This window comes from Oryctolagus cuniculus, chromosome 1 (assembly GCF_964237555.1).
Source record: "Oryctolagus cuniculus chromosome 1, mOryCun1.1, whole genome shotgun sequence".
NCBI classification, from domain to species: Eukaryota; Metazoa; Chordata; class Mammalia; order Lagomorpha; family Leporidae; genus Oryctolagus; species Oryctolagus cuniculus.
The window spans coordinates 176,329,412-176,401,500 of NC_091432.1; the positions used below are offsets into that span (position 1 = coordinate 176,329,412).

Below are 72,089 nucleotides of genomic sequence, written 5' to 3' on the forward strand. Positions count from 1 at the left end.
AGAGTTAGCAGGGAGAAACACGAGAAGCAGTGGCCCTTCTGCTTTGAATCTTCTATACCATCCAGATTCCCACAGGAGAAGCAGGAAATACTTAAATCATAGCTACTGGGAAGGTGTTTCTTTCTTTCTTTCTTTCTTTTTTTTTTTTGACAGGCAGAGTGGACAGTGAGAGAGAGAGAGAGAGACAGAGAGAAAGGTCTTCCTTTGCCGTTGGTTCACCCTCCAATGGCCGCGGTAGCTGGCGCGCTGCGGCCGGCGCACTGCGCTGATCCGAAGCCAGGAGCCAGGTGCTTCTCCTGGTCTCCCATGCAGGTGCAGGGCCCAAGGACTTGGGCCATCCTCCACTGCACTCCCTGGCCACAGCAGAGAGCTGGCCTGGAAGAGGGGCAACCGGGACAGAATCCAGCACCCCGACCGGACTAGGATCTGGTGTGCTGGCACTGCAAGGCGGAGGATTAGCCTAGTGAGTCACAGCACCGGCCGGGAAGGTCTTCTTCTTAGCACTCAGAATCTTCTCTTCTGAAGAGAGCTGCCTGCTCCTTTCTTGGCATGTCCAACATAATGACAGGTTCACAGGGCATAAAGACCTCACTGTCTGAACATCCCAAAGGACCACCCTCCTTGAGAGCTCCCTGCAGGGTTGGCAGTGGCCTTCTGCTTGCTTTTCAGCACAAATTCTCTGTCCCCTTATCCTACATCCATCCCTTTCCCACCCTAAGTGTGAGTTCTAAAAGCAATCTCTAACAAATGCTAACATCTATCTCAGAATCTGCCTCCTGGAGAACCCAACCTATGAACATTTCTAGTAGAAATTGAGATCAGGTTTTATCTATCTCTAACCACAAGTTGTGTTCAGGAATCTCATCCTCTCATCTAGTGATTTGTGCTGGGTTTTGGTGTTCTGGATATGTTAAGCAGCCATTGGTCTCTCACCCTCTGCTTCTAACTGGCCATGGGACACAGGCAGTCCCTTAACCTCTCTGGTTCTCAATTCTATCTTCTGTAAAATAAGGAGAAAATTAATTAAATGAGACATTACAGAAGACAAGTTTTATAATTGTATAATGATAAAATTTATTAGAAATACTGTAAGTCACCACACACCTGTTTAGTATCTTGTTGATGGAACTCATCTGTTGCTTTCCTTTTATTCCTGCTTATTAATTTGTTATTTATATGATCTTGTCTTTCTATAAAAGGGAACTAAGAATAAAAGTAAAAAAAAAACTTCATTAACTGTAAAAAAAAAGAGGGGGAGACTAAGAGACATGAGAGAGTAGTAGATGAAAACTACCCACTTTTGCAAACCACTTGCAGGTCTAAGACTTAGTTGGAGAAGATTGCTGTGAATATTTACTAAGCCCAATATATTAGATTTTTTTTTTTTTTGGATATTCAGTCACTGCCCAAAAGAGTGTAAGTGGCTCCAAGTCACTGCCTGACTTGATCTAACTCTCCTGGATCTTGATCTTCTCCCACACTATTTGTTTCAGATAAGCTTGTTTCAGCCTCAAGACCTTTGCGTGTGTTCCCTCTGCCTAAAGTGCTCTGAAGTATTTTTTTGAAATTTATTAATTTTTTAAAATTATTTTTTATTTATTTGAAAGGCAGAGTTATAGGGGGAGAGAGAGAGAGAGAGAGAGAGAGAATATTCCACCAGCTGGTTCACTCCCTAAATGGTCACAATGGCAGGGTCAGGGGCCAGGTCCAGCTGAAGTCAGGAGCATCTTCTGAGTCTCCTATGTAAGTGCAGGGCACAAGCACTTGAGCCAACTGCCACTGCTTTCCCAGGCAGATTGGCAGGGAAATGGATTGGATGTGAAGCAGCCAGGATTCAAACCTGTACCTATATGGAATGCTGGTGTTGCAGGTGGTAGTTTTAACCTGCTGTGATGCAATGCTGGCCCCATAATGGTGTCCTTTATATACAAGGATGGCGATTTTCAGTGTCAAATATTTGCAATAATCTATATATGTCATGGGATATGAATGATTAGTTAGCTGCTCTCTGTCCAGATCTTGCACCATCTTCATTCATTCCCCTTTGCCTGCACATTTTGTTAAAATATTCAAGGACTTTTCAAAATGTGGCTCACAATTCACTTGCCCCAAATTTATCTCACTTGGCCCTATAATCTCACAAATCACAATCCCGTTGAATGGAACTCAGGGATCTATATTGTAATCAGTCTTCCAGGTATTCTTGTACTTGAATCACCAAATTTAGGAACAATTTACTGTTTTTGCTTTGGGCCCCTTCCTATGATAACATTTCAATGTGATTCTTTCAGTACTGTTTAACAGCTTTAAATTGTTGTGGTTTCTTCTCCCTTTTAATTTTAAAATATATTTTTATTTATTTGAAAGGGAGAGGGATAGAGAGAGAGTATGAGAGAGAGAGAGCACGAAAGAATGAGAGAGAGAGAAAGAGAATCTCCCATCTGCTTGTTTACTTCCCAAATGCCTACAACAGCTGGGGCTGGACAATGCTGAAATCAAGATAAAAGAACTCTATCTGGTGTCCCTCCTGGGTGGCAGGGAACTATATACTTACACATCACCTGCTATCTCCCAGGGTCTGCATTAGCAGGAAGCTGGAACTTAAACCCATGTACTCTGGTGGTGGGTATATGTCCCAAGTAACTTCTTAACCATTGCTCCAAACGTATGTCCCTAAAGTTCTGTGGTTCCCAAGTTGTGTTTTTTCCCTCTTCATCAACAGTGTACTTTATGTTTTCTGTCATTTCAGATTGCTTTGCCTTCTTATTGTTTAATTGACTAATGAATGGGCTCTAAATATAATATTTGAGCATATAAATTTCTTTTTTTTTGTGCATACTGTCCGTTTCTGTTAGGGGTTCACAGTTTTTTTTTTTTTTTTTTTTTTTTCTCAAACACATTATTACTATGGCCACTTACAAAAACTGAAACAGGACACAAAAGCCTCCTCTTCAGGTCTCCAGGTAACTAACTACAGAAATATTTTTCATCGTGCTTAGATTGCCACATTATTTTTGATTCCAATCTCTTCAATTAGCTGAAAAAAGATTGCTTGACACTGTTTCGCCCTTCCTCTGAATATTTTGATATTTGTATTATTCATTTTTTTAGAAACACACCTGTGTCTTTTTCACACAATCTGGTAAATATTATCATATATAAGCATTGCAGGGGCATTGATGCATAACTGAACTCTGGACTGACCAATCAAGACTCAAGAGGAGTGAGTTTCAGGAAACCAAGATGATGTGTCCTCAGCCACCTGAAAAAATATGCAGAGACTCGGGTTACATATGGAATTCATTAGGTGTTTTCTCTGTCCATTCCTGATCAGTTTTCTCACCACCCTCCCTTTGGAAAGTAGGTGATGTGGGTGAGTTCACTCACATGCCCTGGTTCAGTTTCTCGAGGAGCTTGTATTGATCACTGCCATAGTTCAAAGCAGGGCTTTGAGTGGTGAGGTAGAAGTGGGGGCTCTCTCAAAGTAAGGAATGAAGGGAGGAGCCCGCATGGCAGCTGGATTCTTGAACTCCTAGGTAATGTGGAGAATACAGTGATTTATGAACTGTCCTGTACTGAGCCACAGTAAAATTGTGTGGTACAATTTAGGGGCATACCATATTTCTCCAAACAGTGATTTCATTTCAACCTTAACGGTTTCTCTGCAGTCTATAAAATATTTACATTGCTTTTCTAAACATACACATTATTTACTGTACAGTCTATAAAATATTTATGTAATGTTCTCTAAAGATACTGTACATGGTACACTATTCGCTTTTTTCCCTCCTCCTTGAAGCAGACATGCATGAACTTGGAAAATTCTTTTTAAATTAAAGAAAAGCAACAATAAGAAAGTACACACTATGGAACAAAGAGGAGATGGTATCTTTTTTCCTCCATGATCTTGGTTTCAGCTGCCAATAAGCTACAGTTCCATATTGCCCTAACAGTGAGTAAGAGTAGAAGATGACTGGGTATCAGGCAGGTGCTCTGGATTGACTGTGAAGAGTAAAAAGAGAAATTCAGCGTAAACCCACATCAATTCCAAAGAGAAAAGGGAAAATATGCATGCATGCATGTACTACCTAAGACATAACAAAATGTAAAGCATTCATCTAGCATGATTGCCAGTGGTATAATATTGATTTTATACTCTGCCTTGACCATATTATTTCCCTATTTTTTCTCTCTTGGTTTATGTTCAGAGTCATTTCCTCAAGATGCAGTAGAAAATGTGAATGGGAGAATTTTATTTATTGGAAAAATTTGGACTGATAAATACCACTATGATTCTCCAAATCCTTAATAAATTTTACTTAGCATTCCAAGCAAATAGTATTTCTAATTGAATTGTCCCAAAGATCAAATTTCACCCATAGCTCTTAAACTCTTCACATCATTGGGAAGAAATGCTTTGACGTAGAGGTTATGTCTTTGGATTGCCAAATGTCTGCCAAACAAGGAAGGAAAAACAGTCAACCAAGACCATGTTTTGTCTTCACGATGGTAATTGAGTTTGAAGTCAACCAGTTAGGGTCCAGACTTGGTTCACAGTCATTGGAATGCACAGAACCATTCATTCCCTATATTGTAGAGAAAATGGACTTCATTTGCAGAAACTCAGAATGCAGGGAGGATGGTGTAGAGATCATTAAAAACCATTTAAAACTAAACTAAATGTCAGCATATTTTGAAAGAGGCCTATTAGTTAATGTACACAAGAAGTTATCAGCTCTTGTGATAAGTTAAAGAAACCAAACAGTGAAACCCATTAGATAGTACATACAAGACAGTTGAACTTTAAGAAATGTTTTAGATAAATGAGATTGGGATTGACAGAAAAAAATAGCATTTACTAGGAAGAATTTTTATTTAGAGCACTTATCAAGAGCCAAAAATCCAGAGTTTTGATTTGTCCTAATTGATTGACTTGTCTACCTGGCTTCATGACCTCATAGGGATACAGAGGACATAATCTTATTATAACTAAAAGTTTCTTTTTTCATATTTTGGTCTTCTTGTCGATATAATTGATACAATAGACAACACACAGAGTGCCCCTGCTTCCAAAAACTGTAATTCAAAACCTTTCTTCCTGAGTGTAGTCTGCTGGCACTACAGTGAAAAAGAAATTCAAATATGTGGTTCTGTTAATATGGGTAGATTTACAAATAGCACTTAGAATCTTTAGAGTAATACAATTTCTCTCAAATGGACACATAGAAAATACAAAATTGTAATCTGACAAGAATACTCTGGGGTGACAGTTGACAGGAGATACATAAGAATTTACCTTAGATTGGGAAAGGATATAATTTTTTTTTTTTTTTTTTGGACAGGCAGAGTGGGCAGTGAGAGAGAGAGAGACAGAGAAAGGTCTTCCTTTACCCTTGGTTCACCCTCCAGTGGCCGCTGCGGCTGGCGTGCTGTGGCTGGCACACGGTGCAGATCCGAAGCCAGGAGCCAGGTGCTTCTCCTGGTCTCCCATGCGGGTGCAGGGCCCAAGCACTTGGACCATCCTCCACTGCACTCCCGGGCCACAGCAGAGAGCTGGACTGGAAAAGGGGCAACCAGGACAGAATCTGGCGCCCTGACCGGGACTAGAACCCGGGGTGCCGGCACCGCAGGCAGAGGATTAGCCTATTGAGCCACGGCGGCAGCCAAGGATATAAATTTAAAAAAAAAAAAATACAATGACCTTAACACAAAATCAGCCAGCTTGGATGATCACTCCACATCAGGAGAATATTTATAAGAAAGCTCAGTATTTCTATGAAATGACAGCAATTGAAATCATAGTCACATGCCATAGTAAGTTATCATAATATGTTTTAGATACAAAAATTCAAAATAAGCATGATTATCAGCTACCACCAAAAGAAAAAAATCAGTGATACATGTTTCCATGTCATATTTTAATCAGTTCAGGTATTTGTGAGCCCTCTATGATTAGCTAATTGAAAACCATGCTTTTAAGTATGGAATGATTAGACTCCATATACAATGTTTGGAAAAAAGCCAATTAAATGCCAGATAGTATCTTTAAAGTTGATCATTTTGGTTTTATTATAGTTGATCTTAAGCTATCATTTCTGCTAATAATTAGATAGCAGACGTTGTTTTGTCTGGTAAGGCTACTTCTAGTGCATAGCAACAAACACATGTCATTGGCATAGGGAGGAGTTGTCATCATTTTGTTTCTTAATAGTAAGGAGTTATTTACGTAACTCATCCAAGTCAAATAAAATAATAAAATGAGAACTAAAAGGAAGAGAGAGTATTCAATTTGTTTCTATTTTTCTTTGTTTCAACTTTTAGAGAAGTTTTAATGAAATTCTAGTAGCATAATAATCTCTAAATAGCTTATGAATCCTTATTATTTGCCTGTCATTACTAACCTATTTAATCTTTACAACAATCCTATGAGGCAAGCATCACTATAATATCTATGGAGCATATGTATAAACTGTATCTTGGAGAAAGTTGATGACTTCTGCAAGGTCAAATAGCTAGTAAATTGAAGAGCCAAAATTTAAAAGCAAGCACACTGTATTGCATCTTGGTTTAACCCAAATGCCTTGATGAAGTAGACCTGAGGTAGTCCAGTATCAAACATCTTTTGTTTACCCAAAAATAAATATTTATTCCAAAAATGTCAATTAATTTTGGTGCTTTATTAGATTATATGGAGAAATAATTATGAGACGGTTATTGAAAAATTATAAGAATATGATGAACGTAAACCAAGTGTGTGCTTGGTAAAGATGAGGAAAATGATCGGGATGCAGGTGAGATAGCCATACCTAAAAATAAGTGAATAAAATGAGCAAGATATTGCCTCCTTCTAGTCAGGATTATATACAAGGCATGGCATCCTTAGCAGACATCCCTTTCCCAAAGGAAAGAGAGAAGGACAGGCGTTAAGGGACAGGATGAATTATGTCCTGTGTGTTCTAAGTCTTGACAACTGGCATGGTGCCTTTTTTCCTCAAGTTAGGAGCCCAGTAAAACTAGACATTGTTTTGATATCTACAGATCTCCCCTCAGCCTCTTCACATTTGTCATTGGATCCTCGTCTGTTAGGAGAAGAGTTTATCAGTAGTAGTTCCAAACACTATAAAATAGATTACATTTTTGGACCAACTTTGCCCTGTCCCCAAATAATGATTGTTTTCTGAACTGTTAAAGATATTATTAGATGTATTGTAAAGGTGCCTGAGCTTAAATTTTGGCTTTCCTACTGACCATATATTTGGTTTTCTAGAAGATCCATAAGCACTCCTATAAATGTCTTTCTATAATATTTGTCAAAATTATAATAAATGTTTTTCATTATTGTTGCAGTTTTAGTGTAAGTGTGCAAATTAGTGAGGTTTTCATTCATCTATTTTTTTTTTTTTTTGGAAAGGCAGAGTGGACAGTGAGAGAGAAAAGGAGAAAGGTCTTCCTTTTCCATTGGTTCACCCTCCAGTGGCCTCTGTGGCTGGCGCGATGCGGACAGCGCACCACGCTGATCCGAAGCCAGGAGCCAGGTGCTTCTCCTGGTCTCCCATGCGGATGACTTGGGCCATCCTCCACTGCACTTCTGGACCACAGCAGAGAGCTGTACTGGAAGAGGAGCAATCAGGACAGAATCTGGCGCCCTGACCAGGACTAGAACCTGGGGTAATGGCACCACAGGTGGAGGATTAGCCAAGTGAGCCGCGGCACTGGCCCTCATCTGTTGTTTAAAAATGTAGATAGTAATGTTTTTTTCTCTGTTAAAAAAATGCTATAATTATACAAAGATTGCACAGTTCTAGTTCATAAACATGCATTACCATGTTATCTGTCTTTATTTTATTTTTTTATTTTTTAAACTTTTATTAAATAAATATAAATTTCCAAAGTACAACTTTTGGATTATAGCGGCTTTTCCCCTGATAACCTCCCTCCACCAGCAACCATGCCATCTCCCAAGCCCTCTCCCATTCCATTCACATCAAGATTCATTTTCAATTATCTTTATACACAGAAGATTAATTTAGTATATACTAAGTAAAGATTTCAACAGTTTGTACCCACAAAGAAAAACAAAGTATAAATTACTGTTTGAGTGTAGTTTTATCGTTAATTCACATAGAACAACACATTAAGGACAAAGATCCTACATGAAGAATAAGTGCACAGTGACTCCTTTTGTTGATTTAACAGCTGACACTCTTTTTTATGGCGTCAGTAATCACCCAAGGCTCTTGTCATGAGCTGCCAAGGCTATGGAAGCCTCTTGAATTCACCAACTCCGATCTTATTTAGACAAGACCATAGTCAAAGTGGAAGTTATCTCCTTCCTTCAGAGAAAGTACCTCCTTCTTTGATGGCCCATTCTTTTCATTGGGATCTCACTCACAGAGATCTTTCATTTAGGTTGTTATTTATTTATTTATTTATTTATTTATTGTGCCACAGTATCTTGGATTTCCATGCCTAAAATACTCTCATGGGATTTTTAGCCGGATCCAAATGCCTTAAGGGCTGATTCTGAGGCATAAGTGCTGTTTAGGACATCTGCCATTCTATGGGTCTGCTGTGTATCCTGTTTCCCATGTTGGATTGTTCTCTCTTTTTTAATTCTATCAGCTAGTAATAGCAGACACTTGTTTATAGGATCCCTTTGACACTTGATCCTATCATGATATCAATTATGAACTGAAACTGATCACTTTGACTAGTGAGATGGCATTGGTACATGTCACCTTGATGGGATTGAATTGGAATCCCCTGGCACGTTTCTAATTCTACCATTAGGGATAAGTCCAATTGAGCATGTGCCGAACTGTACATCTCCTCCCTCTCTTTCTCTCTCTCTCTCCCTCTTTTTTTTTTTTTTTTTTTTTTGGACAGGCAGAGTGGACAGTGAGAGAGAGAGAGAGAGAGAAAGGTTTTCCTTTGCCGTTGGTTCACCCTCCAATGGCCGCCGCAGCTAGCACGCTGCAGCTGGTGCACCGCGCTGATCCGATGGCAGGAGCCAGGTATTTATTCTGGTCTCCCATGGGGTGCAGGGCCCAAGTACTTGGGCCATCCTCCACTGCACTCCCTGGCCACAGCAGAGAGCTGGCCTGGAAGAGAGGCAACCGGGACAGAATCCGGCGCCCCGACCAGGACTAGAACCCGGTGCGCTGGCGCCACAAGGCGGAGGATTAGCCTAGTGAGCCGCGGCGCTGGCATTCCTCCCTCTCTTATTCGCACTCTTATATTTAACAGGAATCACTTTTCAGTTAAATTTAAACACCTAAGAATAAATTGTGTGTTAATTACTGCGTTCAACAAATGGTATTAAGTAGAACAAAAATATTAAAAGGAATAAAATAGTAAGTTGTTCCTCGACAGTCATGACAAAGGCTGATCAAGTCATTTTTTCTCATAGTGTCCATTTCACTTCAACAAGTTTCCTTTTAGGTGCTCAGTTAGTTTTCACCAATCAGAGAGAACATATGATATTTGTCCCTTTAGGACTGGCTTATTTCAACTCAGTGTTCCAGATTTCTCCATTTTGTTGCAAATGACTGGATTTCATTGTTTTTGACTGCTGTATAGTATTCTATAGAGTCCATATCCCACAATTTCTTTATCCAGTCTACTGTTGATGGGCATTTAGGTTGATTCCAGTTATTAGCTATTGTGAATTGAGCTGCAATAAACATTGAAGTGTAGACAGCTCTTTTATTTGTCAATTTAATTTCCTTTGGGTAAATTCCAAGGAGTGGGATGGCTGGGTTGAATGGTAGGGTTATATTCAGGTTTCTGAGGAATCTCCAGACTGACTTCCATAGTGGCTTGACCAGTTTGCATTCCCACCAACAGTGGGTTAGTGTCCCTTTTTCCCCACATACTTGCTAGCATCTTTGTTGGTAGATTTCTAAATGTGAGCCATTCTAACCGGGGTGAGGTGAAACTTCATTGTGGTTTTGATTTGCATTTCCCTGATTTTTTCCCTAAACATTTTCCCTAAACATTTTTTCGTGTGTCTGTTGGCCCTTTGGATTTCCTCTTTTGAAAAATGTCTATTGATGTCCTTGGCCCATCTCTTAAGTAGGTTGCTTGTTTTGTTGTTATGGAGTTTCTTGATCTCTTTCTAGATTCTGCTTCTTAATCCTTTATCTGTTGCATAGTTTGCAAATATTTTTTCCCCATTCTGTCAGTTGCCTCTTCACTTTCCTGACTGTTTCTTTTGCAGTACAGAAACTTCTCAATTTCATGTAATCCCAATTGTTAATCTTGGCTTTGACTGCCTGTGCCTCCAGGGTCTTTTCCAAGAAGTCTTTGCCTGTGCCAATATTTTGCTGGGTTCTCCAATGTTCTCTAAAAATTTGATGGTGTCGGGTTGTAGATTTAGATCTTTAATCCATGCTGAGTGGATTTTTGTGTAAGGAAAAAGGTAGGGTTCTTGTTTCATGCTTTTGTAGATGGAAATCCAGTTTTCCCAGCACCGTTTGTTGAATAGACTGTCCTTGCTCCAGGAATTGGTTTTAGATCCTTGATCAAATATAAGTTGGCTGTAGATGTTTGGATTGATTTCTGGTGTTTCTGTTCTGTTCCATTGGTCTATCTGTTTCTGTACCAGTACCATGCTGTTTTGATTACAACTGCCCTGTAGTATGTCCTGAAAACTGGTATTGTGATGCCTCCTTCTTTGTTTTTGTTGTACAAGATTTCTTTAGCTATTCGAGGTCTCCTGTGCCTCCATATGAATTTCAGCATCATTTTTTCCAGATCTGATAAGATTGTCTTCAGTATTTTGATTGCTATTGCATTGAATCTATGAATTGCTTTTGGGAGAATGGACATTTTGATGATATTGATTCTTCCAATCCATGACCATGGAAGATTTTTCCATTTCTTGGTATCCTCTTCTATTTCTTTCTTTAAGATTTTGTAATTCTCATCTTGTGGCTATTGTGAATGGGATTGATCTAGGAAGTTCTTTTTCAGCCGTGGCATTGCCTGTGTATACAAAGGCTGTTGATTTTTGTGCATTGATTTTATATCCTGATCCTTTGCTAAACTCTTCTATGAGTTCCAATAGTCTCTTAGTAGAGTTATTTGAATCCCCTAAATAAAGAATCATATCATCTGCAAAGAGGGATAGTTTGACTTCTTTCTTCCCAATTCATATCCTTTTAATTTCTTTTTCTTGCCTAATGGCTTGGACTAAAACTCCCAGAACTATTTTGAATAGCAGTGGTGAGAGTGGGCATCCCTGTCTGGTACCAGATCTGGTACCAGATACTTCCAACTATTCCCCATTCAATAGGATGCTGGCCGTGGGTTTTTCATAAATTGTTTTGGTTGTACTGAAGAATGTTCCTTCTATACCCAATTTGTTTAGAGTTTTCATCATGAAAGGGTGTTGTATTTTATCAAATGCTTTCTCGGCATCTATTGAGATAATCATATGGTTTTTCTTCTGCAGTCTGTTAATGTGGTGTATCACATTGATTGTTTTGTGCACATTAAACCATCCCTGCATACCAGGGATAAATCCCACTTGGTCTGGGTGGATGATCTTTCTGATGTGTTGTTGCATTCTATTGGCCAGAATTTTATTGAGGATTTTTGCATCTATGTTCATCAGGGAAATTGGTCTGTAATTCTCTTTCAATGCTGCATCTTTTTCAGGTTTAGGAATTAAGGTGATGCTGGCTTCATAGAAAGAATCTGGGAGGATTCCCTCTTTTTTGATTGTTCTGAATAGTTTGAGAAGAATTGGAGTTAGTTCTTCTTTAAATGTCTGGTAGAATTCAGCAGTGAATTCATCTGGTCCTGGGCTTTTCTTTGTTGGGAGAGTCTTTATTACTGAATCAATTTCTGTCTCGTCTATGAGTCTGTTTAGGTTTTCTATGTCTTCATGCTTCAATTTAGGTAGGATGCATACGTCCAGGAATCTATCCATTTCTGATAGATTTCCCTGTTTGCTGGCATACTACTCCTTGTAGTAATTTCTGATGACTCTTTTTTATTTCTGTGGTGTCTATTTTTACATTCCCTTTTTCATCTCTGATTTTATTGATTTGGGTCTTCTCCCTCCTTTTTTTTACTTAGTTGGGCCAATGGTGTGCCAATTTTGTTTATTTTTTCAAAAAAAAGCTCCTCGTTTCGCTGATTTTTTGTAATTTTTTTGGATCAATTATATTGATTTCTTCTCTAATTTTAATTATTTCTCTTCTCATACTAGTTTTAGATCTGGCTTGCTGCAGTTTTTCTAGATCCTTGAGGTACATTGATTGCTCATATATTTGGTGCCTTTCCAATTTCTTGATGTAGGCACCTATTGCTATAAACTTTCCTCTTAATACTGCTTTTGCTGTATCCATGAATTTTGATATGTTGTGTTATAGTCCTCATTTACGTCCAGAAAATTTTTGATTTCTCCTTTGATTTCTTTATGACCTACTGTTCATTCATGAGCATGTTATTCAGTCTCCATGTGTTTGCATATGCTCCAGGGATTCCTGAGTTGCTAATTTCCAGCTTCATTCCATGGTGGTCTGAGAAGATGCATGATATGATTCCAATTCTTTTGAATTTGCTGAGACTTGCTTTATGGCCTAGTATATGGTCAATCCTAGAGTAGGTTCCATATACTGTTGAGAAGAATGTGTATTCTTTAAGTGTATAGTGAAAAGCTCTGTAGATGTCTGTTAGATCCATTTGGTGTATAGTGTCGATTAAATCTGCCATTTCCTTGTTGATTTACTGTCTGGTTGATCTGTCTTTTGCTGAAAGTGGAGTATTGAAGTTCCCCAATACTTTGTATTGGAGTCTAAGTCTCCCTTTAAGTTCCTTAACATATCTTTTAAACAAACTGGTGCCCTGTAATTAGGTGCATATACATTTATAATAGTTATATCTTCCTGTTGAATTGATCCCTTAATCATTATACAGTGCCCCTCTTTGTCTCTCTTAACAGTTTTTGTGTTAAAGTTTATTTTGTCTGACATTAAGATGGCTACGCCAGCTCTATTTTGGTTTCTGTTGGCATAGAATATCTTTTTCCAACCTTTCACTTTCAGTCTGCATGCATCTTTGTTGGAAAGATGTGTTTCTTGTAAACAGCAAATAGATGGGTTTTGTTTTTTAATCCATTCAGCCAGTCCAAGTCTTTTACCTAGAGAGTTGAGGCCATTTACATTCAATGTGACTATTGATAAGTAGTGACTTTAACCTGCCATTTTTCCAAAGATATTTCTAATATATGCTTTGAACTTCGTGTGATCTTTTGCTGGGAGATTTTCTTCCTTTACCTTCTTTCATATTGATGGCCATGTTTCTGTGTTTCTGTATGTAACACATCTTTAAGCATCTTTTTCAGGGCTGGACGAGTGGCGACAAATTCTTTCAATTTCTGTTTGCTATGAAAGGTCTTTATTTCACCTTCATTCACAAATGAGAGCTTTGCAGTATATAATATTCTGTGCTGGCAGTTTTTTTTCTTAGCACTTGGGCAATATCTCTCCATTCCCTCCTAGCCTATAGGGTTTCTGATGAGAATTCTTCTGTGAGTCTAATTGGAGATCCTCTGAAACTAATCTGATATTTCTCTCTTACACATTTTAGAATCTTTTCTTTGTTTCACTGTGGTGACTTTGATTAAAATGTGTCATGGTGAGGATCTCTTTTGGTCATGTTTATTGGGGGTTATATGTGCTTCCTGTACTTGGATGTCTCTGTCCTTCTCCAAACCTGGGAAGTTTTCTGCTAGTATCTCACTAAAAAGGCCTTTCTCTCTCTCCATGCCTTCAGGGACTCCTAGAACCCAAATGTTGGGTTTTTAATAGTATCCTGTAGATTGCCAACAATATATTTTAGATTTCTAATTTCCTCTTCTTTTCTTTGGTTTGACTGTATACTCTCCTGTTCTCTGTCTTCTAAGTCTGATATTCTCTCTTCTGCCTCACTGATTCTGTTTTTAAGGCTCTCACATGTGTTTTTCATTTGTTCTGTTGAATTCTTCATTTCATTTTGATTTCTCTTCAATATCTCAATTTCATGTTCTTTTTTTTTTGCTTTCAAACTTTCATTTAATGAATATAAATTTCCAAAGTACAGCTTATGGATTACAATGGCTTCCCCCTTCATAACGTCCCTCCCACCCACAACCCTCCCCTTTTTTTGATTCCTCCTTAAGATTTCATTTTCATGAGTGAGATTTTCTGCCCTGTCCTGTATGGATTTCAGTAGTTCATGCATTTGTTTTACATAACTTATAAATGTTCTTATCATAAATTTTTTGAAATCCGTATCTTGAATTTCTTCTATTCCATCATCTTCATAATCTTGCATTGGAGTATCATGTTCATTTGGGAGCATCATGATGTCTTCCTTGTTCTTGTTTCCTTGGTTTCTGTATTTGTTATTTGGTATTGTGGAGATATTCTTTGGTTTCTTCTTCTTCTTTATTTTTTGCTATGGTGGCTTTTCTTGTTATGCTATGACTCTAGATTAAGAGGATTGTCTGCTTTTGGTGAATCTCTAGAGGCTTGTGTTGGGTGTGGCCAGAGAGCTCTATTCAGTGCTTCAGAGTTAAGGGTGTGCCAAAGGTGACACACCCAGGTTTGGCATGGTAAATCTCTCTCTCTCTCTCTCTCTCTCTCTCTCTCTCTTCATTTTTTTTTTAATTCAGAAGGGAAGTAATTCCGCTCAGCTGAGCTCTTCTCCTTCATGCCTAGCCCCAGTGGGTATAATATTAGTCTGCTCTGTCCCAAGGACCATACAAAGGATCTGTGCAGTTCTCAGTGTAAGCTCAGATTCCCCTGCAATGTCTCTCACCAGGTAGCCAAAGCCGCCCAAATTTGTGGCATCTCCCACTGAGACTACTCATGTCTTAGTCACACCATGAGTTCTCCCACACACTCTCTTTTTTATTTTTATTTTTTGGACAGGCAGAGTGGACAGTGAGAGAGAGAGACAGAGAAAGGTCTTCCTTTGCCATTGGTTCACCCTCCAGTGGCCGCCATGGCTGGCGCGCTGCGGCCAGCGCACCGTGCTGATCTGAAGCCAGGAGCCAGGTGCCTCTCCTGGTCTCCCATGTAGGTGCAGGGCCCACGCACTTGGGCCATCCTCCACTGCACTCCCGGGCCATAGAAGAGAGCTGGCCTGAAAGAGGGGCAACTGGGACAGAATCTGGTGCCCCGACTGGGACTAGAACTCTGGGTGCCAGTGCCGCAGGTGGAGGATCAGCCTAGTGAGCCACAGCGCCGGCCACACCCTCTTTTTTTTTTTTTTTTCACAGACCTGGTTCCTAAGTTCCACACATTCACTAGGTCTTAGTCTCCTGTTATTTCTCCACACCAGAGTTAGGTTTTTCTGATTGGCTGAGGGTGGGCACAGCCCCGAGGTGGTGCAGCTGTTATGTATGTCCAAAATGGCACCTGCTCTATTGTCTCGCTCGTCTTTGTAAGTTGAGTGAAGAGAATCGTGTCCTACAGGTCCCTTTTATTTTTTTTCTCTCCTCTAGTTAGGCTGGTGTACTTTCCCCCACAGGGCTTCAAGCCTTGTTCCCTCTAGGCTCTTCCTGCTGCTTTTCCATCAGTGTCTCAGGCTACTATTGTTTCGCCTCACCTCCCTTTCCAGCGCTGGTGCATAGACTCACCAGTTGAGCCATGGCGCCCAAGCCATGGGCGCCCATGCCCTCCACGTAGGTCCACCATGTCCCTCTAATTCCAGAAGAGTTTCCTCTGCAGTTTTTTCCCTAACTCTTCCCTGAGACTACAGTATCTCCACTTTTATTAAACTATCTTTTGCTGGACTATCAGTGAATTCCCTCCCTATTCCGCCATCTTGGAGCCCTCCTTGCCTTTCTTTTATTAGGTGTTTTTAGAATATCAAAAAAAAAGCAAAAATAAATGTCTTATAACAAAGCTGTGATTCATTAAGCATTTCATATTGCTTTAAAATCTAATACTTCATTATAGTGTGTTTAGACAAAATACATAAATAATTAAAATTAGCAAAGTTACTCTATTGAAATGATAGTAAATCTTGGTTCTGTTACTGTAAGAATTTGGAAGCCCAATCTTCCATTATTTATATGTTGAATTAAACCTGTTATGGCTTCAAGAAACAGAAACCTTTCAACTGTACCAAAAGAGAAGGGGTCTTGCTAAGGCAAACTTCCAAACACACAAATAAAAAGTATTGTCAGTTCTTCTCCTAGCTACAGCTAGATGGATGAAAGAAACAGAATTAGTCATTGGTCTCCCAAGGGTCATGAAATGTCCTCACTCCATTTCTCAGAGTGTGCATGCTTTATTTTAGCTCTAGTTATCTTGTTATTGCCTGTCTGTTCTTTCTTTTTTTATTTATTTTTTATTTATTTGACAGAGTTAGATAGTGAAAGAGAGACACAGAGAGAAAGGTCTTCCTCCATTGGTTCACTCCCCAAATGGCTGCTATGGCTGGAACTACGCTGATCCGAAGCCAAGAGCCAGGTGCTTCCTCCTGGTCTCCGATGTGGGTGCAGGGGCCCAAGCACTTGGGCCATCCTCCACTGCCTTTCCACGCCACAGCAGAGAATTGGACTGGAAGAGGAACAACCAGCACTAGAACCTGGCACCCATATGGGATGCCGCACCCCAGGTGGAGGATTAACCAAGTGAGCCACAGCACCAGCCCTCCTGTCTATTCTTTCACTAGACCGACTTCCACTGCTTACAGCTGGTCCTACATGGTGAGCCCAAGTCACTCTCCTTGTATGGATCCAATACTTCCATTTGCCAGCTGCAGCTCTGACAGTCAAATGAGCTAGCATAGCTAGTCTTATTGGAGTGCACGCTTCTCAGTCTTCCGTTATAGGGAGGAGGCACATGGGCAGTTTCTATATCCATCTTTTATATTTTAACATAGCTTAAAATTTGGAAATATTAAATTTATTTCATTATAAAAATTCTAGAAATGGTAGCTCTACAAAATCTTCCTGGGAAATGCTGGAAAATCTAAAGATTCATTTGACTTATCCTTTGTGTCTGGTGTCTTTTAGTTCAAGAGAAAGTGAATTGGCCTGAGATATTCTAGCCAGGTAATGAACTCACTGGTCTTGGGGTAGATTGTGTATCTCTGATATACTGCATCGTACTGGAAAGAAGGATCATGTGGAACTTGACCTATTCTTTCAGTGGGGAATATGGTTGATATAGCTCCCAGAGAGGAACATGTGAGTGGTTAAGTCCTCCCAACTCATGCACCAAACATGTTAACTATGCAGGTGAAGCAATCGAGCTTCAAAAAGATGTTGGCTCAAATTTGAGGAAAGGGGTACTATTTAAATGCCATGAATTGAGAAGAAAGCATTCAGGGTATTAAATATTTTAAAAAGTATCTAACATGGAGTTCGTTAAGTACATTTTGTGGATAAGGGAAATGCTAATGGGTTTATAGCAGATCTGCTCTTGAGGTAGTGCCCAAAGTGGTGCTGCACCCAAAGTTAAAGTCTTTGAACGTTTCTGTTGGGATAGAATTCTTGGCTGAAAGCTGTAAATTGCACAAAATATCTACCAATAAGGAGGAGTGACTGTAATCTGTAAGAAACAATGGAGCTACTGGTCTGCTCCAGGTCTTAGCAGATTTTCTTGCAGACTTGGCTTTCCAGCTTGAAAGGGAGGACAAATAAGTTTGCATCTATCACTAAAAATATTCGCAAAACGTGGTTGGATAGATCTTTCTGGTTTTGCTTGCTTTCAAAGAAAAAACTTTTCCTTGGAGTCAAAAAGAAGTGAGGGCTAGGGAGGAGAAGGGTTTGTTTCAGATGGGGTACTAGGGAATATGGAGGAGAGAGGTGGCTGTGGGGGGCAATAAAATTTAGATTTCTTTATAATTTTACTTCTCAAGCTCATTCCCTATGACCTCTTCATAACTTATCTTAGACCCTGGGAGAGGAAAGGTGGGATGAGACACTCCCAGCATCGACAGAGATGGAGCGGAAGTTTTTGATGTCACTAAAGCTTGATCTATCAGAAAAAACTGTCCCTAATGTGAGGGAAGAGAATTCTTTGTGGAATTCTCTCTTCCCCCAGGCCAACACCCTCATGCGGTAGTTACATGATTTCTCTGCCAGGTGACCCGGATGGGATGGTGTGCAGCATGTTTGCGGTTTCCATTCATTTCTCCTGTTAGGGCTTACAGTCTTTATGCCACATGGATTTGTGGCGAGCCTGGGGATTTCTCCGCCTAGGCCTGCTGAGACAGCTCCTGGTATGCCTATTTTGACTTCTCTCTCAGTCCTATCTTCCCCACAGTTGTCGGTTTATTTTGCCTTCGGGCTGCACAGGGCCTCTCCCTTCCTGTTAGTGCTTTGTCACTGCTCAGTCAGCAAGTTATCAAGCCTCCGCTCTGTAGTCTTTTTCTCCTCTTCCCACCTCGCTCTCAAGAACGCTTCCAGGAGTATCCGTGAGTCGCCCATTAGTCCTCTGGAGGTGTCTGTTGTGTATTCTGTAAGACACAGGAAGAGTTGTTTTTTTGTAACTTTCCTGTAGGCTGTGAGGAACTTCAGAGGCCTCGCTGAAGGAGGAGAACCCGTTCGCAGGGCTCACATAGGCCAGAAGTTATTGGCTTCGTGAAAGCTGTGACTTTGTTTTGAGAACCTGTGTGAGTCTGTTATTGCTGTGTCCCCCAGAGGCTAATCACTCCGAGGGAGTTTGATCGTGGCCTGTCTGAGAGAACACTGCAGAGCCTTTGTCTCCTTGCTGCCTGCCCACCAACACTGTGTGCTTCTCCTGCCTGCGGCTGCCAGCCCTTCCCCAGTCACCCTCTCTGGGACAGAGCCAAGCAATCACACCACGATCTCACAGGGGTAGAAGCGGCAGGAGATTTGCAATTTTGAAGTAAATTCATCACACTGCCTCAAAACACAATATTATTATAGCTTGCCCTCAATTTGTTTTTGTCTCTGTTTTCATGAATGTTTCCCCATATATGATTTTGAAAACTTTTTTTCATTCCTCTATTATGAAATACAATACACATTTAGGAAAAGTACATAAAACATTGGTTTAAGGTAATGAAATAGTATAAAGCAATCAGCTATGTAACTGCCACTTTATTATTTGAAATGCTACTTTTCTTCCACCAGTAAAAAGTCCTTCAAAATCGGTCCCTTTTGACTTAGAAAGATAAGTATCAATGTATAAGTGAAAATATTGATTTGACTTTTAATGTCTTAATGATGCAATTGTTGTTTTATGTTCATGTATTTTGCTGAGCAACTAACCCTTTATTTGACTGTGGATAAACCACTTCATCATTATTTGAGACAGAATTTTTATTCCAGGCTACCTTCCTTCATGAAACTGCTATACTCCAGGACTCACCTCTACTACTGTGAGGCTTAACCCATGAAAAGCCACTGAATCTCTATATTATGGTAAGCAAAACACAATTCTTTGCTGGCGCTGCGGCTCACTAGGCTAATCCTCCACCTTGCGGCGCCGGCACACCTGGTTCTAGTCCCTGTCGGGGCGTCGGATTCTGTCCCAGTTGCCCCTCTTCCAGGCCAGCCCTCTGCTAAGGCCTGGGAGTGCAGTGGAGGATGGCCCAAGTGCTTGGGCCCTGCACCCGCATGGGAGACCAGGGGAAGCACCTGGCTACTGGCTTCAGATCAGTGTGGTGTGCTGGCCGCAGCACGCCAGCCATGGTGGCCATTGGAGGGTGAACCAATGGCAAAGGAAGACCTTTCTCTCTGTCTCTCTCTCACTGTCCACTCTGCCTGTCCAAAAATAAATAAATAAAAATAAAAAAACACAATTCTTTGTATTTACAAAGTAAAACAGCAGTAAAATGTCCAAGAATATCTAAATATCCCACATGAGTTACTTTTAGAGCATTCTAAGTTTAAGGTCATTCTTCTCATTCCCAGGAGTAACTCTACTACAGTGAAATTTTTCATTCCCATAAAGATGTGTTGATTCTGTGCTAAGCATTGTTCTAGATGCTTGATCCATGCAAGTGAAAACATAAGGATGCTTGCTCTTATGGAACTTACATTATAGGAGTGAAGAAAGAGACTATAATATTGAATGTAATACACAAATAAATTATACAATATAATAGATGGTGATGAGTACTACTGAAAAGAGAGAACACAGTTGAGTACCAGAATTGAAAATGCAGGGTAGGAGTAGGGGGGCAGATTGATGTGTTAAACAAGGTTGTCAGGATAGGAATTCATGAGGGGCCAGAGATGTGGCGCAGTGGGTTAACGCTCTGGTATGAGGCACCGGCATCCCATAGGGCGCTGGTTTGAGATGCGGCTGCTCCACTTCCTATCCTGCTCTCTGCTATGACCTGTGAGGGCGGTGGAGGATGGCCCAAGTCCTTGGGCCCCTGTACCCATGTGGGGGACCTGGAAGAAGCTCTTGGCTCCTGGCTTTGGATCGGCACAGCTCCGGCTGTTGCGGCAAACTGGAGAGTGAGCCATCGGGTGGAGGACAGACCTCTCTTTCTCTCTACCTCTCCTCTCTGTATAACTCTGACTTTCAAATAAATAAATAAATCTTTTTTAAAAAAAGAATTCATGAAAAGACAGAATATGATCAAAGGATTGAAAAAGGAGGGGGAGTCAAGCCACATAATGACTGTGGAAAGAATATTCCAGAACTAGTAGAAGGGACAGCTTGAGCAAAGGCTTTAAGGTATAGCATGTCATATGTATTTCAGAAAAAGTATCTAGAGCAGAGAGAACAAGCTATAGAGAAGTTGAAGAAAAGATCAGAAATATGAAGACCAGGTCATATAAGAACTCTGTAGTTCACCGTCAGGATTTTGGATTCTATGCTTGTAAAATTGTGAGCCCTTTTAGCTTTTAATCAAAGGAAGGTATAACTTATTTAACATCATCATCATCATTATTATTATTAATTATTTGTGAGGCAGAGAGACAAAGAGAGAGATGAAGAGATAAAGTGACCGACAGAAAGAGCTCCTCTCCTCTGGTTCACTCCCCAAATGGTTGCAACAATTGAGACTAGACTGAGGCTAGAGTTAGGAGTTAGGAACTCAGTTCAGGCCTCCCAAATGAGAGGCAGGAAGCCCATTTCTTGAGTCAGGATCACTTCCTCCCAGAGTTTGCACTGGCAGGAAGTTAAAGTCAAGAGCCAGAGCCAGGAACTGAACCAACTCACTCTGATGTGGGATGCAGGGGTCATAACTGCTCGTCTAAATGCCTGCTCCCTTTATTAAGCTATGGGTTCTCAGCTCCAGATTTATTCTTTTTTTAAAGACTTATTTATTCATTTGAAAGTTGGAGTTACATAGAGAGAGGAGAGGTAAGAGAGAGAGAGAGAGAGAGAGAGAGAGAGAGAGGTTTTCCATCCGCTGGTTCACTCCCAAATTGGCCACAACAGCTGGAACTGTGCTGATCTGAAGCCAGGAGCTTCTTCTGGATCTCTCACGTGGGTGCAGGGGACCAAGGGCTTGGGCCATATGCTACTGCTTTCCCAGGTGACAGCAGAGAGCTGGATTGGAAGTGAGGCAGCCAGGACTCGAACTGGCACCCATATGGGATGCCAGCACTGCAAGTGGCAGCTTTACCCACTACACCACAGCGTCAGCCCCCAGATTTATTTTTTATACTAGACTTTAGGAATGGGAATCTGCAAACTTTATTTTGTAAGTGGATCCTTATCAGGCTTTGCCAACAGGGGGTTTTAGAGAAGGCAAGAATGAAGGAGAAAGAAGGGAATTTTTTTCTCTAGTCGGCACCTTGTGGGTTTCCTTTCCGCTTTTTTGCTCCCAGCAATGTTTCTTCAACCCAGAGGTAGTTACTTCTTGTGGCAGGGATGTTCAGTGTTTGGAGGAGTCCAGAACTAGCCTCAACACCCTCTCAGAAACATCAGCATCTGCCACTCCACGCTTCTCCTTAGAGACTGAGCAGTGATGTCCTAATATTTCTGGCTTCTTGCCTCTATCCCCTCAGCCATTGAAGCTACTTCTTCTTATATTTTTTTAATGTTTATATCTTTATTTGTACCTACTTGAAAAGCACAGTGACAGAGAGATAGAGAGACACAGAGTATGAGACAGGGAGAGAGATCTTCCACAATAGCCAGGGCTGGGCCAGGCCAAAGCCACGAACCCAGACCTGTATCTGAGTTTTCTCTATGTTTGGCATGTGGCCAAACACCTGAGCCATCTTCTGCTGGCTTCCAGGACTCTTTAGCAGTAAGCTACATAAAAAACAGAGAAGTCGGGACCGGTGCTAAAGTACAGAGGGTAAAGCCGCTGCTTGTGGCACCAGTTTCCCCAGTGGGCACCAGTTTGAGTCCTGGCTAGTCTACTTCCAATCCAGCTCCCTGCTGATGTGCCTGGGAAAGCACTGGAAGATGGGCCAAGTCCTGGGGCCCCTGTATCCAATGGGAGTCCTGGAAGAAGCTCCTGGCTCCTGGTTTTGAACTGGCACAGCTCCAGCCTTTGTGGACATTTGGGGAGTGAAGTTATGGATGGAAGATTCTCTCTCTCCTTCTCTCTCTCCCTCTCCCTCTCCCTCTCCCTTTTTCCTTGTAACTCTACCTTTCAATAGATAAATGAATCTATATATATACATATATGTATATATATACATATGTATATATGTTTATATATAAGAAAGAGAAAAGCCAGGACTTGAATTGGCACTCAGATATGGGATGTGGGCATCTCAAGTGGTGGCTTAACCTACTCTGCTCCAACATCTACCCTTGTTTCCCTCTGTTTCTACTTCCATTATATTTATTTTCACCTGTGCAGGTTCTCAGGCAATAAGTTTATTCTAGTTACCAATAATTTGCATTATAGTCTCTCTGTTAACACACAAATGTGATTCCTCTGTTCTGAATGGGCCCTGATTAATATAAACAATCACTGTGCCTGTTGTGTTTAGAATACACTATGTGGAAGCAAAGTAAAAATAGAGAAAGATACTGGAAGACTCATGTGTAATCCAAGTGAGAAATGCTCAGATTAGGAAGATAGCAATGGAAGATCTTGGCAGCTAAATTTTGGATATATGAGAATTATGAAGAGAGAAGCAGATTGATTTTCCTAAAATTGAAATTCGAATGGTGAAAAAGAGAGACTCAAAGGTAGTTCCATGTGTTTTGTCTGTTTGTTTTTAGCTTGGGTAAGTAAAATTCACTTACCATCAACCAAGATGGGTAAAATTACAGGCAGAGTAAATTTGTGGAAAATAATGAAAAGTTCAGTTTTAGTCATATTACTTGGACATTAACAGAGTTGTCAAATAGGCAGTTGGATATAACCACAGAGCTCATTTTTGTCCTTTTCTCTATGGCCCTAGGCCATAATCACACCTTTTGCAACACTAGAAATATTTATTGAATGATTTATGCTTTTAAATTATTTTCAAGAATTTAAATCATTCAGTTAGAAACACAGATGTTGAAATGAGACAGAACTCGGTTTGAATGCTGGCTTCTTGGGTGATCTGCCATACTGAGTAAGATGTACAACCTAAGTCTCAATTTCATCAACTATAAAAATTAGGATAATAAGAGCAAACTTGCACAGTAATTAAAAAGTAGAAGTTAAAGCACATACAGTGGTGAATACAAGGTAAAATTTGAGGATAAAATGTCCTCCTCAGTTTCCTTATTTATAAAATTGTTAGTGACATCTATTTCCTAGGCTCCTTTTGAGTATGTCAGAATAGTATGTGCAAATCACCCAACACAGGGCCTCCTATATAATGGGTGCTCAATAAATCTGAGTTTCTCTCTTTACATGCTACTTCACTGAAAGTGGATACTCACAACATCTCTTTCATGTATGAATTTTACAGCATTTTTCAGGCTGATAAACAAAGATGACATTAATAAGTGTTAATAACAACAAAATAAAATTTTGTACCCAAGAGCTGGTAGCTGACTGCATGCCACAAATGGGCTGTAATTGTAGATATCTTTGCCTTCATGGCTCTTCCTTCTTATCCATTATGTCTCATTTCTGATTGTACCAGACTCTTTGGGGATCAGATGAGAAGTCCCAGAGAATGACAATACATTTCTAAGAGACTACTCTACTTTCTTAAATTAGGTCAGAGTATTGTTGAGCTGCTGTGTCCCGATGTCATCAGATAGCTGTGTGCAGGCGCTTATCTCCCATGCAAAAAGAATTTGAGGAAAAGATGTAGATAAAGGTTAACAGATGAATTAGATTTATTTGCATGGAAGTACATACTCAAGAGAGAATGAGGGCATGCACAAGGGTTAGCTGCACTCAGTAAGGTTTTTGGTCATCCATTGATATAATCTAGAGGCACAGGGTGTAGTATCTAGAGCAGTGTTTACTTCAATATTTGTAGAAGGTAGAGTTTGGGGTAGATTTTAATACTATCCATTTCCTTGCCCTTTTTTGGAAATCTTGGAAGTGTCATGGTGTCGGGGGCATATGGGTATAGGAGTATCAGCTATAGTCATTTTAGTAAATTATAGTATAACTAGCTAAAGATCATCTTGGGTATACAGTTGTCAGCCATGTTGGTTATTTTTGGCTTGTGCTGGTTTTGAGCAGTGATTTTGCAGAAGTTACAGCTTTCTGCTGCATGGAAAGGGGAGGGGTTTAGGGTAGAGAAAGTGGGGCTGCAGGGAGGGGATAATCAAGAGGAACAAATTTATTGAGAGTTTGTGATTAGGTACAACTAACTACCACCTCTTTACCAGACTCTGAATACCTAATGCCCAGCTATGGTGTTTCTGCAGGTAAACATGTTTCTGCAGGAATATGGCATTTTGATTATGGAAATCCAAGCTCTACTTCTTGTTAGCTGTGATTTTTGAACAAGCTACTCAACCTCTCAGAGCCTGCTTTTCACGTTTTAAATCAGAATACTAATAGAGCTGAGTGAGAATGAAAGGAATTGACACCTGTAAAACAATCTAGAGGCCAAACTAGAAGCTTGATGTTAGCAGTTAATATTAAAAAATCTACAGTTTATTTGGAAGAAAAATCATTTCGACAGTTAGTGCTAAGCTGAGTGTTACTGCTAAAATGTGAAATAAGAGTTGGAAAAATAATGGCCTGGGTCACAGAATTCAAGAGTGATATTAAGGAAGGAAATAATGAATATCAGCCTTAGATAATAGAGAGGAAATTTGGTTACTTCTGTTTTTATTTTGTTATTGTTATTTTTGGAATGAGGACAAGGAGACCCAGAGATGACAGTAGTATAAGAAGAAGAAATATTCAGCAAGAGATGCCAAATTTTTCTGGAGATCTACCTTATTATCTTATGATACAAAAACTAGTTTTATCTGTTATTGGGTGGGTGAGTTGTTATCTTCCTACTACATCACTTTAATGACAAATCTTTTGTCCATTAATCCCATGTTAAATTTTTTAGTTTTGCAAAGAAGGTGGGAGTGAGTCCCTTTTCTTTGGCCACTTATATCACTACCTTTATTATGTAATATAGATGTTGAAATAATCTCATTTGGATAAGTTCATATTTTCTTTGAGCTATTGGTTTCCAAAACCATGACTACAGTCACAACTGGAGATAATTTTAGTGGATCCCATATAATGCAAAAGAAGGCATCAGATGTTTACTATTCAAAAGATTACTTATTTCTTTTTAAAAACACAGATGACTACAAACTTGGTTGAGATATTTCCCAGTACAAATCATCAATGAGGTAAATAAAAGTCTTTCATTGCAGAGGAACATTGCTTATCACTCAAACTTTGAGAAATGAGGGGAAACGTTCCAGTTCTACAGATTTTAGTTCTCCTGTAATTCACTGTGCTTTTAAAATGAGCAGCTTGGCAACATAAAAGTTTAGACTCACATTTCTATCAATCATCAGTTTGTCCCTTATGTTGACAGCTTCTGTACAAAATTGGAGGATTTCAAAGTGTTCCAGCAACAAAATATAAGAAATTGCAAGAACACATAAATTTCAAGTGTTTTCTACCTACGTCAGCAACATCTTAGCAAAATACAGGCAGGATATCCAAGTGCCAAGATGGAAAATAAAATGAAAAGGTAAACAGCAAAACAGAATTCAAAATAAGGGGTGTCCTTGGGTAACCATACTAATTACTGAGAGATGCCATTTTGGTTCCCTAAGCTGCTTGTTAGTAACGTAAGTGAAGACAAGTTAAGCTGGAAATATAAAGAAGTGCCAAGTTCAAAACCAAGGAAAAGACAAAAAAGTACTATTTTGAACAAATGCTCTATCTTTCGCTGGTCCGCTATTGGGTAGTTACAGTGATATGGGCCCAACAATTTGTGAAGCGTTATGAATAAGATCAAGATGAATGAGATTTGGTACCTGCCCTCAAGGGACTTATCATTTGTTAATAGTTTTGCTATCAGAAGCAGTAAACTACATTTTAAAAGTACTAAATCCAAATGTCAGTATAGAGTAGGTAATAGAAAGCCACCATAAAGTTCATATACAATGGTTTACACAGCAGGACCACCAGTCTAATCATCTCCAGGATCTAAAAAGAAATATCCATGGGACCATTTTCCTCCCAAATTTTCTCTAACTTGCCTCCTGGAGTATCTGTTAAGCACTTTGTGACCCTTAGAAGGAGCAAGTCAACTTTTTCATGAATAGCCTATTCATACACTCATTCTGGACTTTTATATGAACTTTTACCATCTCTAATTATTTTTTACAAGTGATACGAAGTGGGGGGGGAGGTGAAAAAGTAAAAGAACTTTTAAAATCTACTTCTTAAAACATCATGTAGTTTCACTTTTCTCTTTCATTTAGTCTGAATGCCTTGGCTATTGCCTGTATATTGTACTTGTAACCATCAGTTAAATTGATGAATAGCAGAAATAGTAAACTTAATAGATTGTGCCTGATATTTTGCTCTTGAGCTAATGTTCTTCTAAATTAGTTAGGTTTAAATGACTATGTCTTTCTTTACAACTGCTTCGAATTCTAAAACCCCTGCACATAGATTAAGAATGTTTGAAGGAAATGGAGCTAGAGGAAAGAGCTGATTGTTAGAGTAATATCTTAATGCATTGTGATTGCTTTATTGCTTGGAATTGATTTTTTTCCCTTGTTCATTTTCACAGGTGCTCCCATCGTGACAATAATTTAGAAAACTGCAAAATACCTCCTGCTCACAGCTTTCCATATTCATTTTCCATACATTTTAACAGAAATCTAAATTTTGCTAATTGTGAAATGTTTTACACCCTATAAAAACTTTTTTGAGTGCTAGTAATAATCCCTTTGCCTTACCTGCATTCTTCAAATCTATTGGATTTAAGTGACTACAGTTATATTTATACTTAAAATCTGTAAATACACATATGACAGTCCTTCAAAAAACTTGAGGAAATGGAATTAAATGATAACTCTATTTTGGTGCAAAGTGTTGAAATCCATGCAAAATATTTTCATAATAAGAATATGAGTAGTTTAAAAAATTTGTCTTCTAACAGATCCCAATAGTGATGATGGACATGCAAAGGCTCACATTGGGCCTCAGTGTGCAGGCACGAGGGCACCTGATACATAGCTGATCATTTCCTGGCATTATCCTCAGGTAAAAATGACCTAGCAAGAGTAGGAAGGTGGAACTGTAAGGTTGGTGGGTAAAATGAACAATAATGTTTCCACAATCATTGTTCTCATTTTGAATCCATGCTTTTCTTCTGACTTTCTGAAACACACCAGGGCTTTATTCATCTGCTGGCTCTGTTTGTGGTTTACAGAGGTGTCATTGTTCTTAGCCACATCCTGTTTTCCCTTAGATGGCCTTTAAGGTTCAGTGGGAGTGACCAGAGGGTCAACTTTGTTGTCTTTAATAGTGGAGGAAAACACTGGGTAGTTCAGGAAAACTGGAATGCAACCATAAAGTGCTCCTTTTAACTTCAGTTTTGAAAATGAACTTTAATTTCCAGTAATCGAGATTGCTGTACAAACTCAGATCATTACCTGGTAGATGATATTTCTCACATCTAGAAGAGGCACAATTATTTGTGGCTGGTATTAGTCTGTTGTCTTTAAATATAGATCAGTTTTCACTTGTTTGCGTCCTTCTAAAAGGTCATCTGCTTATAAAGTATTTTGGGGAAAGGAGAGTTTACATTGTTCCTGCTATACTGTTAGACTTTCTTCTGTGGCTCCTGTGTCAGTGAAGGGGTCCTGGGACAGCCATCAATGTGATGTGGAGAATACCTGCTAGTAGAAGGAACTCAAAAAAAAGTGTGTGAGCACAGAGTGAATCTCTTCCCTCTGATGGCTTCATCCCCTGCCCTGTAAAATCTGTGTTAGATGTTACAACATAAGTGATGGTATTTAAAACTGTATACATGTAAGATTATTCTCATAGTTCAAGAACAAGAACCCACACACTAAAGCCTTTGCAGTTGGTTGGAAACAAGGACCCACCCACTAAAGTCTTTGCAGTTGGTTGGATTTTCTGGGTATATCACAATCTTGCTGTGCTTCCCTTCAGTCTATGACTTCTTATCTCCCTTAAGGAAACATCCAACCCAATACAGAGCCTTGGTCCCTTGTTCTAGTTCCACCTGTCTCGCCATTCCCATAGCACATTTCCCAAAATCTGAGATGAGTATCCATTGGGTTTTCCTCTCCAATGTCAAAAAGAACTGCTTGAAATGGCCATCGGTCCCCCAAGACTGGCCCACTTGGATATTACTCCATTAGTGAATGCTATAGTTTTGTCCTTTTAAAAAAAAGATTTATTTATTCATTTAGTGAATTACTTATTTGAAAGTCAGAGTTATACAGAGAGAGAAGGAGAGGTAGAGAGAGAGGTCTTCCATCCAGTGGTTCACTCCCCAATTGGCCACACTGGCCAGAGCTGCACCATTCCAAGCTGTACCAATCTGAAGCCAAGAGCCAGGAGCTTCTTCTAGGTCTTTCACTTGGATGCAGGGACCCAAGTACCTGGGCCATCTTCTACTGCTTTCCCAGGCCATAGCAGAGGGCTGGATTGGAAGTTGAGTAGCACCAGCACCCATATATAATGCCGACACTGTAGGCGGCAGCTTTACTCTCTATGCCACAGTGCCAGCCCCTTGGAGTTGTCCTTTATTAAGTGTCCAACAAGCACCTTTGGGTCAAATTTATATTTCTTCAAAGTTAAGTTCAGCACAAATTTTCAATCTAAAATTTTAAAGCAAAATATATACATTTACTCTATATTAAGCAAGTTACTACATTACTATAACAATGAATTCCTTTCTTTTTATGCCTTCCAGCTATTCAAGTCTTCTCTGAACACACACACGCATGCATACACACACAAGCTGAAACCACTTAATAGATCCTCCTTTAGCTACACAATGACTCAGCTGAAATTTTTGCAATCACTTCCCAATTGCCTGACGGGGGTGGAGCGGTAGGGTTTTATGTTTTCCTCTTCCTGTTATAGTTGCAAGGAAAGCTGCCTGTGAGTCAGTCTACAACAGGTTAATGTTCACCGCACATGAACAGTTGATCCAGCTTGAAATAAGAAGAACTCAGTGAAAACTCCAGCTCAACCACTACATGACATTTGATTTCGCAGAGTTTCCGTAAGTCCTTAGTGACTCAATTTCTGTTCGTATACATTGCAACTACTTATAATTCTTGTCCCATGGTTATATTAAGGTTAAGTGACAATTTAAGTGAGAACAGTTAGCAAAACTCCCAAGACATGATAAGCAGTGGATAAATGTTTCATGGTAGATTCTCATCTGATTTGGCTATCTAATAACAGAAAGCCACCGCCTGCCTCATGAATAACAAAGCTAGTGATGACTTGCAGTATTGATGATATTTTCATTTTCTCCACAATTTGGCAATACCATGTTGCATCTGAGCTTTTACTCATACAAACAATTTTTCCTGTAAAATTTCACTAACAACACTAATTGATGGGCTATTAATCAATACGAGTTCATAGGCAAATAACAGGCTGTAGTAATTTCACTTGATTTTTTTATGTGGGGACAATTCTGGAAATGCATCAGTTTTTCTCAATTGCTATTTATAATAATGTAAATAATCCCATTTTTGAGTCAATAAATAACTATGGCTATGTGGTTGGAAGATTAAGTTATTAATATATATTATCTAATTTAATCCCAACTTCACTTTTATGATGTTAGCACTGACAGTACTTTACAGAATTTGGAATCTGATGCTCAGAGAAATTATATAGCTTGCCTAAGCTTTTGCAGCCAAAAGCTAGAAGGGCTCTGCTTGAAACCAGTTCTGATGCCAATAGTTGAGCACTCAAGTACAGTCTGCATATCTGATGCTACCTTGATCATTTCCTCTGACAATGTTATCTTCATATCACAAGTGATTCTGTATTGCTCTCCTCATCCCACAGGTGGTTCCTTGATCAACCATCACCATGCATCCCCAGAAGGTAATCAACTTCCCTTCTCTGTCTTCCTGAGGAAGGATCCATTGGCTGCAGACTCCAACTCTTGGTACCTAAATATACATGATCATTACCACACAAGACCATGTGGGTTAGAATACTGACTTTAATGAAATTTAAGTGGATATTCAAGTGGGTTCTCCAAATCAGAGATATTGTGAAACAACAACATCAACAACAAGCAGAAGAAAACTGAGGATGACTCCATAATATATAAAGATTAAGCTTAAGTAAAATTTTAGTAAGTCAGGCTGACAGCATAAATACTTCCCAACATGAGTTGGTAAAATTGCTAGCTAAACACAGTGCACATAGCTCTGTCTCTTCTTGGTGCCATTAAAGCAAATACATATTTCCCTCTGGCAGCTGTGTCCTTCTTCATGATCCGTTGGTCTTGTTCTATGACTCCACTCTGATCTAGAGTTATGTTGATTCTATCACGGCTTTGACAGCAAATGAGGCAAATCTTCTGCCTTTGTAGAAGTGACTACTTAAAGTTCAGCCTTTAAATATAGTTGCTTCACCAACATTTTTCACATCTTTGTTTTTTACTTGCCTTTGCAGACACATGCAGGCTCACTTTCTTCCAATGTCTGGTATAGTTGCTTGGGACCTGAAAACTGTTTCTTGTTTTCAGATCTTACAGGCTTAGCTCTGGGAACCATCATAAAAACCATTCAGACTTTTGCCTGAAAGGGACAGTTTCCTCCATTGTTCATAAATCTTTTACTCCCTTCTGTTTCCTGTATTACAGTATCAGAAATCTCGTCTGTTTACAGAAGCCTGGGACATGTTGGTTACTTCCCTTTCATTGTGTCCCCACTGAGTGGCCTTTTTATCACATAAAGATCCCTAAGCTCATTTGTGCTGCAGTTCCTTAAGCTGAAATATAATTTAATGTTAAGAGACAAAACCAAAACTGAACATTTATCCGACAGAGACTATGATGGGCCTTTATAAACATGTAGACAAACTAATGAAAATAGTAAGAGCTGACTACATGAAAATTAGAGTTTTGTATAACAGCAGTAGCAACAAAATAATCATAAGCAAAATAATTCAACAAATGAACAACTGGGAAAATAGTTACCACATTGAGTATGAATTCTAACAAATTAATGAGAAAAGTACAATTGTGCTGTGAGAAAATAGTCAAAGAACATGAAGAGACAATGAACCAAAAGAGAAACTTGAATAAATCCTAAGTGTAGGAAAAGATGTTTAATTGTATTATCAATTTTAGTATATAATAGAAATGAAAATATCTCACCTGGTAAAAGAGGTATACATAACCTTATTTAATCAAGTAAATTTGTGAGGGCAGAGAGAGATATGGGTGCTCACCCTACTGGTGAGAATGATATTGAGAGAACTTTTTTGAATGCTATTTTGGAAATATGTTTCCAAATCTCTAAATATATTCTTGCCACCCAGACTAGTAATTTGACTTCTAAAACACAATCTTAAGAAAATAATTTACACTGGGATTCATACAAAGATTCATGTAGAAAAATGTAAATTGTAGATGTGATTATACTAGCAAAAATTTGAAAATATGTGTTTAGATGAAAATAAAAGAGCTGTGAATGAAGTTATGTATGTACATACGTAAGAAGGAATAATCTAGAGCAATTTAACAACCATGCTTTAGAACAATATTTAATGATATAGGATAATGCTTACTTTGACTTGCTAAATGAGAAAAGATGTTACAGAACAGTATATGCAATATGATGCTAATTAGAGGAAATTATAATATATGTATGAATATGCACAGAAAAGAAACATAAAAAAGAAATACTTCAAAATATTAATATAAGTTAATATTTAATAGATATTAGTATTAAAAAGTTTATTATTATTATTCTTTGAAAAGCAGAGAAAGAGGAATCTTCTATCTGCTGGTTCTCTCCCCAAATGCTGACAATAGAAAAGGGCTGGATCAGACCTAAGCCAGGAGCCAGGAACTCCATCTGGGTGGTCCATGTGGGCGACAGGGACCCAAGTACTTGAACCATCATCTGTTGCCTCCCAGGATGGGTGTTAGCAAGTAGCTGGATTAGAAGTAGAGATGAGATTCATACCAGACACTCAGATATGGGAAGTGGGTGTCCCAAGTGGCAGCTAGACCCACTGCTCCACAATGCCAGCCATTTTTTTGGTTTGTTTACATATTTTCCCCTCATTGACCATGTATCATTTGAAAGAAGATCAATACACTGTAAGAAGAAAATTTTAAAGACCATTTGTCCCACCCAAATGACTAAGATGTGATGTATTTTCAACAGAGTATTTTCCTTACTTGTCCAGTTATTTTCATTCACAGTTTTAGTCATAATTTTCTTTTTCTTTTTATTCCAGAATGTATTCATTAAATTTAATTTCTCACTCAGAACTCAGAGAAAAGATTAAAGGCAATTGTTACCTTTCCTTTTCACACAGGCAGTAGAATCTATTTTTAAAGGTTCTGTTTTAAATCTCTGTTGTTAGAAACATTTATTTAACCTCTAACTCTGCTCTACTGAGACGTTTTGTTTACATCAGGTTGGACCTTGGCCTTCCCACCCTCACACTCAGGGGAAATGTGTTGTTGTTGTTGTTGTTACTGTTAAAAAAGATTTGATTGAAATGGTTTGGGCTGATTCTTTTAGATTTGAAAATAGCCAAAAGCAATTCTACTTCGGATTATTTGGGAGACTATTTTCCCCTCCTCTGACTTAAAAAGATTTCATATAAAAGAGAAATTATACAGAATAAAGAATATGTCAAGACTTTTTTTTTTTAATTTCCAAGTCTGAGAGGTAAAAATAATTCTTCCCATTGCTGCAGCTTCATAGGTCTGCCTGGTTCCCTTACAGGCACCGAGACATGCAGAGTGTAACTGCAGATAAGCTCTTCGCCATCCTCCAGATAATTTGATAGGACCAGGCTTGGTGTCCAGTGTTAGGCAACTAGTGCCTGGCAGCCTTCCACAAAGACACTGCTAATTACTTCTAAAGGAACTTGGAGTTGAAGCAAAGACCTTTACTCCACTTTCTAGAGAATGCCAGCAACAGGTTCAGATGTTTGCTGCTTGGTCTATGGAGAGTGAGAATATTGCAGTTACAGGAAGAACATTTAGGGGTTAAGCAAGGAAACTGTATTAAAGGAGAGTGAATTCAAATAATCTCCACTCACCACCACAGCTCTTTCAGCCCCCACACTGAATAAATATTCTGGAAGTTTTTGCTACATCTGCAAATCTCCCATTCATCACAGAGCATTCCCCGTGATACATGGGAACTGCAGAGGCCATAATAACAGCTTCATGACCCTTACCCCTACTCACTATTATGGAATCCCCTGACCAATTATTATTATTATTAAGACTGTTTCATGTATATTCAGCTTCACAGGTCTCTGTCATATTTTTTCCTCTCTAACTCTGGCTCCTGTGGCAACCTTTGACTTTGATGACCTTGAAGCTGGAACTGGGGATGAGTGCACATGTCAGCTCAGTAATCGCTGTTGATCATGAAGAGACCGCTGATACCTCTACCAAGGCTGCCATCTCTGCAGATCTGAGCAATTGATTACCACCTTAAATGTGTAAGCTTTGGACTTAAACAACTTAGGCTCCTCAGTTTACTGGCTAAGTGACCTTGGATAAATATTTACTTTCTTTGGCAGAGATTGCTAGCTGCCTCCCAATTTCAAGAGGATTCTTCTCTAGCAGAATTCAGAGTAATCTTCCCTGCAAAACAGTGACATTTGCCAAGCTCCTGGGCAGCTGCAAGTGGGCATCTGACAATGTTGCACACATCTATGTCTCTCTCTGTTTTATTTGTCACAAATGCATGTGTGTGTATGTGTGTGTATACAAGTCTGTGTGTGCATGCCATCTCTCTTATTTTCTTCCACAGCCTGGATTATTGACTGGCTTCCTGGTCTGTACCTCAGAAAAAGGAAAACAAGAGGAAGGAAAGTGGAAAGAGAAGGGACAGCAACACTGATACATTTTTTTTAATTTATTTTTTGAGAGGCGGAGAAAAAGCAGGTTCACTCCCTGCCTCGTAACAGATTAGGGTGAGCTAGGATGCAGGAACTCAATCTGGGTTTCCCATGTGGGTGGCAGAAATCCAACCACTTGAGCCATCACTTGATCCCTTCCTGTATTTGCAGGAAGCTAGAGTCAGGAGACTGAACTTGGAATTGAATTTAGGCATACTGATGTGGGATGTGTGTATCCTACAATATCTTAACTTGTACAGCAAAATTGATCCCTATAATGACACTTTTTTTTAACTTGTATTTAGCAAATATAAATTTCCAAAGTACAGCTTATGAATTACAATGGCTCCTCCCCCATAACTTCCCTCCCACCCACACCCCTCCCATCTCCCGCTCCCTCTCCCATTCCATTCACATCAAGATTCATTTTCAATTCTCTTTATATACAGAAGATCAATTTAGTATATATTAAGTAAAGATTTCATCAGTTTGCACCCACACAGAACATAAAGTGTAAAATACTGTTTGAGTACTAGTTATAGCATTAATTCACATTGGACAACACATTAAGGACAGAGATCCTACATGAGGAGTAAGTGCACAGTGACTCCTATTGTTGACTTAACCAATTGACACTCTTGTTTATGGTGTCAGTAATCTCCTTAGGCTCCAGTCATGAGTTGCCAAGGCTATGGAAGTCTTTTGAGTTCGACGACTCTGATCTTATTTAGACAAGGTCATAGTCAAAGTGGAAGTTCTCTCCTCCCTTCAGAGACAGGCTCCTCCTTCTTTGATGGCCCATTCTTTCTTTTTTTTTTAACTTTTATTTAATGAATATAAATTTCCAAAGTACAGCTTATGGATTACAATGGCTTCCCCCCCATACCGTCCCTCCCACCTGCAACCCTCCCCTTTCCCACTCCCTCTCCCCTTCCATTCACATCAAGATTCATTTTCGATTCTCTTTATATACAGAAGATCAGTTTAGCATACATTAAGTAAAGATTTCAACAGTTTGCTCCCACACAGAAACATAAAGTGAAAAATAATAGATGATTTTTTAAATGATGATGAAATCAGATCAGACCTATTGTCATGTTTAATCCCAGTGAGAGTCAAGTTGGGAATTGATAATTTCTTTTTTTTTTTTTTTTTTTTTTACAGAAGATCAGTTTAGTATACATTAAGTAAAGATTTCAACAGTTTGCACCCCATAGAAACACAAAGTGAAATATACTGTTTGAGTACTCATTATAGCATTAAATCTCAATGTACAGCACATTAAGGACAGAGATCCTATATGAGGAGTAAGTGCACAGTGACTCCTGTTGTTGACTTTACAAATTGACACTCCTGTTTATGGCATCAGTAATCTCCCTATGCTCCAGTCATGAGTTGCCAAGGCTATGGAAGCCTTTTGAGTTCTCCAACTCTTATCTTGTTTAGACAAGGTCATAGTCAAAGTGGAGGTTCTCTCCTCCCTTCAGAGAAAGGTACCTCCTTCTTTGAAGACCTGTTCTTTCCACTGGGATCTCACTCATAGAGATCTTTCATTTAGGTCTTTTTTTTTTTTTTTTTCTGCCAGAGTGTCTTGGCTTTCCATGCCTGAAATACTCTCATGGGCTTTTTAGCCAAATCCGAATGCCTTAAGGGCTGATTCTGAGGCCAGAGTGCTGTTTAGGACATCTGCCATTCTATGAATATAGTGACACTTTTTAATCTCTGTTTTACTCATTCCTTTTGTTCACAGTATTTATTATACCCCACACTCGCCCTGAAGGATTGCCATCCAAATCATACCACCATTCATTAATACAAATTTTCTTAAACACTTTGTAAACTTATGATCATTTGTAATAATAATAATTTTTTTTGACAGGCAGAGTGGACAGTGAGAGAGAGAGACGGAGAGAAAGGTCTTCCTTTGCCGTTGGCTCACCCTCCAATGGCCACCACAGCCGGCGCACCGCGCTGATCCGATGGCAGGAGCCAGTTTTTTGAAAAGCTTAAACCCTATATGCTCCTATCCCTTTACCCTATAATCTCCCAAACCTCTTGAATTTTAAATTTAAGATCAAATAATTATAAATAATAGACCAAAGTTTCATTTTATATTAAAATATATAAAATACAATGTGGTGCTAAAAAAACTTGACCTTGTTTGCAAAACTTTTCATCTGCCAGTGAAAGTTAAACGTGTGTAGATAATATAGGATTTTCTCTTAATCACACTTTAGGCAGTCATGAGATGTGCGTATGTGTGTGTGTTAAAGAGGAAGGGGAGAGAGAGAAAGAGAGAGATTCCTTACATTTTCTTCTACTTGGATCTTCCATTCACAGAAAGTTTTGAAAATATCATTACTGAAAAACCATATTGTTGAGAAAATGCTGCACATTGTGCTTTTCAAACAAGAATAGGCTGACCCTTTACCTTTCATTTGTCCAGTTCTAATCCAAAAATTTTACCCCACAGCACATTTTAAATCTGTAGAAAATACTGACCGACATTTCTGGTCCTAGAACTTAGCAACATTTCCTAGCCGCTCTTGCCATTAACAAAGTCAAAGGTATGTGCTTGGCAAGTGATTTGTATCAACCACCTCCAAGCAGTTCTCCTTGCTCCCTGTCTTCCCTCATATACGGGCCACATGCAGAGTATCCAGTTGAGGACTCCAATGCCTAATGGCAGAGCCACTATAGTTAAAGAACAGTGGCCTCTGCTTGGAGTAGACTTCCCTCCTCCCCTTAGTCCCACCCCTGCCAATCTGCACAGGACTGGGATGTATGTCAGCAATAGGCCTTGATTAATGAGTTTCAGCATTGCTAGTTATAATGCTTAGACTGTTCTCATTAACAAAAACTCCAAAGCAAAATTCTACACGGGTTCTTACTAGGAACGCATCACAAACAATGCTCTCTACTGGGCATTAAGTGCCAGGGCATAGTAAAGTTCAAATGGCTAAGCAAGATATTTTATATTAATTCATCATGGAGCTTTCCTGCAATTTTAGTTAGCCACACTGCAATACTTTTTAAGGTTCTCAATTTTTGCAACCACCATATTAAACAAGGCACTCAAGTTTGCCCTTTTTCAATGGCTCATCTGGAATTTGTGAGGTACACTGGTAGGGAAAACAGTGACTGTCCATTATGGGATCCAGTGTACTGATTGTTGGAGCTGTTTCAGGTGTGGGCAACTCATACACCTGTTTGAGTTACAGAAGGACTGGTATCCTTTGCAGTGTGTCTGGTTTACTAGCGTGAAAGATGAAACAACAGAGGACTGAACTCAGTGTCACCCGGGCATTTCTTTTCTGCACACAGGCCTTCTAGTCATGAAAGGTGGGCTTATTTGCATTTGCATGACTGTTCAAGAAATGAGGAAAATGACAAGACACCACTTCTCTGGATGCATGAGCCTTTTGTGCTACAGTGCTCAGTTGGGATGCTCCTCGTTGCTTTTTAATCCCTAGTCCCTTTACCTCTTGGAGAAGGCCCTGGGGCACTCTCTACAGAGGGCTCTTGACACTGGAAATTCCTCCTTTTGGTTGATCAAAGCTGGTGCAGTCTGACCCCACCCCAGGAAATGGTGGCAGACACATCTGTTCAGTCTGGCTTCCTGCCAACAGAGGATTTATTCTGGGGTAAGTGGGGGAGAAGGACTTTTATGTCAGGAGGGGATTTATTGTTGGCTGATGGGGTGTGGCGAGTGTGAAGGGTGGGAACCACTTCAGTCCCTTGGCTGGATTGTCTGACTTTTTGTGAGGCAGAGTTTAATCTTTGTATATGAGTTCTGAGACTTGTGATGGGCAAGGGCTGAATCAGTGAACTTCAACGATAATGGAAACACTTTTTGGAAGTGAAGTACAGACTTGCAAAAAGTTAGATGATGAAAGTGAAGGTTTGCTGTCTACATGCGGTAAGAGGATGATTCGAATCAAACAACTGAGGACAACACTCTCACAGTCCTCTGCAGTTAGCCAGCATTGCTCCTCAGACTAATGGGAAGGAGACTAGAGGCTGAGCTGCTTGGTTTTCTGAAACTCTGGCCTTCACTAGGCAGAAGTCCTTGGATGTTAGGTCTTTTTGTATCTCAGTGTCTCTGTAGCAACAATAATAGTAACACTGAAATGACATGGCACATTGAATTCTGTGCAGCATACCCTGTCTTTTTTTTTTTTTGACAGGCAGAGTGGACAGTGAGAGACAGAGAGAAAGGTCTTCCTTTTTGCCATTGGTTCACCCTCCAATGGCAGCCGCGGCCGGCGCACTGCGCTGATCTGATGGCAGGAGCCAGGTACTTATCCTGGTCTCCCATGGGGTGCAGGGCCCAAGGACTTGGGCCATCCTCCACTGCACTCCCTGGCCACAGCAGAGAGCTGGTCTGGAAGAGGGGCAACCGGGACAGAATCCGACGCCCCGACCGGGACTAGAACCCGGTGTGCTGGCGCCGCTAGGCGGAGGATTAGCCCATTAAGCCACGGCACCGGCTCATACCCTGTCTTGTAAAATTAACATATATTAGAAAGAGCCAGCGTGACATGATATAGGGCTGATCCGATGACTAGAGTGTTAGAGTTGCCTAAGAAAATGACAGCTGGGTATAGTCCTGAGTCCAGCACCATTTCAAGGATTCAATATGAGAACAGGAAATAATGCCATGGGGTGTAACTGAGTTTCATTCTAAAGCCTGAGAGAAACACGGCATTTTGCTCTTGAGAAAACCCTTTATCTTTCCCACCTCCATGTTATTGTCTATGGTTGCCAGGGCAGAGATTTACATAGGTATGAGCTAGATTTCATCTGGTAAATATCTGTAGAGCAGCTTCTATGCTCACTGCTGGGGCATATGCTGAAGCCCACATACAAGAAATGTAAGTCATCATCCCTGCTCTCCAAAGGCAGGAGTTCCTGTTTGACTTTCGAGTCTTAAGAATTTAGGTAGAGCCAGAACCCATTTGTAAATGAGGAAAGATGTTCTCACTGGTGCACACATCATGGTGGCATAGTTTTATGAATGGAATATGGGCCACATCTCAGCCCTCACTGATCCTTCAGTCTGCCCCTGCACATCTTTTTGTGTTTTGATGGCCATCTTATCTCGAGGAGGACATGTAGTTAGGTCTGCCAAGAATCCTAAGCTGCATGAGGGAACAAAAGACCTTCTGGTGAATAAATCATGCTAAGGAAAGAGAAATTAGAAACAGACAACTTTAATCCAAGGCCAATATATCACAGTAAAATAATCTGGGAGATTCCAAAGGCAGCATGGTATCTGTGAATAGTGAGATGGAAGAGTTGTTTAAACAAAAGGTCTCCTGATGGGAGAACACTGGGAGAAGGAGGAGCGCCTACTGGGATCTTCTACATTAGAATATGGAACAGAGATGCTATGTGGGGGATGGAGTTTGGTGGTGCCATGTAGCAGCCCATGAAGTTTTAGTTCAGATCAGCTAAAGGAGGTAGAAGTTTTGAGATGGCCATAGGTTGTCCAAGTGATGACTCCTCCAGCATTAGATCAGACAGGGAGGGTGGAAAATGTCAACTCCACTCGTCAATATACATACACTTGTTGGAACATTCCAGAAGACAGGGAGAGGGGGAGACTTCTAAAAAAGTGCTAAAGCTTCTGAGATTGTGACTTCAGGAAGAGTGAATATATCAACCTTGTTACAGTTACTGTGGCATTGTCTGTATCTCAATGTGGACATCATTAGGGAAACCAGAATAACACAGACACACACCTTTGAAAGAGTGAAGCAATGATGAATACCACTGTAGCATGATATTCCCTCACCACAGGGTGTGCAGTACAGGGTGTGGGCAGTTGCTGTATGCCAGCTGTCTCTACACATTCCACTTGAAGCAGAGTTCACTTGCTGAGGAGGAAAGAATGTGCAGGATGGTGAGCAACTTCCAATAATTAATAACTGGAGGTTCCTCTACAATCCTCTTAAACATCTATTTCAGTAAAGGAGGAGTCAGAAGAGGGGAAGAGGAAGGAAGTTGGGGAGGGGAAGGTGTGTGAAGGCAAGTGAACCCTAAACTGGGAACCAAGATCCTGGGTTCTCCAGCTAGCAGAATGGGTATGGGAACTGGATCAACCTGTAAGATTTCATTTTCTCATTTGTAGAATGAAGGGATAGAGTGAACAGATTTTAGCTTTCCATCCTGAGCTGGATGCTCACATTTACTTGTCTTTTAATTTGGTAATTATTGAAAAAGGAACTTTTGTCTACACATCATGTGAACAATTTGTGGCTTATTCTGGTAGCATAGGACTGCAAGCTTTGCTTTCTGACTGGACTTTTTGGCTGGAGACTAACCAAGTTGGGGCTCCACAAGTGCTCATAAAGTAATGTTTCTGGACTTCTGAGCAAACTTGTTTTGCTACCTCTCCCACAGTTTTTATTTCCTTTCTTGCTTCCTCCATGTCAGATCCCTATTTCCTTTTTGGTCACTGTATAAATGTGTGAGACTTCACCTAACCCTATCAGAGTGTCTGGGCAGTTAGTCTGTGTTTTTGCACATCCTGCCAAAATAAGCTTGGTCATTTACCTCTGTTTATTTTCTCTTTCCAGACATCAGGTATTGTCTGCATTCCAGCGCCCACACAAAAGTAGTATCTCCCCAATTAAGGCTGTGCACTTTCTGATTGTTGCTAACTTTGGTGGATTTGGCTCCAGACCAACCAGAAGCATTTATCAAACAGCAGCCGGTGGCATTTGGTTTCTTCAAGTACTTTCAAATTCTCTACAACAGTCCTTCAAATGACATTTTTAATAACCAACCTTAAAATAGAGAGGAGAAGAGGGGAGGGTATAGAGGAGGAGAGTGAGGTGGGGGAAGGGCAATCAAAGAATAAACTACAAGGGAAGGAACCCAAAGAAAATTGGACACTTGACCACCCTTCCTTCCAGGACACACATTAGAAATTTGCCTTTTTAGGATATGGTAATCCAGATTTTGCTCAAACTGAATTCAAACACTTATCCATTACTATTAGATTGATTCTACTCTTGCTCACAAATTACTAGTGTTGCCTGACCTAAGGACTTTTTAGGCTCTTATTCAGATTTATCTTCTGGAGTCAATGTTTTGGCAATTTATCTGCCTTACTCAGCAACTTTCACTGGCTCCATAATGCTGGATACTCTTTATAGTTCTGAGTAGAGCTAATTTTTTGGTCTATTTCCACTGCTTTTCTTTTTAAGTGTGTATTTCTATCTATTTGAAGGCAGAGAGGGGTAGGGGGGAGAAGGGGAGGAGGTAGAGGAGAGAGAGAGAGGAAGAGAGAGAGAGAGAGAGAGAGAGAAATCTTCTATCTGCTAGTTTCCTCCCCAAATGTCCACAGCAGTCAGGGCTAGGCCAGGCTGAAGGCAGGAACCAGAAATCCCATCCAGGCCTCCCATGGGGGTGACAAGAGCCCAAGTACACCAGCAGGAAACTGGACCAAGGCTTGAACAGGCAGTCTGATACTGGATGAGGGAAACAAGCCACACTATTCACAAAAACACTAAAACTACTATTCTTTTGGCTTTAGAGTTTCACTTTAATTCCTTATTGCAACTATGTCAAATGTTGAGTACACATACTTCTCAAACTAGGTATTTTCCTGTTGCCTATCAATGAAGTACCTCAAATGTTCCACAAATATTCTCATATTCTCTGCTAGGAATGAAGTGAGCTCTATCCTCATTTGAAACTTGTTACAGCAAACATAGAGAAAGAATATGTGGTTTCAGGATTGATTGACCAATACTTACACTGATGACAGAAAGAGAAAAAATGTGGTTAAAACAAGACAAAAGACCTTTTGTCTTACAATACTGAAAATAACAGTGATGAGGAGGTAGTAAAATTTTGTGTACAGCTGATGAGCATTATGGAATGTGTTTTCTTAGACATCTCGTGTTATGATAATAAGAGAAACACATAAAACTGTTTAGAGTGATTAAAGAATGATTTACATATGAGTAAGGCTGGAGGAAAATTTAATCAAGTTAACTTGCCAGGTACATAAATATTGTCAATATTGTCCAAGAAGAAGTAGATGCTGCTGCTGATTTTCTGTTTCCATGGAAAATTGGTAGAGGAAAAGAAGAGGAAGCAAAACGCTTTTAACCATCTACTATATGACACCTTTGTGCTTAGCAATTGCCTCACTTGATCCTTAGACGAATCTCCCCAGGGGAATCATCATTATCCTCCTTTTACACCATGTTGGAAACCCAAAGCAAATGGCCCAAATCACTTAGTTGCCAATGGCACAGCCAGGACATTGGCAGAAAACACCCTGCCCACAGGACTGTGTTCTCTCCATCTTGAACACCTATGATTATTTTTGTATTTAATCATTCAGTTCTTTCCTTCTTGTTCTGCAAAAATTACACAGGATGTTATCATCATGACCTGTTCAGTTCTGTTAAATATGATGATTACAATTTTGAAATCATTTTAGTACTGAACAGCTGTTCACCAAACAGTTTCCAAGATGGCATCTCCATTCTGCATACACACACATTATCTAAAACAAGGTGCTTTTCTATTTTGGCTAAGGCACAGTTCCTTCCCGTTGAGTTGTGCCCACCTCATTGTTCCACCTCAGCTGAACTGTGAACGTGACAGCAAAATACTGAAACACGTGTCTGGACAGTTAACGGCCCATTCTCTTCTGGACCCAAACAAGTAATGAGAATTTCTGCTCAGCTTCAACTATTACCAAATGTGTCTTTGAAAACTCATTCCTTAAGTTTAACAGAGTATTAACTAAACTTAACAATGTCTGAGGAGTTTGGAAATTCCCATAGCAGTATTAACATTAAATCTATTGAAAATATGAATTAGGCTATGCTGTCCGATGTTTTGGGAGATGGGAAGTAGACATGGCAAACCCACAGATATGGAATCAAATTTCCAAAGGAGGAGCAATCATTGCTGAAAATAGTGTACACCTGTGTGGGTTGCTCTATGGATATATGGGACAATGGTTTCCTTAGTGTCTGAAAAAGTTAAAGGGGCCGGCGCTGTGGCGCAGTAGGTTGAACCCCTGGCCTGCAGTGCCAACATGCCATGTGGGCACCAGTTTAAGTCCTGACTGCTCCACTTCTAGTCCAGGTCCCTGCTAATGCACCTGGGAAAGCAGCGGAGGATGGCCCAAGTGCTTGGGCCCCTTCACCCACTTGGAAGACCTGGAAGAAGTTCCTGGCTCCTGGCTTCAGATCGGCTCAGCTCTGGCTATTGGGGCCATTTGAGCATTTGAGGAGTGAAACTCTCTCTCTCTCTCTCTCTCTCTCTCTCCCTCTCTACCTCTCTCTGTAACTCTTTCAAATGAATAAAATAAATCTTACCAAAAAAAGTTTTTTTTTTTTTTTTTTTTTACAGGCAGAGTGGACAGGGAGAGAGAGAGAGAGAAAGACAGAGAGAAAGGTCTTCCTTTGCCATTGGTTCACCCTCAATGGCCGCCATGGGCGGCGCGCTGCAGCCGGCGCACCGCGCTGATCCGATGGCAGGAGCCAGGTGCTTCTCCTGGTCTCCCATAGGGTGCAGGGCCCAAGCACTTGGGCCATCCTCCACTGCACTCCCGGGCCACAGCAGAGAGCTGGCCTGGAAGAGGAGCAACCGGGACAGAATCTGGCGCCCCGACCGGGACTAGAACCCGGTATGCCGGCGCCGCTAGGTGGACGATTAGCCTATTGCGCCGCGGCGCCGGCCCAAAAAAGGTTAAGACAAAGATCCAACAAGAAGATTTCCTATTTACTGGGTGCCATTCAGTAAAGGCATCTTTCTGTGGCCTCCAAATCAGAAGTCATGGAGAGCAAACACTACAGTTAATTACTGCGTTCTTAAGACTTCATCGGAGATCTTTTCGGAAGGATAAAATTTGTGTGATCACTGGATTTCTGAGCCAAAGGTATGTATGTTTTAATAATCCATGTCATTCTTGTACATCTTAGAGAAACTTTGGACAACAATTTGGAATATATGCACACAAAATATTAATTCTAATCCCAGTGAGTAATCAGATTAACCGTATTCATAGAATAGACTTGAGAGAATTAATAGGTGGGTGTGCCAAAATGAGTAAATGAATCCATTATAATATATTATGTCACAATCCTATCTCTGCTATCATCATTTTAAAATAAAAATAACATTTAGCAAGTTCTGCACTGCAAAGTTGGAAATAGAATGTTAAAGAGTTGTCATTATTTCTTCTTTGGGAAGGATTGTGACTGATAAGATAACTATTGCTTAAACTATTTTAGTATGTGAATTTGGCACAGATAAATTCTCTTTTCTATGTGCTAATTACTGTAATTTGATCATTATAATGATTGTAATTTCATATTCACTTTATATGAGATAGTCGCTTAACACTGCCTGTCACATCATAGTAAATTTGCTTGTAAGATATTTTTTGGGGGGAACTATTATATCCTATCAACAATGCCTTCAGTGGCTTAATTATGATATGCCTTCAGGATTTTATAACACCTCTTATAAAGCCTATTTCCTGAATGAGAATGTTAGATTTCTAAAAGCTATGTCAAGATAGTATTTCAAATGAATTTCTAGTTGCATTTGTAATATTTTTATGAGAAAAATTTTTGAAGATGACATAAAATTTCATGAGATATTTATTTAATTGATAACGCATATACCTGTAAAGCAAGTTCATATATTTACAAAAGGAATAAGAAAACCCTTGGGGCTGGCACTGTGGCATGGAAGGTTAAGCCTCCATCTGCAGTTTGGGTATCCTATATGGATGCCAGTTCAAGTCCCAGCTGCTCCACTTTCCATCCAGCTCCCTGCTAATGCATTTAGTAAGGCAGTGGAAAATGGCCTAGATGAAGCTCCTGTCTCCTGGCCTCAGCCTGCCCCATGCGTGGCCTTTGCAGCCATTTGTGGAGTGAACCATCAGATGGAAGATCTCTCTCTCTCTCTCTTCTTCTCTCTCTGTATTTTTGTTTTTCAAATAAATAAATGAAATATTTAAAAAAAATAAAGAAAACCCTTTATATACTGATTTCCAAAGGTTTCCATGGTACATTACAGAATGAAAAATAAATAAATAAAAATAAATGTATATAGGATATAGCTTTGGAACAAAATAGGGAATAGATAAAAATCAACCTCTGTATTTTTAAATCTGCATAAAGAAAAACTCTGGTAGGATTGATGAAAGTAGTAAGAGTGGTTTTACAAAGGCAAAGAGAATGGTGTTATCAGTAAATTAGTGACTAGCAGATGGGTTTAAAGAGAGACTTCCACTGTATTCCTTGTTTTAGGATATTCACTCATGGTTCCAAGTGCTATGAAGATATTTTGATATTCATACAGCCCACTATGTCAATCTTTTATTCTTTTTGGATTCTTAGTCATACATTTAAAGCCTTTAGGTTGGGGTGCATATGTTGCTTATCAGTTAAGACATCTGTGTCCCAAACTGGAGAGCCAGCTTTGAGTCCTGTCTCCACTCCTGACTCCAGTTCCTTGCTAATGCAGACCCTGAGAAGCAGAAGTGACGGCTCCAGTAACTGAGTGCCTGCCATCCATGTGAGAGACTTGGATTGAGTTCCCCAGCTCCAGGCTTTGGCCTCCAGCCCAGGGCCATTGCCAACATTTGGGATAGTGAAACATGGGACAAGCTGAATTTCACTCTGTCTCTCTGCCTCTCAAATAAATAAGAAAAATTTCAAGATTTTGTCTTTTAATTCTTCATGTATAATTTTAGTTAAATATTTTACTGATTTGTAGTTTATTATAGTTAATATTATGAGAAATGATGGTTATCCAGTGGTCTCAACCCAACCTACTGAATAAACAATTATTTTCCTGTTGATCGGATGGCCATGCTATCTTCCTAACACATTAAATCCTTTTGATGTATTTCAACTTTATATTCCTTTACATTGCTTTGTCTATGTATATGTCCCTATACTTTAATTATTAAGTCTTAGTGCTTTATAATATATTTGTCTACCCTGCTGTAATTGTTCTTCTGTTAGACATTTTTGGCTTTTCTTTTTTTAAAGTCTTTAATAAAATCAGATTCGTCTAGCTTAAAAATAACATTTAATTGAACCACTATAATCCAAAAGCTGTACTTTTGAAATTTATATTTATTAAATAAAAGTTTTATATTAAAAAAGAAAAAACATTCAATTGAGATTGTCCTAAATTTATAAATATACTTCAGGGAAATTGACACCCTTATAGTGTTGAGGCTGTCTGTCCCCAAACCTGATGTATTTCTCTTTATTCAAATGACTTCTTTTTTACCAAAGAGACTAATTATTTCTCTTTGGTATTTTGTCTGTGGTACATTTTTTTCCAGACATATCTAGCACAGTTCTTATTAAATTTATTCCTAGGTATTATAAACTTTTTGGTGCTTATTAAAATTGATTCATCTTTCACATATTCAAGTAGTTATTTCTTTATGTGAAATATATATATGATTATTTTTACCTCTTTACCTTACCGGGTTTCTTTTTATTGTTCGTAATTATTTTCTAGTTGGTTCTCTTGGCTTTTTCAGATGCACAATCATGTTATTTGCAAATGTGATAATTCTAATCCTTTTCATTTCTCATGTCCCTTTTTTTCTTATCTAATTACAATGGGTAGTTTACTAACTTACTATAAAAGATCTGCAAAGATTGGAAAAAAGCTTATAGCACATTTTGGTTAAAAATTTGGGTCAAGAATCTATTTATACAATGCATTATTTCAAAAAACTGTTTTGACTGTAGGAATGTGACTTATTAATTAGAGGATTTTGTTGAGGCAATATTTCTAAGAAAGAAAAACTAATTCACTGGTTATTAAAACCATCTTTAGGGGCCAGTGCTGTGGCACAGCGGGTTAACGCCCTGGCCTGAAGTGCCGGCATCCAATATGGGCACCAGTTAGAGTCCTGGCTTCTCCTCTTCTGATCCAGCTCTCTGCTATGGCCTGGGAAAGCAGTGGAAGATGGCCCAAGTCCTTGGGCCCCTGCACCCACGTAGGAGACCTGGAAGAAGCTCCTGGCTCCTGGTTTCAGATCGGCACAGCTCCAGCAATTATGGCCAATTGGGGAGTGAACCATCAGATGGAAGACCTCTCTCTCTTTTTTCTCTCTCTCTGTAACTCTGACTTTTGAATAAATAAACAATTAAAAAAAAGAAGAACCATCATTAGTACAAAAAACTGGAGATTTCTTTTTTTTTTTAAACTTTCATTTAATGAATATAAATTTCCAAAGTACATTTATGGATTACAATGGCTTGCCCCCCATACCGTCCCTCCCACCCGCAACCCTCCCCTTTCCCACTCCCTCTCCCCTTCCATTCACATCAAGATTCATTTTCGATTCTCTTTATATACAGAAGATCAGTTTAGCATACTTTAAGTAAAGATTTCCACAGTTTGCTCCCACACAGAAACATAAAGTGAAAAATAATAGATGATTTTTTAAATGATGATGAAATCAGATCAGACCTATTGTCATGTTTAATCCCAGTGAGAGTCAAGTTGGGAATTGATAATTTCTTTTTTTTTTTTAACAGAAGATCAGTTTAGTATACATTAAGTAAAGATTTCAACAGTTTGCTCCCACACAGAAACATAATGTGAAAAATACTGTTTGAGTACTCGTTATAGCATTAAATCTCAATGTACAGCACACTAAGGACAAAGATCCTACATGAGGAGTAAGTGCACAGTGACTCCTGTTGTTGGCTTAACGAATTGACACTCTTGTTTATGGCCTCAGTAATCACCCTAGGCTCTTGTCATGAGCTGCCAAGGCTATGGAAGCCCCCTGAGTTCACTGACTCTGATCATATTTAGACAAGGCCATGGTCAAAGTGGAAGTTCTCTCCTCCCTTAGAGAAGGTACCTCCTTCTTTGATGACCCATTCTTTCCACTGGGATCTCACTCGTGGAGATCTTTCATTTAGGGTTTTTTTTTTTTTTTCCCAGAGTGTCTTGGCTTTCCATGCCTGAAATACTCTCATAAGAGAGGGAAAAGATGTGCAATTAGGGACATGCTCAAGCTGACTTACCTCAAACGGTAGAGTTAGAAACATACCAGGGGATTCCAATTCAATCCCATCGAGGTGGCATGTACCAATGCCATCTCACTAGTCCCAGTGATCAATTTCTGTTCACAATTGATCATAATGATAGGACTAAGAACCAAATGATCACAGAAACAAGACTAGTGTCTGCAAATACTAGCTGATAGAATAAAAAAGGGAGAGAATGATCCAACATGGGAAGTGAGATACACAGCAGACCCATAGAATGGCAAATGTCCTAAACAGTACTCTGGCCTCATAATCAGCCCTTAAGGCATGCGGATCCGGCTGAAATGCCCATGAGAGTATTTCAGGCAAGAAAGCCAAAACTGGAGATTTCTTTGAGGGCCAAGATACAGATTGTCGTGATTCATTCAAAATACATGAAGAGGAGGCCCGCACCGCGGCTCACTAGGCTAATCTTCCGCCTGCAGCACCGGCACTCCGGGTTTTAGTCCCTGTTGGGGCGCCGGATTCTGTCCCGGTTGCCCCTCTTCCAGTCCAGCTCTCTGCTGTGGCTCAGGAAGGCAGTGGAGTATGGCCCAAGTGCTTGGGCCTTGTACCCAAATGGGAGACCAGGAGGAAGCACCGGGTTCCTGGCTTTGGATCGGCGCAGCGCGCTGGCCATAGTGGCCATTTGGGGGGTGAACCAACGGAAGGAAGACCTTTCTCTCTCTCTCTCTCTCACTAACTCTGCCTGTCAAAAAAATATGTGAAGAGAATATAAAGACCAAATAGATATTTTAGCAATTTACCATTCTCTTTCCCTCAAGATAAATCTATTAAAAAATAACTAAAACAAAATCTCATGTCTTAGCCCCTCTTATATTTGAATTGAATTCTTGTGTTTAAATATGTCCATAGTGAGTTTAAAAAAGATTTTCCTCATCAATGCTAGCATCTTATCTGATGATATCTACACCTATATCCATACAAAACTTTAGAAACTGATTTAGGGCTGAGCTTGATTCTAATATGAAGCAATTTTTTTTAATAATTAAGTGGAATTAAAATCAACCCAGTCCACAGTTGCTAAGTTTAGGTATTCTTCATCCTAGTTGAAGAGCATTAGTGAATACTTCTGAAAATCTAAGACTGACATTCCCAACTGCAAGACTGGATTTCAACAATCAAAATTTATAAATGTTCTTACTGACACAAATGTTTAGCATCTTTGGTAGGTGAGGGAATTCGTCATGGAAGCAAAGGCCTGGTCATGATAACAGAGGAAATTCTTGAGTATTAACACAGTTGAACAGGGTCTGTATCTTCTCCATGCCCAGGGGCCACAGTGGTCCTACTTTGAATTGAGGAAAACTTAGCTTCCCAGTCTACCATCTTTTGTAGCTTTAGAAAGAAAAAGTTGCCAGCTAAGAAAGCTGTTGAAAGTTTGCTCTTTATTCAAAGTTCCCACATTTACCCAAGCTACTACTGACTTACAAGTCCACAGAAAACAAGCAGGACACAGCAACCATTCAATCATGAAAATCCCCTGCCATATGTCATTTTAGCCTACAGGATGAGTGTTTCTTACTACCAACATGGTCATACTAATGCCATCTCTCAATTTCAAAGAGTTTACATTTTGACCTGGTGTTCAACTATACTTCCAATGATGAATTGAGGGTGATTTCTACCAGGTGAAAATCTTATTTATCTATCCTAGGCTGAGGGTAAAAAATGCTGAATTAGAGCCAAAAGACACATGAACTGGATTATATGTACTCAGAAGAATTTGTAAATCAAGTGACTGCTGATTTGTAAGGAGGTTCTCATGAGAAGTGTGTATGTGTGTATGTGTGTGTGTGTGTGCATCTGAGTGCTTTGTGTTTAACTTGTCTGTATCAAGGCTGTACAGAGCCAGGTTTTATAAATTAACAAATATATAAATAAGTCATTACCTACTGAAAAGAGTAACTATTGCCTTGGAGGCATTGGCTGAACTTTACCATAGTTCTTTTTTATAATTAGATTTTTAAAAACTCAGCCCCACATACTGCTACTTTTAGTATGATGCAGGAGGGTCTAGTTAAGTTATGCTATATGCGTTCCAATTAAACCATAACTTTCACATGTGCATTTTGTTGTGCTCACCAACATTAAATAAATGGATAACACCTGAGTAAATTCACAGTCCTAGAGTCCACCCACTCTGGGAACTAATTTACCATTCAGAGATTTTTCATTTTAGTTCAATCAAGGATTTAACTGAGATGAGGTAAATCAGCAGTTTCTTAAGCACAACCTCTAGAAACAGGTAACAGTAAAGTACATAATAGTATTTATGACTGACCCATTTCTCAACCCACTTAAATTTGCAAAGATATGTAATAAATCTGAGTCTAGTTTATATACTTGGACTATTCACATATACAGTAAAGCTCTTTCATAAAACTTCTTATCAGGGGAAATGTCGTAGAAAGGAAATGGAAAATTATAGGCATGGAGATAGTACACAAGATTTCCAGCCTCCCATTTTACATTTATATCTTCTTATTTGTGTTAAAAGACATGGCTACTGACAATGATATTGTGCATGTGTATAAAGTGGTCAAAGAGACATATATCGTGAACACTTCTTGGAACACTAAGAACCTTGCAGACCCTTCTTACTGTTGATATAGCTTTTTTTGGTAAAGCTGAGTGACAAGGACAATAAATCCGAAGTTTCTCATTTTTGAAAGCTTTAGTGCCTGACTTTGATTAGGTGCCTGTTGTTGAGGCCTTATGTACAGAAAATATTTAGTGAATATTGGCTAATGATGATCACTCCCTGTCAAATGCAATTAAATATTATGCATGGTACAGATGCTGATAAGTCAGATGAAGAAACTTTACATGACTGAGATCTTTCAAACTGTAGTTGGTGAGCTACTTGCCTTCTGGTGTGCTTACCAAAAATGGAAATTCCTATTCTACTTAAGACTCTCTGAGTTAGAGCCTATGGGCCTGGGAATCTACATTTTTAAAACTCCTTTGGTGAATCTCCTGCACAACAATGCTTGACAACCATTACTCATTAACTCTTGGCTTCTTAAAGTAACATTTCAAATTATGTTCATTTTCATTTAAACTGCTGCAAAGAAAGTTTAGAAAGAAAATAATTTTCAATATTAGATTTGAATTCCTTTTCAAATTTTTATGTATCTATTTTATTTACTTGAAAGGGAAAGAGAGAGAGAGAGAGAGAGAGATCTCCCGTTTGCTGGTTCACTCCCCAAATGCCTGCAACAATCACAGTTGGACCAGCCTGAAGCTAAGAACCTGGAACTCAGGGTCTCCCATGTGGGTGGCAGGAACTCAATCACTTTTCCATCACCTGCTGCCTTCCGGGTTGTGAATTAACAAAAAACTGGAACTAGCAGCAAGGTGGGACATGAACCTAGGTACACCAATATAGGATGCAGCTATCCCAAGCAGTGTCTCAGCTGCTATGCCAAATGCCTGCACTAAATTCTGAATTCTTTACTCAAGTGGTTAAAATATTGCTAACCAGATGAAATATTAGACTATACCTGTAGAATTCTTTTTTTTTCTTTTTCTTTTTGACAGGCAGAGTGGACAGTGAGAGAGAGAGACAGAGAGAAAGGTCTTCCTTTGCCGTTGGTTCACCCTCCAATGGCCGCCATGGCTGGCGCGCTGCAGCCGGCGCACCGCACTGATCCAATGGCAGGAGCCAGGTGCTTCTCCTGGTCTCCCATGGGGGTGCAGGGCCCAAGGACTTGGGCCATCCTCCACTGCACTCCCGGGCCACAGCAGAGAGCTGGCCTAGAAGAGGGGCAACCGGGACAGAATCCAGCGCCCCGACCAGGACTAGAACCCAATGTGCCGGTGCCGCAAGGTAGAGGATTAGCCTATTGAGCCACGGCGCCGGCTACCTGTAGAATTCTTAAAAATAGAGCAGGAGGTGTTGGCATTGTGGTGGAGCAGGTTAAACTGGTGCCTGCAATGGCAGCCCCGGCTGCTCCGCTTCTGATCCAGCTTCCTGCAAATGTGCCTGGGTAAGCAGCAGAAGATTGCTCAAGCACTTGAGCCTCTGCTACCCACATGGGAGACCTGGATGGAGTTCCTGGTCTCTGGCTCTATCTTGGCCCAGCTTCAGCTGTTGCATCAATCTGGGGAGTGAGCCACCTGATGGGAAAAATTTCTCTCTCTCTTTCCCTCTCTCTCTCTCTTTCAAATAATAATAATAAATAAATCTTTAAAAAATATTTGGTAGTAAAACACAATAAATGTTAGCTTTTGTCATCTATATTATTATTCTCAAACTAAAAGGTTATGAAATCCAGAATGCAGTAAACTTTTCTGATTCCTATCTTAGCTGATTTAATCAGATTTTTTTTTTTTTATCTCAACTGAGCAATGATGCCATGAAGAACTCCTGTTACAGGCCAAAGTCATTTCTAGATTTTGCTGAATTTCAAAGGAAATGAAATCTTAAGCAAATAATAAAAACATCGGAATAAATTTCTAAAGACCTAGGTTTTATTTTGTTTTGTTTTTTTTAGTCCTGCCTCTAATTTGCCTTGTAAACTAATAGTCTTCTCCCAGGCCTGACCATCCTACATTGGAGGAGAACACATGCTACTTTTTATAGCTGACCCACACCCCAGGACATCTTTCATAGATTAGCTATTGGCTTCCAAGCAGCCAATATTTCCATCATATTTTGGGCTCTGTGTGTTGTTTTGAACTCCTAAATAACCAAAATACTACCCTCTTTCTCTGTCTACTAATGCTCCCCTTCCCATTATGAAAAATTTTTCTTACTCATGCTGTTGTTGGAAAAGGGTTAGAAATCCTATTTACTGGGACCAGCGCAGTGGCTCACTTGGTTAACCTTCCACTTGCAGCACCAGCATCTCATATGGGCACTGGGTTCTAGTCCCGGTTGCTCTTCTTCCAGTCCAGCTCTCTGCTGTGCCCTAGGAAGGCAGTGGAGGATGGCCCAAGCGCTTGGGCCCCGAACCTACATGGGAGACCAGGAGGAGGGAGCTGGCTCCTGGCTTTGGATCAGCACAGCACACCTGCCATGGCAGCCATTTGGGGGGTGAACCAATGGAAGGAAGACCTTTCTCTCTGTCTCTCACTGTCTAACTGTCGAAAGAAAGAAAGAAAGAAAGAAAGAAAGAAAGAAAGAAAGAAAGAAAGAAAGAAAGAAAGAAAGAAAGAAAGAAAGAAAGAAAGATCCTATTTACTGAATCATGGTGGTTTTTTAATGGAAATATCTGAAAGTTTTAATTTTTGATCTCCAAGCAAAGGACAAAGACTGGGTCCAAATATTTTAGATAATTAAGAATCAAGATAAACTTTTAAATGAGTATTTAGTTTATGAATGTGTCACTTCCAAAGGCCACTTTTAATTTTAAAAAACAGTTTTATATGAATCATGTCCACTAGATAAAATAAGCATATATAGTAGATCATCATGTATTTATCAAACTGGCACCTTGAGGTGCACATTGTGCAAAGAATTATGAGGACTAAAAGGAAAACTATAACATAGTAATTTAACATTTAGCTAAGAGCATAATGCTCATATATTTGAAAATGTAGGAGATTATCCAATACTCGGGTGGGCAAAACTACCTGTGGCCATCGAAAATGTTGCAGAGCCTCTATTGGCTATCACTCCCCCATTCACTGTCCTAATTCTCCTTTTTCTCTTTTTTTCATAACACTTCTAACATACTATGGAAGTCACATGTATTACATGTATCATCTGTTATTGTTTTCCCCTGTGGGAAGGTCAACTCTACAAGAACATGATTTTTGTCTCTGGTTTGCTGAACTATCTGAAATCCCTAGATTAGTGCCTGGAAGCCCAGGAGCACTTAGTATGCATGTCATGAGTGAGAGAATGATTCTTTAGAATCCAGTGTAAAGCTTAATCTCACATTTCAAGCTTCAAAGACCTTCTGTGTTCCTTCTAGCAGAAAGGAAATCTCCTGTCTAAACCTAGGAACTTGAAGACCATTCACCATCATTTGATCAAGTATTTGAGATTTAAAAGTTCATCAAAGAAGTTAATAGAAAATAATTAGTAACTGAGTGGCATATCTGAAATATGCATGTTTATTTTCCATGCTATGCAATACTTAGGATTTTGTCTTTACTGTTAACATCTAAAAGATAGTGAGACCAACACTTGTAACACTAAAAAAAACACTCATTTTTTGAGCTTAATTTTTTTTCCATTTATTTGAAAGGTAAAAAGAGATAGGGAGAAGTAGAAATCTCATTTTCTGTTTTACTTTCCAGATACCTACTACAGCTAGGAATGATCTAGGAGGAAGCCCACATGGGTGGCAAGGACCCGAGTTCTTGAGCCATCATCATCATCATCATCATCATCATCATCATGTCTCCCAGGTTGCCCAAAAGCAGCAGGAAACTGGACTGGAAGCAGGGATAGAACCTCCACCAAGCAGTAAGTTATGGGATGCAGGCTTCATAAATGGTGGCTGAACTTTCTGTACTACAACGCCTGCCTCTACTGAATCTTATTGCCTGGGCATCCCAAAAGGCATTTAAAAAGTGCAAAGGCTCCATTATGCAACTGATTATAATGTTGAAGGAACATGTGAATGAATTTCTAGAGATTCAGTTCTGAGACCTGTATATAATTAGTCATATTAACTAATAGCATCTGTTAACTTCTGAGTTCTGATATCTTCAACTGAAACATGAGGATGTTAAAATAAACTTTGATGTCTAACTTCTTTGGTAGCAACTCCATTTTTCCAACTCCCATTCTATTAACTCTCCACTGTATTAATAGTTCAGTTCTGTGAATTAAAGATAAATGAACCAAAAGAGAGAATAACACCTAACAGAAAATACTTGTTGTTGTTATTATTATAACCAGGGTGATAAATAAGGAGAGAAACACTCTACTTGTAGAGAATCAGATTTCTGAAAATTCCAACCTGGGGCCAACCCTGCCTTGCAATAAGTACCTGGCTCCTGTCATCGGATCAGCGCGGTGCGCCGGCCGCAGCGCGCTGGCTGCGGCGGCCATTGGAGGGTGAACCAACGGCAAAAGAAGACCTTTCTCTCTGTCTCTCTCTCTCACTGTCCACTCTGCCTGTCAAAAAAAAAAAAAAAAAGAAGTCTTAATAGTAAATCCTTGATTAGCAAAAAACAGTGATATTACATTCATACTCTATACCCATTAGAAATCTTCAGGTTCTTCCTTACAATCTGTTTACTCATATTTTAAATATAATTCTTATGTGCTTGAATTTGAAAATTTAAAATTTACACCAACACTGGGGGCATATGCATTTTCACAACAAAGAGTCAAGGCCAGTTAGTGGCTCAGTTGGTTAAGCTGCTGTCTGCAATACAGACATCATATATGGGTGCCAATTTGAATCCCAGCTGCTCCACTTCTAATCCAGCTCCCTGCTAAAGCACCTAGGAAAGCAGCAGAAGATGGCCCAAGTACTTGGACCCCTGCAACCCACATGGGAGACCTGGAAGTAATTCCAGGTTACTGGCTTTGGCCTGGCTCAGTCCTGACTATTGCAGCCATTTGGGGAGTAAACTAGCAGATGGAAGATGTCTTTCCCTATCTTTGCAACTCTGCCATTCAAATAAATAAATCTTTTAAAAAAAAGAAATTTAACCATTTTCAGTTCAAAGATAAAGAAGAAACTAACTTTTTCATTTGGGGATAAATTGCAAGCACACTTTATTAGCACTAGTAAATTATAGTGAATTTAAAAACAATATTCTGATTATGATTCTGACTTCTCAAGAGTAGATTGGGGTTGGGCATTGTGGCACAATGCATTAAGCTGCCATATGGGATACCCGCATCCCGTATCAAAATGCCTGATTTGTGTCTTGATCTTGGCTCTGATCCAACTTCCTGCTTCTAATAAATAACTTGGAAAGCTGCATCTGCTTGATGGTTCAAGTACTTGGGTCCCAGCCACTCATATGGGAGACCTGAATAGAGTCCCTGGTTTTTGGTTTTGGCATGGTCTAGGCATTTGGTACACAAACCAGTGGATGGAAGATCTCTCTCTCTATCTCTCTCTCTCTCTGTCTCTCCTTTCTCTTTTCAATAACTAAACATTAAAAACACAGTAGATTAAATTTTACTGATCAACTTACATAAAAGGAGGGCACATAATAGTTGCTAAATTCCAAGCCTGCTGGTTGCCAGATTTCAGGTAAGTTATTTCATATCTCTGCTACTGTGACTCCTCATCTGAGAAATGTGGATCATAATATCTACTTCCTGAAATGTTGTGAGGATTAAATTAAACATACGTACTAAGCACTTAATTTTAGAGTCTGAAATATAGGTGCTAGACAAATATTTGCTGATGAATGAATAAACTTAGTGATTTGGAGCAAGTTATTCATGAACTTCTGTTGCTTCATCTGTAAAATGGGAAAAAACATTGCTTAATTTTGTGGAGTTGTTAAAAATAAATGAAACCTTGTACATAGTGTATCCCTGTACATAGTGCATAATGTATCTCTGGAATCCAATAAAAACCTAATAAATTGTAGTCATTAGCAATATTATTTTTTAATAATTAGAAAACAAATGCCAAGGTACATGTTACCACATGAGTTCAGAAAAGGGGCAGACCAGTGTGGGTGGGAGTCAAAGGGGAAGGCTCCATCTAGAAGGCATAGCTCCGAGTATAGTTATAGGATCTGCTGGGGTCAACTGCGGGGAGGGCTTCCGCCTGCTCTCCCGTCCCTTGTTACCAATGCCTTGTATCACGCTGCAACACAAGGTGCCGGGAAACAGTTTCTTGCAAAATCATAAAAAGGTGCACACAAAGCAAAAGGCTGATGCAAGCTTCAACCAGTGGCCTCTTAGAGTGTTAGCAAAGCACAGCAAAGCATGAGAGGTTCCCTGGGCTTTATGAGTACCCCCTCCCCCCCCCTTTTGTGTGCCTAGGATTCTTTTGTTTGTTACACAGTTCCCATTTAGTTCTTTGGTTGTTTTTGTTTCATCTTGTATTTTCTTCCCCCTTCTCCAATTGGAAATAAATAGCTTTATTTTTTGCTTCTGATGCTCTGAGTGCCACATGTTCATGGTGATTGAATCAACCAATAGAGAATCTGAGATGGTAATGTAAAGATCTTGGAAATGTCTCTTATGAATCAGAATTTCAGAAAGAGAAGTAGCAGAGATCCTGGCTTCATGCAAAGTAAGAAAAGATATAACTCCGGCTGTGTCATTCCTATTTGGTTGTTTAGTTTCATTTTGCTTTTGCTTTTGTTTGTTTTTTCATATTTCATTGTTTTTATGAGAACAGCCTCACTTCACTGCCAACCTGAGGTATGCTCACCTTGCTATGTCCCATCATTTTCCCTCTACCATCAACTCAATTATTCTGGCCAAAGATAAGTAGTTTCAAAGTTCCCAATGTTCTCATCTTGCTTTTAATTTTTTTTTTTCATTTCTGGATTTTGTACAGCGGAGAAGTAAGTTAACAAGGGCCCATCTTTCTAGAAATGCATAGAAATGCTAGATAAACTATAATTAAAAATACTTTGGGCCGGCGCCGTGGCTCACTAGGCTAATCCTCCACCTTGCGGCACCGGCACACCAGGTTCTAGTCCCATTTGGGGCGCCAGATTCTGTCCTGGTTGCTCCTCTTCCAGGCAAGCTCTCTGCTGTGGCCAGGGAGTGCAGTGGAGGATGGCCCAAGTGCTTGAGCCCTGCACCTACATGGGAGACCAGGATAAGTACCTGGCTCCTGCCATCGGATCAGCGCAGTGTGCCGGCCACAGCGCACCGGCCACGGCAGCCATTGGAAGGTGAACCAACGGCAAAGGAAGACCTTCCTCTCTCTCTCTCTCACTGTCCACTCTGCCTGTCAAAAAATTAAAAAAATAAAAAAAAAAAGAAAAAAAAAGAAAATACTTTAACGCTTTTGAGTTTTTCTAAAAACACAAATTTCCTTGGTACTAATCCCTAAGAAGAACTTTTTTTTTAAGATTTATTTATTTATTTGAAAGGCAGATTTACAGAGAGGCAGAGGCAGAGAGAGAGAGAGAAGACTTCCATCCTCTGGTTCACTCCCCAAATAGCTGCAAATGGCCAGAGCTGCGCTGATACGAAGCCAGGAGCCAGTAGCTTCTTCCGGGTCTTCCACGTGGGTGCGGGGGCCCAACGTCTTGGGCCATCTTCCACTGCTTTCCCAGGCTATCAGAGAGCTGAACTGGAATTGAAGGAGCCAGGACTCAAAATGGCATCCCCTTGGGATGCGGGCACTGCAGGAGACAGCTTTATCCACTACACCACAGCGCCAGCCCCAAGAACTTTAAGTTATAATTGTAAACTCCCTGAAGTCAGGGTGGCTTAAGAAGTTGGTGGACATAGATATTAGCCCTTTGTCATTTTTTTAATTTAAAAAAATAGGTATTTATTTATTCACAAGGTGGAAGGACAAGAGTTCCAACCATTGGTTTACTCCCCACTTGCCTGCAATAGCCAAGACTGAGCCCTGAAGAAGTCAGGAGCCTGGAACTGAATCTAGAGTGGCAGGAACCTAAAAGCCTAAGCCATCACCTGCTGCCTCCCAAGATCTGCATTGGCAGGAAGCTCTGGCAGGGAGCCAGAGCTGGGAATTGAACTCAGGATCTCCTAAATGGGATGCAGTCATCTTAAATATTAGACCAAATATCCACCTCTTGCTCAGTAATGAGGTATATAAGGTATAATATTACTCACAAAGAGGTAGGAACTGAGGTATTGATCCTGAGTAATTCCAGTAACTGGAAATGAGACCTTTTAATAAAATCTGGAAACAGAAGGGATTATCCCCTCAATCAAACAATTCAAAACAAGCCACCCACTAAATCAAAAGACCAAAAAGAAATTTTTCCAATCTAAAGCTCAGAAGAAAAAATAAAACAAAACAAAAATACTTCTGAAATCCCAAGTCTCTAGCATGGGCAGGTATAGATTTTGAATAAGCATTATTCCTACTATGGGGATACTCCCTAGAATAAAGAAATAAGCTACTCATAAAGATAGTCCTACAACTCTAGAAGAATGGAATGATCATAAAATAAAACCAGAAAAACAATAAAATTATTAATAAAGAGGTGCTGACAAACCCAAATTCCAAACCTTCTGAGATAATGATTCACTTAAGGAAGAGTTAGAAAACCAAAACACAGGATGATTTAAATTACAAGAACCTGGGTGTGTATGTGTGCATTTGTGTGAGTGTATACTAAAAGAAACTATCAAATATAGAAGATATAGAATACAAATTGTTACCATTTTTTCTGTAGGAAGTGAATCAAAAACTTGTAGAGATAAAAAGATCATGATTTCAATTAAGAAATAAAAGCTGAAAGCAAAGAGTAACATCTTTTTAAATGTAGCTAAAGAGAAAAATTCACTTATGGAAGACAGCTCAAGAGTCATACAGGCCGCAGCCTGAAGGTCTAAAAAATAGAGAATATTAAAGTTTGCAGTGAAATGATTAGTTTGAACTTTTACATTTTAATTAATTTAAAAAGAGAATATAAAGAATGGAGAAAAACCATGGTCAAGCTGCGAAACATGAAGTATTTTATGGAACAGATGAAAGATATGATTCCATAGATTCAAGAAGGAGAAAATTCTTAGAATTTCCAGATCCAACCATGCACAATGTAGTATTGCCCTAACTTTTCTACCAAGAATTATAAAAAAACTTGCAATGTGTATAGAACAAATATCTAAAGACATAGATGAACAATCAGCAGAGGCATTGTGAAGATACAATGATCCTTAACACAAGGGAAGCTCATGAGGTAAACTCAATTTACCCCATATTTTTTGAAAGGCATTTACCAAACTAAGGCACAGGGAAACAGTTCTTATAGAAAGTCGTAATTTTACTGGACTGCAAAGCAGAGGCCAGATACTGAGGCTGACAAAACAGATGTGACTTTAGGGGCAACATCCTAGAGAGCAGGGAGCCACAGAGACAGAGTCTAAATCTGCATTTAGATTCAGCTCACGGCATTGGTCACCTTCTTAGCTGAACACATACATGTTAAGAATCCTAGGAAACAGCACATGGGGGGAGGGGACCATGCTAAAACGTTGAGCAAGGATTTCAGCATCCATAGGTTTTAATGAGACAGAGATTAAAACTCAAATAGCCTGGCTCTCTGATGATACCCAATGCAGATGTCATGCCTTCAAAGTAAGGAATAAGGACTGTACCCAAAGAATAAAGCAGAAATTGAGATAGGGCAAACTTAACCAATTCTTGGCAAAATTGAGTTATTTCTATCTGTGGTACCTACTTAAATATTTTGGATTTGATATATTTATTTATTCATATATATATATTTATTCATTTATTTGCAAGAGTGACACAAAGAGAGTGGGAGAGAGAGACAGAGACAGAGACAGGAGAGAGAGATCATTGCATTCATTGGTTCATTCTCCAAATGACTACTTTGGCTAAGCCAAAGCCAGGAAACCAGAATTCCACGTGAGAGGGACTCAAGTACCTAAGTACCACTGCCTTCCCTGGTACATTAGCAGGAAGCTGCATCAGAAGCAGAGCAGGCCAGCGCCATGGCTCACTAGGCTAATCCTCCGCCTGCGGCGCCGGTACCCCAGGTTCTAGTCCCAGTCGGGGTGCCAGATTCTGTCCCAGTTTCCCGTCTTCCAGGCCAGCTCTCTGCTGTGGCCCGGGAGTGCAGTAGAGGATGGCTCAAGTCCTTGGGCCCTGCACCCGCATGGGAGACCAAGAGAAGCACCTGGCTCCTGGCTTCGGATTGGCGCAGCGCGCCGGCCGTAGTGGCCATTTCGGGGGTGAACCAACAGAAGAAAGACCTTTCTCTCTGTCTGTCTCTCTCTCTCTCTCACTGTCTAACCCTGCCTGTCAAAAATAAATAAATAAAATAAAATAAAAGAAGCAGAGGAGCTGAGAGTTAAACCGCCACTCTGTTACAGGACCCAGGTGTCCATTGTGACATAAGCCGGCGCTGCGGCTCACTAGGCTAATCCTCTGCCTTGCGGTGCCGGCACACCAGGTTCTAGTCCTGGTCGGGGCGCTGGATTCTCTCCCGGTTGCCCCTCTTCCAGGCCAGCTCTCTGCTGTGGCCAGGGAGCACAGTGGAGGATGGCCCAAGTGCTTGGGCCCTGCACCCCATGGGAGACCAGGAGAAGCACCTGGCTCCTGGCTTCGGATCAGCGAGGTGCACCAGCTGCAGCGCGCTGGCCGCGGCGGCCATTGGAGAGTGAACCAATGGCAAAAGGAAGACCTTTCTCTCTGTCTCTCTCTCTCACTGTCCACTCTGCCTGTCAAAAAAATAAAATAAAAATAAATTAAAAAAATAAAATAATAAAATAAGCCTTCTATTCTGTGAATCCTTTTCATCCTATGATAGTTTTCCTATCATGTAATTCTATTGCATTTTGTACCACAGAATTTACCATAATGCTCATCATAACTGCACTGAGATTTGCATATGCACTAAAGTGTTTCTCACTTAGAAAGGACCTTGGCTTATACCTGTTCACCCTTCTTTTCAGAGATGATGAACAGGGACTTAGGATCTAGAACACTCAGACAGATACTCCATTTAAAAACACTTTTCAATTATATCTATTGCACAATATTTCTATTTCCTGACATGTATGAAATTAAATAAATTGAAATCTCCAATGGATGGTTTATAACTATGACAATGAAAACAGCCAAGACATTGATAACACAAAAAGAACATAGACGCTAAAGAGATAATCAAGCACTATATGTGCAGGCATCCCCTATAAGTGCTGGTTCTAGTCCTGGGTGGTCCACTTCCAATCCAGTTCTCTGCTGTGGCCTGGGAAAGCAGTGGAAGATGGCCCAAGTCCTCGGGCCCCTGCACCCATGTGGGAGACCCAGAAGAAGCTCCTGGCTCCTGGCTTCAGATCGGTGCATCTCTAGCCATTGTGGCCATCTGGGGAGTGAACCATCAATTAAAGATCTCTCTCTCTGTCTCTACCACTCTGTAACTCTGTCTTTCAAATAAATAAAATAAAATAAATCTTTAAAAAAAGAATAATTGGGGAATGGAGGAACATACTATTTGAGAAAATTTCAGCTCATATTCCCAAAACCTAAAAAAAAAATATTCTATATCTGTACAAGCTATCCTACGGCAGTTGTTTATGTTTAGCAAAAAGCTATGTAACTTTTAGATTTCAGTTACTTCTTTTATTAAAGAAACTATTCTGAATACCATTATTTATTTCCTTTTGGAATCGTACCAGATGAATGATAATTCCAATTCTATGTATCTTGGCTAGCAGAAAAGCTTGGCATTGGCTTTGCAACTTATACATCCTGTTTGCATTCCCTCACGTTGTGAGTAGACTTCCTATTTGCTTATAGCATAGCTCTCTCCACACCTACACCCCTCTTTATTTTTCTTTTGGAACTTCTTGTGTCATTACATCTTATCTATTGAAAAATTTTAATTATGCCACAGTGCAGCCAATATATTTTATTTTGGCAATGTTCTTTGGAAGAAGTCTTTTTATGATAGCATAAGTAATCAACTGAAAAAGGCAGAACTATTTTTTAAGTCTATTTTATAAAATGAAAACATTGCAACATAAGGTGGTGCAGGCATCTTTGTATACAAGAAAATCAACTTTAATCCAAAGTGAAAGTTTAAAAGTTTTAAGAAACACATCCTCAATGAAATTAAAAGCCCTTGCCATTGCAAATTATGTTATTCATCTTCAAAGTATACGATCAAAAGAGCTCAGAATATAAAAATGCAATGCTGATTACTATCATACTTAGCCAAAAAAAGTGTGGACAAATTGTCTATGCATGTGAATAGCAGTTGACATTTGGAGAACATTTGAACAATATCATAGGAACAGATCTTCTTCCCCAGCAAACAGGAGACAGGAAAGTGTCCTGCTTCAGTGGAGGCCAAGGGCAGATCATCGTTAGAGAAATGGTTTAAGATTTTATTCTGTGGAAGGACTCGTGCTTCAACTTCTTACTTCCTTATAGGAGAATGTGGAAATTTAAGGATTTTATTACTTTTTAATAAAGATCTCTCAGTATACTAAAAAGGTGATGTAATAAGAAATGCTGCCATAAAATCATAATTGGTTTGTGGTGATACGAAATTAAAAGTATAAGAATTTGAAAACATAAGCACATTTCCATATATAGAATGCTGTAATTTCATTATTGTTCAGTTTTCTCAAAATCTGCATGGGATATTTGATAAATATGAATGTATAAATAATGAATTTTAATCTATTTTCCTACCTCTCTCAACAGGCAAAACTTCTTCCATAACTTACCAGCATAACAACAAATACATAAAAGGACATTTTTAGAAAACCCAGCCTTGTTGTTCCAAATTGAACATAAGCTTAAATTTCTCCATTTCCCTTTTTCTTGTTTGTATCATTCATGTAAATTTAGGACACAAAGTGGCAAAGAACTGTCAGAAACATGATTTTACCCAGTGTTAAACTTCTGCAAAAGGATTTTAAGACAAAACCAAAACAAGAGAGGGAGCATATTCCATAAGGAATTTAATTTGGTTCTGATACATTTACAGCAGATGTGAATACTTTAGGTTGGATGACTTCAATGGATAGAATATTTCTTTTCTCTCTCCTGTTCGTAGCATTTCAACAGTGGATTAATATTTTTGGATGGTGTTCAAAATGTACAAAATTAAAAGACTGATGATATAAGTCCTATCATCCACAGTTTCATTTAATGTCTTCCCTGAATCAGTGATTTAAAAATGTACTTTTGCTGACCTATTACTGTTTTTTATCATCCTTTCATTTTACAGCAAGTGTATGAAAAGTTTATTTTTATTATTAATGGGAAATTTTACATTTCTTTCATTCTTATTCATGTTTTAGATTCCTTGATGCTTATGGGTTTTAAATCATACTCCAAATCCCATGAAATATACATAATTTCAGATCATTTTAATGTTCTGAATAAAGAGACATATTGTTTCCTCCCAGCTTGTCACCAAGGCGTGGCACTCCTCTGCTTTATTTGGTCTATTGATCAAGGCCAGCAGGAAGAGACTATAGCTCTGCCCTAGGCAGTCGACAGTCAAGTTCTTTTGTTTATTGGTTTATTCTTCATCCTATGTCTCTCTACTTCCTGCAAGACTCCTGAGAGCATTCTCTGACTTTCTCACATATTATGTGAGGTGTACCAGTCAGAAAAAGCACCATACAATTGTTCAAGTTGACTTTTAAAAGTGCTATGGATCTCTTTAAAGAAAGAAAAGAAAAAGAAAAAAAGTTGGCCTAATTCAAATGGCAAAGAACAGAGTCTGGTTTAGATTGTTAGACAAATCATTTCAGTATAAATGGGGCACTGATCATGAGGTTACACTGAGCCAGACTTGCGGCTTCTTGTATTTTCTCTTATTTTTCTGTTCTAGACCACAGGAGTCATATACAAAAAGGAAAGAGGTCTCTAAGGGTGTGGTACAAGGACTTTGAGTCCTTTGGTGTAGGAGAACACCAGAACAGATAAGTTTCTATTTAGAGTAATTAGAATAAGTGGCTAATTAAAGGCTTCTTGGCGCCTGAGGGCAGAGAACTGGCTGAAATGGCTGTGCTGTCCCCAGGCTTGAAGTCCTGCCAATAGGAACAGCCCAGACAATTTTTGATGCAAGGAAAGTGGTCACGTTGGGTTCTATTGAGGTCTGGGAAGTAAAACTACCTTGTTCAACAGATTACACAAGAACAAATAATAACACTTTATATATCCTGCTAGATCTTGTGTGTACTATGGGTTTAAATTTCTTTCAATCTTGCTCTAAATTTAATTTTTCTTCATTAATATTTTAAAATTTGGTAAATCAATAAAAATCTTAATTTATACATGATATTTACACTATGGGGTAAATAAGAACAATCTCAGGGGCTGTTGTTCTATAGTAGGCTAAGCCTCCACCTGTGGGGCTGGCATCCCATATGGGCGCCAGTTTGAATCCTGCCTGCTCCTCTGCAGATCAGCAATCTGCTCATGGCCTGGGCAAGCAGTGGAAGATGGCCCAAGTCCTTGGGCCCCTGTACCCACATAGAAGACCTGGAAGTAGCTCCTGGATTCCTGGCTTCTGATAGGCCCTGCTCCAGCCATTGCGTACATTTGGGGATTGAACCAGTAGATGGAAGACCTCTTTCACTCTCTTTATTTGTAACTCTCCCTCGCAAATAATTTTTTTTAAAATTAAAATGAAATAAATAAGGTCAATCTCTTCCATTTCAAATTCAAGCCCCTTGACATCTGGTTTGCCTTCAGGGACACTGAATAGACAGACATTTCTGGAAACTCGTCATTGATGTATCTAGGGTGGCTGATCATCTATATTAGGTACTATGCAGTTAGAAGAGCCACAGATCCCTTCCAAGTAGAAGATTTGGTGGGGAATTTGTAATTTGACTCTAATTCTAGAGGTGAACACTGGGAAATGGAAAGAGCCAAATCTTAAGTGAAGGGTCCTTTTCTGTTTGACATCCCTTTTGTGACTGTTTGCTGCCTCTTTGCATTCAGTTTTGCAAACCTATAGCTGCCTGATGTTGTTCCCACAGACTCTATCCTTTGCTCCAGTGCCAGTACATGCCTGGTCCAGATCGGATTCTGCATGGATTGGGCTGAACTATGAGCAAGGTAAAAGAGACATAGAGAAATAACCTCTTCTTTTTTCTATGTGTCACTGTATTTGACTTAACCTCTGTTAACAGGGAAAGTCCGAGCTTTCCCACAAGGATGATGAATCTCCTGCTCAAATTTATTTCCAGTAGAAATCTATATTTGAATGAGAAATATCCTTGAGGGAACATGCATGGGAGAAGGCATAGTTTTTGCAAGCTAGAGAAACAGACCTCCCTTGCTCCTAGAAAAACAAAAAAGGTGAATCTTCCTAAGTCCAAATTGGCACCTACTTGCTGTGGTCTAAATGTCTGTGGCCCCCACTTGCCTACAAATTCTGGTTAAATACCCAAGGTGATGCTACTAGGCAGTGAGGCATCTGAGAGTTCATGAGAGATTTGTGTTCTCGTGAAAAAGATCCCAGAGAGCTTGTTCACCTTTTACATAATGTAAGGACACAGCAAACCAAAGAGTGGGCATTCACCAGATGTTGAATCTGCTAGTACTTTGATCTTCTTAATCTGTAGACTGAGAAATAAATTTGTGTTGTTTATAAGCAACCCTACATAAGGTATGTTTGTTATAGCAGACTTGCTAAAGGCAAATCCATCGTGGAGCAGTAATATATAATTTGTCCCATTTAATGAAAGACCTATATACCTGTGTCTTGCAATAGTGAGTGATGGTTATAATGGAAGAATGCCTAGTACTAATAGTATTTTTGAAGGAATGTCAAGTTGATGATTGCAACATTTGAGAGTACCGGCCAAAGGCTGGCAGTAATATCAGCAATAATATGGCAGACAACATCATACAGTGAAGGATATCATGAAACCATGAGGGTAGCAACAACTACAGTGAATGGAGGGGTACTAAGGCCACGGTGCAGCAACAACACCATTATTTAAGACAGAGAGGCTAGCTGTTAACAAAGTTAATGGATGCAGGAATGAGAGTTCTTAAATATTGTCAACCCCTTCCCAACATAATCTGCTGTTCTTCTCAACCTACCATCAAACAGCAGGCCAGAGAACAGAAGACACTAAGAACTTGGATTCTGATACTCAATCTAATAGGGACTTATCTGCAAGAAATTCTTTGTTTATCCTACCTTTGTTTTCTTAACCATACACACGAAGTTGCTTTGCTCAGCATTGATGAATTCATCAATATACAAATTATTCAGTTTTCTTACAGATGGGTAGAACGTTGTTATGGAGATGATCCTCAGCTCTTGAGCTGAGAGGTCTGAATCCAATTTAAAAAGTTTGGGGTGAGTGAGTGGCTTTGGGCAATGTTTGACTCAGCAATTAAGGTGCTGTTTGGGGCACCTGCATCCCATGTCCTGGTTTTGCTTCCCATCCAGTTTATTGCTAACCAGCACCATGGAGGCAGTAGTTGATGCCTCTAGTAGTTGGGCCTCTACCAGCCAAAGGGGAGACCCATATTGTGTTCCTGGCTTCTGAATTTAGCCTGTCCCAGCCCTCCCTGGCTGTTACAGGAATTTGGGGAGTGGAAGAAAGATCTCTCTCTCCCTCTCTCTCTCTCAATTAAAATGAAAATAAATGTAAAATTTTAAAATATTCTTGCTTAACCCCTCAAGTCTTGGTTGGGTTATTTGTTGGATGATAGTAATAAATTAGGATGATAGCAGCATCCACCTCACAGAAATCTTGTGAGAATTACTTGTAGTAATATACATAGGAGGCTCAACACAGCAAATGTTAGCTAACACTAAAATTGATTTTTTTCTTTTGTGCATTATCAAGCTCATGTCAGTTCACATGTGTCTTTTCTCTTTACCTACTTGGTGCTAATGAAAATACAGAGTGAGTGTGTTGAGAGCTGGCAGAAGGTGATTATTCATTGATAAAAAGTGTACAGAGAGAACAGGAAACAAAGCAAGGGTCCCTAATGATTGTCAGCAGTCTCATTTGAAGGGGGTCACCCCTAAGAACATGACTTTTCATGTGATTCTTACAAAGCAACAACCAGCAAAAGAGTAATAGAATGGAATTATATTTGGCACAAACAGAAAATGACTTACGTAAAACCAAATCAGAATCATATTTTCCAAGTAATAAAATAAATTAATTTTGAGAATGCATCACACAGCAATTCCAAGTATTACGTGAAGCATTTAAAAAAGGAACATATACAAAAGTAATGGTAGGGTTGTGCCCACAAATTTCCCCATTCCATCAGGTGTGAGCCAGTTATTAAAAATCTGACAACCAGGTAGTGGTTCCAATTCCATTAAAAACACAATTGGGGACAATAAGTAAGCTATGGATGAATAGATAAATTTCCTGCTGGATAAAAGACTTTAAGATCTTAATTGTATATATAGTATAAGTGAAAGCACAGACTTAAGCATCAACAAATATGTAAATTTGCGAATTATTCAACTTTGGAAAACTTAGTTAATGAAATTCATTTAAATATCTGAAAAACAGGATAATAATAAGAAACAAATCCAGAGAACTAACTACTTATTGCCTAGCATAGTGCAAAGTACATGGTAGTCTCAGAAAGTACTAGCTTTCCTTCTCTATCTGCTGCCCTTTTCAATCATTCCATTTTTACAATATCCCAGGAAATATCCCACTACTGATTCTTACCTATGGGAATTAAAGCAAAATCTCAGTAGGATCTGATCAAAGTAACATTTCCACTCACATATGGTGACATTAACACCTTAAGATAAGCATTACAATGTATTTGTTGAGAAATATCCATTTGCATATGGACTAATCAGAAAAAGAAAATCCTTTTTGTAATTAACATGTTAATTTGTGAGTATATAAAAATGAGCATTCTAAAATCACACATTTCTCTGTTTCCTTGAAATTGACTTCACCATGTAAAATGAAATTTTTTAAAAGTTAGCAGAAATAGGGAACACAATTTTATGAATTATTCAAGGGATTTTCTTAAATTCTAAAAATTATTATTTTGATATTGAGTATGCTCTCTCCTAATTGATAAGTATGGAAATTGAAATACACAGTAATTGCTGTTGTGAAATGACTATTTCTTTAAACATGCAGGTGGAATTATAAGAAAAATGGTAGTGATATGTATGTGTGGGAGTGTGTTTTTATTCTTCAGATTTCCATGCAGATGGAATGGAGGGGTAGATAGGCTGGAAGGCAAACAATGTATTTAACATCTATTTCAAAGAGGTAGTTTCTTCATCTCTTGACACATACTTGAGAATTGCTTTCCCATTGGGATATATGAGAAGGAGAAAGAGAACTTCTGATATGAATCTGTGGAACAAAATCATCTGTATAATTGTATATGCATGTAGATGTCTGTGTGTGCACATATGTATGTGGTGTGCACAGAGGGAGAAAGAAGACAGATAAAGACAAAGGTTCTTCTTCTGTTTCCTACCAGATGTTTATCTTTCATTTACTTTTTGCCATATTTCTTGGATAATCACATCTGTTCCTTTAATTGAACAATTATACTAGCTAATTCATAATTGTAACACAAGCTGAATTTCAGCATTTCTGCTGGCCATATTTTTTTTTTATAAAGAATTATGTATTTATTTGAAAGGTAGAGTTACAGAGAGACAGAGGGAAAGACAGAGAGAACAAAGAGGTTGGAGAGAGAGAGATTGAGCGAGCTTCCATCTGCTGGTTCACTCCCCAAATGGCTGCAATGCAGCCAGAGCTGGGCCAATTTGAAGCCAAGAACCAAGAGCTTCTTTTAGCTCTCCATGTGGATTCAGGGCTCAAGGACTTCAGCCATCTTCTGCTGCTTTCCCAGGTGCATTAACAGGGAGCTGGATGGAAGTGGAGCATCAGGGAATTGAACACGTGCCTACATGGGATGGGACACTGTAGCTAATGGCTTTACCTACTATGCCATAGCACTGGGCCTGTTAGTCATATTTTTACCTCAAATTCAATGTGCCTACAGTATAACCCTTTGTGTTTTTCCCCAAATAAAGTGCTCCTGACACTAAAATTTGAGAGACTTGGGGATGGAAGGACATTTCAGTTGATGTAGCTCAGTAACCTAGGAATTGGTCATCTATTTACATTTTTTAAAACCAAAGACCTCATTATTTTACCAGCTAGCCCAGTACATTAAAAAAAAAAAAAAACCTTATCTAAGAAGACAACCCTTTTTGCATACATGCAAATCCTGACTAATGATGCTTCAATCTCTGATTTTTCAACTTTACTATGCTGTGAAAGTTGCACACATTCTGTAGAAACTGTACCTAGTATTCTTAGTTCTGGTCTTTTCCTGGGCTAGCAATATGTGGTATAGTCTCACAAAGTTGGACAATCAGTGGCAGATCCCAGTAAGCCACATGATCACAAGGGGAAATGATGAGCATTCCATGGAGTGCTGTGTTGTTAAGCTCTGGTGTTCAGCATGTCAGGAGTGTGAAATGGATTCCAACAGGGTGGGCTAATGGAGAAGATGAGGGACATCCTTACATCTATAACCAGCTAAGAGAGCAGTCTACAATCTACAGATTATTATTGACTACTGCTGACAGCTGGCCTTCCACGTTGGTGATTCTGCACCTGCAGACCCAACCAATTGTGGATGGAAAACACTACAAAAAGAATTACATCTGTACTGACCTTTTCTCTTGCCATTATTTCTTAAACATTAGAGTCTAATAACTATTTGTACATAAATGGTAACATAAGTAATCTAGAGATGATTTAAAGTATAAAGAAGGATATGCATTTATCCATATAAATACTACTTGGTTGTATAAGGCACTTAAGCATCCACAGGTTTTTGGTATCCACGGGATTCCTAGAACCAATCACCCCCATCCTGAATGACAATTGTACTTCATGGAGTCTTTGCCTCAAATTCTAGCTCTGCTCCTTGCTTGCTAAATTGTCCTATGGCGTGGTACTTTATTTCTTTATGCTCCAATTTGCTTTGTACAATTAGATGAATAATCATGCCTTTATGGTAGGGCTTTTGTGAGAAAGAAATAATTTAATACATGCAATCCTTAGCCTAGTGCCTTGCCCAGAGTAAGCGCTGAGTCAGTTGTTAATAGTAGTCACACTGTTACAGTAATTAGTATGAAATATTTTATACATATAGAAAAGTGTAAAGAATTATGTGACTAGTACTCATTTACTCATCATCTAGTGTAGAAACAAAGTATAGCTAATACAATTCAAGGCTTTGTATATTCCTAACACTACTCCACCACTTTTTTTCCTGAAAGCTAAATCTGTATCCTAAATCCCTAAATTTGATATTCACCATTCATAGGCAGCTCTTAATAATTTTGTTATATAAACAGATATCCACAATCAATGCATAGTATTGTATTACATGTTTCTCAACTCCATATAAATAGTATCAGGTGGTGTATATTCTTTTACAGCTTGCTTTTACTGTTCTGCAATATATCTATGAGAGTCTCAGTGGGATAAAGCTAGCGCCAGCTCACTCATTTTCACAGCTGTCTTTTATTACCTTGTGTAGATACATCATACTTTATTTATCTAGTTTTCTGTTATAATACATTTAGGTTGATATCAACTTTTTCGCCAATATAAACAATGCCATTGAGCTATTTGATCATTGGATGGCAAAAACTTTATCTCATACTGATTTAAATTTGTCTCCATTCAATGTTCACCTACTTTTTTTTCCTCTTCTCTATAAATATACACAAGGTTCTCATATTTTGTCAATTCAACTCTCCCTTTAGTGATCTCAATTTAGTACTTTTTGAATTTTTATAACTAATACATACTTCTTGTAAAATTCATCCCAATGATATTAAAGTGCATAGACGTGGTGCAGACATTTTGCCCAGAATTTAAGGCACTGGTTAGGATGTCTGCATTTAATCCCCCCACCCAGCTCCTGCTTCTACTTTCCTGAAAATCAGATCATAGAAGGTACAGTGATTGCTCAAGAGATTGGGTTCCTGCCACTCATGTGGGAGACCTGGATTGAGTTCCTGGTCCCTGTCTTTGGT

At 39.4% G+C, this 72,089-nt stretch overlaps 1 long non-coding RNA gene across 3 annotated transcripts; it reads left to right on the plus strand.

Annotated features, from left to right (window-relative positions):
* The first annotated feature begins 18,335 nt into the window (after window positions 1-18,335).
* On the plus strand, window positions 18,336-47,570 carry LOC103347814 (uncharacterized). 3 transcript variants are annotated; one of them, XR_011379998.1, is made up of 4 exons: window positions 18,336-18,426; window positions 19,307-19,399; window positions 29,398-29,539; window positions 30,343-30,761. It is a non-coding gene; the product is annotated as an uncharacterized lncRNA (long non-coding RNA). The 3 variants fall into 3 exon arrangements; XR_011380005.1 differs by lacking the exons at window positions 18,336-18,426; window positions 19,307-19,399 and adding exons at window positions 33,784-33,984; window positions 47,236-47,570 and having other exon boundaries at window positions 29,003-29,539; window positions 30,343-30,445; XR_007919537.2 differs by lacking the exons at window positions 18,336-18,426; window positions 19,307-19,399 and adding exons at window positions 33,784-33,984; window positions 36,266-36,536 and having other exon boundaries at window positions 30,343-30,445.
* The last annotated feature ends 24,519 nt before the right edge of the window (window positions 47,571-72,089 follow it).